This window comes from Dasypus novemcinctus, chromosome 13, assembly GCF_030445035.2.
Source record: "Dasypus novemcinctus isolate mDasNov1 chromosome 13, mDasNov1.1.hap2, whole genome shotgun sequence".
Classification (NCBI taxonomy): Eukaryota; Metazoa; Chordata; class Mammalia; order Cingulata; family Dasypodidae; genus Dasypus; species Dasypus novemcinctus.
In genome coordinates, this window is record NC_080685.1 from 49,513,705 (window position 1) to 49,574,652 (window position 60,948).

The window sequence follows — 60,948 nt, forward strand, 5'->3', positions numbered from 1 at the left end:
CCACTTTGGAGAAGGAAAGGGGCACTATTAATAAAGACACCTGCACAACTGATACAACCCAGGACTTGCAGATCACACCAGGATACACGACCATGTTACTTATGGGAAAAACATCCTCTCCACAACCTGACCTTTCCCTAATGCTTGAAATTCCTTTATTGGAAATATAACCCTTTGGTTTCAAACATTGCTGTCTCTGAAAGCCCAAATTCCCCCATGATCTATTGCCAAACCAGCGCATAGCATAAATGTAAGTCAGATCCCTCCTAAAGGGACCAGTGAGAAAGCTTGGAAATGTTCAGGAGTGAGCAGCCAGCTCCCCTGACACACACCATGGGCACCAGGCCAGCTCCTTAAGCTCTTTCCCAGCTGTGAGCCTTTGCTTCTGTGGTCCCTGGGCCCACAGTGACTTCCCCCCATCAAACCATACATTTTGTTCTCATTCTTCAAGGCTTAGCTCAAACATTGCCTCAATGCAGCTCCTTCTCCAGTCCACTGGGTTAACCTCACATTCTTTCTCCATAGGGAAAATCTCTCTCTTTGGGGCTTGAATGGTCTTTTTTTTTCTTCTTTCACAACAGTGGTGTGAACCACTGTAAGTAGAACCTATTGATGAGGATAATGTGTGTGTGGCCCAGCCCAATCAGGATGGGTCTTAATCCTATTATTTGAGTCCTTTATAAGCAGAAGAAAATTCTGACAGATAGAGAGAAAGCCACAGGGAAGCAAGAAACTGAACATGAATGGAAGCCAGAAGACAAGGAGAGACCAGGGGACGTTGCCATGTACCTTGCCATGTGACAGAGGAACCCAGGATCACTGGCAGCCAGCCCCAGAAAGCCACAGGCTTCAGACAAAAAGCATCACCTTGATGATGCCTTGATTTGGACATTTTCCCAGCCTCAAAACTGTGAGTGAACAAATTCCCATTGTTTAAGCTGAACCATTACACAGTATTTGCTTCAGCAGTTGTGATGGTTAGGCTAATATGTCAACTCGGCCAGGTCATTGTGCCCAGTTGTTTGGTCAAGCAAGCACTGGGCTAATTGTAACACAAGGAGGTTTATGGACTTTGGTCACCAGTGACTTCATGCATAGATAGCTGATTATATCTACATCGATCAGGGAGATTGCCTTCAGCAATGAGTGAGTTTTATCTGATCCGTTGAGTGCCCTAAAAGGGGAAATGATCACAGCATTCAGAGAGAATTTCTCAGTTCCCCTTTGGAAAGTCAGTGTCTCCCAGAAACTCATGAAGGCCTTTCATTGGACTTTCACTGGAACCTCTGGTTGCAGCCTGCCTGCGGAACCTGAACTTGTACATTCCCACAGTCATGTGAGAGATTCTTATAAAATCTCTTACTAGCAACAGGTATCTCTTGTTGATTCTGTTTCCATAGAGAACCCTGAGTAATACAGCTTGGTACTGGGAGTGGTTCTTGAAGAACAGAGTCTTAAACGTGTGATGTCTGAGGTGGTTCTGGGAGTTTTGCAATTGGCTCTCTACTCTAATTGGACTCAAGGGTACTAATGACTCCCTTTCCAGTAATGAAGAGACCACTAACAGTCCATGGTGTGAGTTGGCAATAGAGATACGCAAAATAGCATCACTGGATTCCCCTACTTCCATGCTTATAAGAAGTAACGATCTAGGTGAGAGTGTTTTCAACACCTTTACAGAGTTTTGTGGAGTCAAAAGGTATAATGATGTTGGCTGGCTCCTCCTAGATACCCTGGATACTGTTACAAAAGAAAAAGATAAATTAAAGGCTTCAAATTTGAAACTTAAACACCACATGAATGATGTGAAAGTTTCTATGTATGCTCTGAAAGAAAACCTTGTTTCCTGTAGTCACAGGCTTGAAATATCTGAGAACCAAACTCAGACTCTCATTGTACAAGTAGCAGAGTTACAAAGAAAATGAAAATCTCAACCCTGAAGGGTTTCTGCAGTAAAAGTGAAGCCATTGATTGGAAAGGAGTGGAACCCAGAAGATTGGGATGGAGATATATGGGATGATGATAATATTGGTGAAGACATTAGAACCATAAATTCTGCTGAAACTTTACCAGATAAGCCTGCAATGGCCATCCCTGTGGAAAGCACACCTTGCCAACCTTGTATCAACCAGCCTCCAGCCTGCCCCAGGGAGTCTGGACCTACTTCCAGTCCTGAGGCAAGTACCAGCCCAACTCCAGCACACACTGCCCAGCCTCCACTCTGCCCTGAGAAATCTGCCTTCCAACCTCTGCCTGAAGAGATTAATCCTGTCTTACCAGAAGAAAATGCAAAAGAATGCCCTGAGGTCAGTAGCTTGCAAGACATTTCTAATCCTTCTCCTTACCCACCCCACCACCACTCTTGCCTTTGAGACCTATTACTAAACTAAATCACAACAAGCCCCCAAAGGTGAAATAAAAGTGAGACCCATGAGGAAGTAAGGTATACTCTGAAAGAACTGAATGAATTTTCCAATTTATATAGACAGAATTCATGGGAATATGTGTGGGAATGGGTACTAAGGGTATGGGATAATAGTGGAAGGAATATAAAGTTGGATCAGGCTGAATTTACTGATATGGGCCCTCTAAATAGAAATTCTGGATTCAAAGCTGTAGCTCAAGGAATTAGAAAGGGCTCTAACTGTTTGGGTGGCTGGCTGAAACATGGGCCAAAAGATGGCCTAGCATATCTGAAGTTGAGATGCCTGATTTCCCCCCGGTACACAGTAGAAGAGGGAATTCAAAGGCTTAGAGAGAATGGAATGCTAGAATGGATTTACCATTTGAGACCTGCCCACCCACCCTAGGAATGTCCAGAGGACACACCTTTAACCAGGACTGTGAGGAATAAATTTGTAAGACTAACTTCGTCTTCCGTGAAGAACGCTGTGATTGCTCTTCTCTGTAGTCCATATATTACTGTGGGGAGAGCTGTAATGGACTTAGAATCCTTAAACCTCTTGGAGATGATCAGATCTTGGCCCATAAACATCAAGTATCTGCAGTTAATCACCAAAGACAAGGTGGGTGTGGCTACCACAATAAAAGGCAGATTCAAAGCAGGACTCAAAATAGTCTGAGTCACTTAGTTATAGAGTTGGCGAATAGATCATAGGGTACCTAGAAGTGAAGTAGATGGACAGTCTACTAAATTTCTTCTGGATCTGTATAAACAGAAGAATTCTAGGTCGAGTGAACAAAACACGAATTCAAATTACAGATGCAGAGAATCATGACTCCTTAATCAATTCCCAGACTTGAGACAGTTATAGAACCAGATCCCCTTGAATGAGGAGAAGGCAAGGTTCCCTTGGGGAAGGATCCTGTGAAACTGCACAAAATTTATAGTGTTAATCTTCTTCCCACCTTGCCCCAAGGAGACTATAGCCTTTTACCAGAGTAACTGTGCACTGGGGAAGGAAATGATCAAACATTTCAGGGATTATTAGACACTGGCCCAGGTGTAACATTAATTCCAGGAGACCCAAACGTCACTGTCATCCACCAGTCAGAGTAGGGGTTTATGAAGGTCAGGTGATTAATGGAATTTTAGCTTGTGCCCATTTCACAGTTGGTCCAGTAGGTCCTGAAGGTACAAGTAAGTTACATGAGGAAGTAGCCCAAATGCCCATGGTCACCACCCATGCCATGTTACCTTACCTTCTCTTTCCCAACCCACAGCTTTGGCCTCTTGGGAGTCTCTTACAATCAGTTGACTGAGGATGAGAAAACTTGGGCCTGGTTTACAGATGGTTCTGCACAACATGCACGTATCACCTGAAAGTGGACAGCTACAGCACTGTAGCCTTTTTCCAGGATGTCCTGAAGGACATTGGTGAGGGAAAATCTTCCCAGTGGGCAGGACTTCAAGAAGTGCACCTGGCTGTTCATTTTGCTTAGGAGAAGAAATGACCAGAGATGCATTTGTACACTGATTCATTGGCTATTGCCAATAGTTTGGCTGGATGGTCAGGGACTTGGAAGAAACATGATTGGAAAATTGTTGACAAAGAGGTCTGGGGAAGAGGTACGTGGATAGACCTTTCTGAGTGGGCAAAAAAAAAAAAAAGAAAATATTTGTGTCCCACATGAATGCTCATCAGAGGGTGACTTCAGCAGAGGATAAGATGACCTGCTCTGTGGCTAATGCTCAGCTTCTTGCCCCAGCCACTCCTGTCACTGCTCGATGGGCTCCTGGACAAAGTAGCCATGGAAGTAGGGATGGAGGCTATGCATGGGCTCAGCAACATGAACTTCCCCTCACCAAGGCTAACTTGGCTATAGCTACTGCTGAGTTCCCAGTCTGCCAACAACAGAGACCCATGCTCAGCACTCAATATGGCACCATTCCTCAAGGTGACCAACCTATTAACTGGTGGCAGGTTGACTACATCGGACCACTTCCACCATGGAAGAGGCAGTGATTTGTTTTAACTGGAAGAGACACACGCCCTGGATATGGGTTTGCATTTCCTTCAAGCAGTGCTTGACTTACAGAATGTCTTGTCTACCACCATGGCACTCCATGCAGCATTGTTTCTGGTCAAGGAACCCATTTCACAGCAAATGATGTACAGGAATGGGCACATGCCCATGGAGTTCACTGTACTTATCATGTTCCCCATCACCCTGAAGCAGCTGGATTATTAGAACAGTCGAATGGCCTTTTGAAAACTCAATTACAGAGTCAACTAGGTGGCAATACCTTGCAGGGCTGGGGCAATGTTCTCCAGGAGGCTGTGTATGTTCTAAATCAGTATCCACTCTATGGTGCTGTTTCTCCCATAACCAGGTTTCATGGTTCCAGGAATCAAGGGGTGGAAATGGGAGTGGCACCATACACTATTACCCCTAGTAACCGACTAGGAAAATTTTTGCTTCCTATCCTTGCAACCTCAAGCCCTGCTGTTCTACAAGTTTTAGTCCCAAAAGGAGGATTGCTGCCACCAGGGAAAACAACAATGATCCCATTGAACTGGAAGTTAAGACTGCCACCTGGCCATTTTGGGTTCCTTTTACCTCTGAATCAATAGGCAAATAAAGAAATTACTATCCTGGCTGGGGTGATTGATCCTGACTATCAAGAAGAAATAGGGGGAAGCAGAAGTGGCTCAACTGATAAAGCATCCACCTACCACATAGGAGGTCCAGGGTTCAAACCCAAAGCCTCCTGACCCATGTGGTGAACTGGCTCATGGACAGTGCTGCTGCATGCAAGGAGTGCCAGGTCATGCAGGGGTGTCCCCTGCCTAGGGGACCCCCACACACAAGAAGTGTCCCACCAGGAAAGACACCCCATGCAAAAAAAGTGTAGCCTACCCAGGAGAGCTGATGCAGCAAGATGATGCAACAAAAAGGGACACAGATTCCTGGTGCCACTGACAAGAATGCAAGTGAACACAGAAGAACACACAGCAAATGGACGCAGAGAACAGACAATGGGGGATGAGGCGGGTAAGAGGAGAGAAATAAATTTTTTAAAATCTTAAAAAAAAAAAAGAAAAAATAGGACTGGATCTACATAATGGGAGTAAAGAAGAGTTTGCCTGGAATACCAGAGATCCTCTAGGGCATCTCCTAGTACTGCCATGCCCTGTGATTAAAGTCAATGGAAAATTGCAACAGCTCAATTCCAAACAGGACTAACAATGGTCCAGAATCTTCAGGAATGAATGTTTGGGTCACCCCACCAAGCAAAGAACAACAGCCAGCTGAAGTGCTTGCTGAGGGTAACAGGAACACAGAATGGGTAGTGGAAGAAGGTAGTGATAAACATGAACCATGTTATAGACATGACCAGTTATAGAAATGAGGACTGTGATAGTCATGAATTTTTCTTCCTTATTTCATTATGAGTATGATTGTGTATGTATACATTGAATTTATTTGTTTTCTTCCCCAACATTTTCCCTATCATATAACAAATTGTATTAGTTTCATGTCATAATATTTAAGGATGTCAAGTTTAAGAGTGAATATTACCCAAGGACTTGTACCCTATTCTGTAGGAAATTAGTGCATTTCCAGTTGTACATAGGAGAGTTGAACATTGTTAGGTGGAAATGTATATATATATATGCATGTCTGTTATTGCTTTTAGGTGGAAATATATATATATATGCATGTCTGTTATTGCTTTTACTTAGAGACCAAGTATGGTTTAAGGTAATGTGTTTGGTTGCTGAGTTGACAATGGGTGGTCTGTGATGGTTAGGCTAATGTGTCAACTTGGCCAGGTCATTGTGCCCAGTTGTTTGATCAAGCAAGCACTGGGCTAATTGTAATACAAGGACATTTATGGACTTCAGTCACTGGTGACTTTACTGCATAGATAGCTGATTACATTTGTACCAGTCAGGAAGATTGCCATCAGCAATGATGACATTTTATCCAATTAGTCGAATGCCTTAAAAGGGGAAGTGATTTCAGCATTCAGAGAGAATTTCCCACTCATCTTTGAACAGCCAGCATCTCCCAGAAACTCATCAAGGACCTTCACTGGACTTTCATCAGAACCCCTGGTTGCAGCCTGCCTGTGGAACCTGAACTTGTGCATCCCCACCTTCACATGAGAGACTCTTATAAAATCACATACTATTGACAGACATCTCCTATTGACTGTTTCCCTAGAGAACACTGACTAATACAGCAGCCTAGGATACTATGACACATGTTAGAAATGTATATGTACTTCCCCATCTAGATGGTCTAATGCAGTGCCTTACACCTAATAAATATTCAGTGCATTTTCATTCCTTTTAGCCTTCCTCTCCTTTTCTTGAGCTGGGACAGCACAGCCCCATAGCTCTAGACCCTATGCAAGTTATCTTCCCTAAGTCTCTAATTTTTTTCTGTAAAATGGAAACAATACTACTTGTCTCATAAGGTCCTTGTGAAAACAAGTAAGACAATGTATCTAAAGTGCTTAGCTTAGAGCTGGTGTACTGTGAATGCACAGCCAATATTAGTAATTATTAGTAGTATTTCCCCATCATTTCCCAAATGTGAGGCATTATGTGAAGCATTTTAAACGTCATGTTCTGGAGTTCGCATTGGAATGCAAGTCCTCCTTTATTGCTGTTATATCCCAACACCTCAAATAGTGCCTGGATCATAGTAAGTCCTCAATTAATATTTGTTGAGCAAATTCTTTTTGAATTATCCCATTTAATTTTCTGCACAATCTCTGAAGTGCTACTGTTTGCATACCCTCTAAAGTAAGGATTCTTATTAGCACCAGTTAACCTGAGAGTAGCCAGCCAGCCCAACTCTCATTCTCCAAATTTGCCAGACAGGGACAGGGTGGACACAGCCCACTGTGCCTCCTAACTGCTCTCCAAGTAGAATCACGGAGCTACTCTTCCAGACTTCAGGCATATTTCTGACCCCTTAGTTCTGATGGGCAGGGAACACACAGGCCACTCTTTTCAAAGAGATCCACTTCAAAAAATTCCCACTCAAGCTCCATGTTTTCGACTCTCTTATACCCTCAGTTGCCTCAACTGAAACTTCCAATTTAACAAGTGGTTCTCAGCCCCCAAATAAAATCAACTTTTTGGCCATGGGGGCACATAGAATAAAGAAGGTTCTCTTAAGCAGTTTAAACTTATTTTTGCAATTTTTGTTTAATATTTTCTATCTTTGAAAAAAAGCTAACTCGGTAAATAAAGAGGTTCTTAGATTGTCAAAGGGTCTTTACTTGTAACCTAGTTCAATCTGCTCATTTTACAGGGGAGGGATTTGAAATCCTGCTGTAACTACCACTAAATATACTATCTAATTTACAGGCATTAGAAATCACTGAATACTTACTATATTAATATTGAGGAAAGAATATGAAATATGTTTGGGCATTCTGAAAAAGCAAGACTGGGTTCTATTTAATACCACATAGTCCATTGGAGGGGTATCATCTGGAGACACCTGGTATAGAGTCCCCCTTCTTGTGGGTTCCCTCCTGTATTGCAAGGACTGGAGGGCCAAAAAGTATATTTCTAACTCATTTACCTAAGGGTACACTTCTAACTCCATTGTAGTTAGGGTACTAGATGCAATTTAAGTTTTGCCAATGGGATAGACAAATGAAACTGGAAAGCAAAGAGGAGCAAAGGCCAAATCCCTGTGGCTGTGATGATGGGCAAGCACCTTTCAACAGGTATGCTTACATCAGTTGAACCCACCTCCCACCCTCTGGTCACCTGCTTTGTAAGTCTGAGGCATCTGTGGTGGCAGCAGCTCTCTAGATGGCAGCTCAAGTGCTGCAATTACAAATTCTGTGATGGCCTCCAGGTCTGCTCCTCCACTCTTCCATCTATTGGGTAAGCAATCACCCAATTCCCTGAATTGTATCCCTTTCTTCATGAAATAGAGGGATTTCTGCTTCCTGCACTAAGCCATGTGTGATGTGCAAATAAATCATCACATCAAAGATGGAAGGGATCTTCTTTAAGGCATAGGTCACTAACCAGTTGGCAAGTCCCCAGACATCTACTTCCTAAATATTGTTTATGTCTAGTCTCTACTCTCCATTCTCTTGACAGTGCTCTAATTTAGGTTCTTATCTCTGGCCCAGACTATTAAAATAACCCTGCTTTTGTTGTCCCTGATTCTAATCACTGTCTACTCTATCCTCCATGTAAATTCTATCTAGTCTGATCTTTTCATTTCCTTGTTCAAATTTCTTTAATGGATCGCCGTAACCTACAGGATGGTGACCAGACCCTTTAGTTGACATTTCAATACCTGATAATCTGTGTCCTGTATATTTCGCTTATCTGCTATTCTCATCACATTCTGGTCCAGCAACACTGAGCTAACTGTAGCTCACTTGGTCACATTTGGTTACATTTCTGTGCATTTGCACATATTTTTCTCTTGACCTAGCAAACATCTATTCTTCCTCCAAGGCTCAGTTCCCTTCTCATTTCCTCTTTTTTTTTTTTTTTAAGATTTATTTTTTTTATTTACTATCTCCCCTCACACACACATTGTTTGTGCTTGCTCTCTGCTGTCTGTGTCCATTTGTTGCGTGCTGTCTGTTTCTGCTCATCTTCTTTTTAGGAGGCACTAGGAACCAAACCTGGGACCTCCCATGTGGGAGAGAGCTACTTAATTGCTTGGGCCACCTCAACTCCCTGGTTTGTTGTGCCTCTCATCATCTTTCTCTTTGCGTCTCTTTGTTGCATCATCTTGTTGCATCAGCTCACCACACCTGCCCATCATGCCAGCTCGCCATCTTGCTCATCTTCTCCAGGGGTCACTGGGAACTGAACCCAGGACCTCCCGTGTTGTAGGTGGGAGCTCAATTGCATGAGCCACATCTGCTTCCCTTCATTTCTTCTTGAAGCCTTTCTTACTCTTCTCCCTGGTAGACTCAGAGGTCTCTTCCTCAGTCCTGGTACGACACTGAATCACACTTCCATCTTGACATTTCTCATCTGTCTCTCACCCCATTGTTTCTAGATGGAAGGTACTGTGTCTTGACATCTATGAACTCCCAGGCGGAGGTGGGGCAAGATGGCGTCTGAGTGAGTCCACCTTATAATCTCTCCTGCAAAGAAGCGGCTGAGTAGGGTTGGAATCCTGCTGGACCGGGCTGTTTCAGGTGTTTGCAGGGCAGGAGGTGTCTGGACGTCGATTTAGTGGGACGGTGACAGAGAAGATTCTTGTAAAAGGTAGAATTTTGGGTCTCTTTCATGGAGATTGGGGCTGCCCGCAGGTTGCTTCCTCCTGGGGCTGGCAGCCCGGTGGCAGCAATTCCTGGAGGCTTTGCTGTGCTGGGGAGTTCCCAAGCCTTGAGCAGGCTGCTCTGGGGACTTGCAGGCTGGGAGGTGTCTGGAAGTCAATTTGGTGAGACAGTGACGGAGGAGATTCTTGAGAGATGTGGAATTTTGTGTTTCTGACATGAAGGTCAGAACTTCCGGCTAGAGCCCCTCCCCCTAGGGCTGGCGGCCCATCTGCAGTGGTCCCTGAATTGTTTGTAGTGCAGAGGCACTCCCAGCAGGCTGTTTCGGGGGCTTGCAGGGTGGGAGGTGTCTGGAAATCGACTTGGTGAGACAGTGACAGAAGAGACTCTTGTGAGAGGTGGAATTTTGGGTTTCTGACACAGAGGTCAGAGTTTGTGGGAGTGACCCCTCCCCCTAGGGCTGGCGCCAAGCTGCAGGGATCCCTGAAGGCTGTGTTGCACTGCGGTGCTCCCATGCTCCCTGTTAACCAGATGCATGGCTCCCAGGTCTTTGTCCCCTAAACCCTGGTGGCCCACACTCCAGAGACTCACACCTCTTGAGTCTGCAGTATCACAGACTTCCCATCCCTGAATCCACCACACCCTGAGGGCCATCTGAGGTCCTTGATTGTCCTAGCCCTTGGCGTTTGTGGTTTTTTTCTTCTTCTCTTTTTTCTTTTTTTTATTGTCTTGGTTGCTAATATTGCATTATTTCCTGGTCTTTTCTCCCATTGTATCCCCCAAGGTCCTTTTTCATTTATTTAGATTTTTTTTCTTCTTTTCTTTTTCTTGCTTGTTTTCCTCCCTTTTCTTTGCCCACCCCCCTTTTTTCTTATCTTTTTTTTCTTTTCTCTCTTTTTCTTCTTATTTTATTTTATTTTATTTATACAATAGGTGATGCAGGGAGCATCTCAAATTTGCTGTGTTTTCTCATCCTCCATATCCTCCTTTCTGTGTGCATTGATTTTGGCCACCCACACTATCCCCTTTCCCCTACATCTTGCTATCCTCCATCATCTACTGTCTCTCTTACATTCCACCTCCCTTTCTTTGGTCCCCAAATTGTCTAACTTTTAATTTCTAATACCTTTGTTCCGTTTTTTGTCTTGTATCCACTCTTGATATTATTGAATTTCTTTTCTTTTTCCCTCTCTCATGAAAACACTGGCTTTTTAATTCATACTATATTCCTCCCCATATTCAGTTGACTATCTCATTATAGGTACTCTACTTACTGCTATAACTCTATACAACTTACATGAGTCTAATATCCATTCTCCCAGATCTCACATTCTTGCTCTGTTAATATTTATTACCAATACTACTTTACACATTTTTTTTTCTTACAAAATTACCTTTCCCTGGCCCTAATATTTTCCTTCAAAGTGAACTTAGCCAACAAGAAATTAGAGTAAGAAGAATGAAGTGACAAAGAGAAGACATAACACTTAGGCAAGAACAACAACTAATTAATCCCCAAGACTAGACAAAGAAGCTAAGGAACTGATTAAACTCGTCAAGATAAAATGATGACCACCAACAGCAACAAAAAACTACAAACAAAACCAATAATCAGGAAAACATGGCTGGATCCAATGAACAAACTAAAAACCAGGAAAGGGAGCAGAACATCAGACAAGTAATTAAAGATCTCAAAACATATATTAGAGACCAACTTAATGAAGTAAAGGAAGAGTTTAACAATATGAAGAAAACACTTGGAGACAAAATTGCAGACATATGCAAAAAGATAACAGATATGATGGGAATGAACTCCACAGTTCAAGAAATCAAAAATACACTCTCAGCAAACAGCAGCAGATTAGAAGAGGCAGAGGAGAGAATTAGCAACATGGAAGACAGTATATCTGAAATCAAACAGATAGTAGAATTGATCAATAAAAAGATAGAAAAAATCCAGCTAGGACTTAGGGACCTGAAGGACAAAGCATACATATTATAGGCATCCCAGAGGGAGAAGAGAAGGGAAAGGGGACAGGAGGGGTGTTGCAGTAAATAATGGCTGAAAACATCCCAAATCTACTGAGAGAGATGGATGTACATGTCCAGGAAGCACAACACACCCCAAAAATCATAAACCCCAACAGGCCCACCCCAAGACATATACTTGTCAAATTATCCAATGCTCAAGACAAAGAGAACATTGTAAAAGCAGCAAGAGAAAAGAAAACCATCACATACAAGAGAAGCTCCATAAGATTAAGTGCTGATTTCTCATCTGAAAGCATGGAGGCAAGAAGGCAGTGAGTGGTATGATATAGTCAAGGTATGAAAAGAAAAAAAATTCCCAACCAAGAATACTCTACCCAGCTAAACTAGCATTCAAAAATGATGGAGAGTTCAAAATATTCACAGATAAACAGAAATTGAAAGAGTATGCCAACAAGAAAACTCCCCTTCAAGGAATACTAAAGGTAGTTCTGCAGGAAGAAAGGAAAAAACAGGAGAGGAAGAGATGGAGGAGAGTGTAAGAGCAACAAAAAAGACAAAAAGAGGAAGGAAAAAAGCAAACAAAATATGACAAACACAAGTCCAGTCAAAATATGGCTAACATAAATAATTCCTTAAAAGTAATAACACTGAATGTCAATGGATTAAACTCACTTATCAAAAGATTCAGACTGGGACACTGGATAAGGAAATATGACCCATCTATATGCTGTCTACAAGAAACACATCTTAGACCCAGGGATTCATGGAGGCTGAAAGTGAATGGTTGGAAAGCAATCTTACAAGCAAACAATAACCAAAAAAAGGCAGGAGTAGCTATATTAATAACAGACAAAATAGACTTTAAATGTGAAACAATTGTGAGAGACAAAGAAGGATACTACATATTAGTGAAAGGGACAATCTCTCAAGAAGAATGAACAATCAAAAACATTTATGCTCCTAACAAGGGTGCCTCCAAATACGTGAGGCAAACACTGGAAAAACTAAGTGAAAGAATAGATGCCTCTACAATTATAGTGGGAGATTTTAATACACCACTATCAACTTTGGACAGAACATCTCAAAAGAGAATCACTAAAGAAACAAAATATTTGAGCAGTATATTAGAGGAGCTGGATCTAATAGACATATACAGATCATTACACCTGAATACAGCAAGATATACATTTTTTTCAAGTGCACTGGATCATTCTCCAAGATAGACCATATGCTAGGCCACAAAGAAAGGCTTAATGAATTCAGAAAGATTGAAATCATACAAAATAATATCTCTGATCACAGTGGAGTGAAGCTGGAAATCTGCAAGGGCCAGAGGCCCAGATTTCACACCAAGATATGGAAATTAAACAGCACACTCTTAGAAAAACAGTGGTTCAAGAGGAAATCTCAAAGGAAATCAATAACTACCTTGAAACTAATGAATGATAACACAACATACCAAAACTTATGAGATGCAGCAAAAGCAGTCCTGAGAGGGAAATTTATAGCCATAAATTCATACATCAAAAAAAAGAAAGAGCAAAAATTTAAGAACTAACTGCACATTTGGAGGAATTAGTAAAAAAAACAACAAAGTAACCCCACAGGAAGAAGAAAGAAAGAAATAACAAAGATAAGAGCAGAACTAAATGAAATATAAAATAAGAAACACTTGAAAAGATAAACAAGACCAAGAGCTGGTTTGTTGAGAAGATCAATATAATTGACAAACCCTTAGCGAGCCTAACAAAGAAAAAAAGAGAGAAGATGCAAATACACAAAATAAGAAATGAGAAAGGAGATATCACCACTGACCCCACAGAAACAAAGACTATCATAAGAGGATACTTTGAAGAACTATATTCCAACAAAAATGACAATTCAGAGGAAATGGACAAATTCCTAGAAACACATAAGCAGCCTATATTGATGAAAGAAGAAATTGATTATCTCAACAAACCAATCACAAGTAAAGAGATAGAATCAGTCATTAAAAACCTCCCAACTAAGAAGAGCCCAGGGCCAGACGGCTTCACAGGTGAATTCTACAAAACATTCCAGAAAGAACTAACACCAATCCTGCTGAAACTCTTCCAAAAAATCAAAACAGAAGGAACATTACCAAACTCATTCTATGATGCCAACATTACCCTAGTACCAAAACCAAACAAAGACACCACAAGGAAGGAAAATTACAGACCAATTTCTCTAATGAAACCTTGATGCAAAAATCCTCAACAAAATACTTGCTAACCATATTCAACAACACATTGAACGAATTATATACCATGACCAAGTGGGATTCATTCCAGGTATGCAAGGATGTTTCAACATAAGAAAATCAATCAATGTAATACGCCATATGAACAGATTAAAGGAAAAAAATCACATGATTATATCTATAGATGCAGAAAAAGCATTTGACAAAATACGCACCCTTTCCTGATAAAAACACTCCAAAAGATTGGAAAACAAGGAAATTTTCAGAACATGATAAAGAATATATGAAAAACCCATAGCCAACATCATTTACAATGGTGAAATCCTAAAATCCTTCCCTCTAAGATCAGGAACAAGACAAGGATGCCCACTCTCTCCCCTTCTATTTAACAGAGTCTTAGAAGTACTTGCTGGAGCACTGAGACAAGAACCAGATAGAAAAGGCATTCACATTGGAAAGGAAGAAGTCAAAATTTCATTATTGGCAGATGACATGATCTTACACATAGAAAACCCTGAGAGGTCTACAACAAAGCTTCTAGAACTCATAAATGAGTTTAGTAAAGTTGCAGGTTATAAGATCAATGTGCAAAAATCAGTAGCATTTCTGTACACCAATAATGAGCAAGCTCAGGAGGAAATTGAGAAACAAATACCATTTACAATAGTAAATAAAAAAACAAATACCTAGGAATAAATTTAACTGAAGATGTAAAAAACTTATACACAGAGACCTACACAAGATTGTTCAAGGAAATCAAAGAAGACCTAAATAAATGGAATATTCCCTGTTCATGGATAGGAAGACTAAATATTATTAAGATATCTATCCTACCAAAACTGATCTACACATTCAATGCAATCTCAATAAAATCAACACAGCATTCTTTAAGGAACTAGAAAAATTAGCTATGAAATTTATTTGGAAAGGAAAGAGGCCCTGAATAGCCAAAGACATATTGAAAAAGAAAAACGAAATTGGAGGAATCACACTACCTGACTTCAAAACATACTACAAAGCTACAGTAGTGAAAACAGCATGGTATTGGCACAAGGAGAGGCACATAGACCAATGGAACTGAATTGAGAGTTCTGATATAGATCCTCATATATATAGCCATATAATATTCGATAAAGCCACCAAACCCTCTCAACTGGGAGAGAATGGCCTCTTCAACAAATGGTGCCTGGAGAACTGGATATCCATATGTAAAAGAATGAAAGAGGATTACCATCTCATACCTTATACAAAAATCAACTCAAGATGGGTCAAAGACCTAAATATAAGAGCCAAGACCATAAAGACTTTGGAAAGCAGTGTAGGGAAGCATATACAAGATCTTTTAATAGGAAATGACTTCATGAACTTCACACCAAAAGCATGAGCAGCAAAAGAACAAATAGATAAATGGGACCTCCTCAAAATTAAAGCCTTCTGCACCTCAAAGGAGTTTGTCAAAAAAGTGAAAAGAGAGCCTACACAATGGGAGAAAATATTTGGTAACCATATGTTGGATAGGAGACTTATAACTTGCATATATAAAGAACTCCTATATCTTGAAAATAAAAAGATAAACAACCCATTTTAAAAACGGGAAAAAGATTTAAACAGACACTTCTCCAAAGAAGAAATACAAATGGCTAAAAAGCACATGAAAAAATGCTCCAAATCTCTAGCTATCAGGGAAATGCAAATCAAAACTACAATGAGATACCATCTTACTCCCATGAGATTGGCAGCTATGAAAAAAACAGAAGAATACAAATGCTGGAGAGGATGTGGAGGAATGGGAACACTCATCCACTGCTGGTGGGAATGCAGAAGGATCCAACCATTCTGGAGGACAATTTGGCAGTTTCTCAAAAAACTAATCATAGATTTGCCATATGACCCAGCAATTCCACTGCTGGGTATATACCCAGCAGAACTGAAAACAAGGACACAAACCGATATATGCACACCAATGTTCATAGCAGCATTGTTCACTGTCGCCAAAAGTTGGAATCAACCCAAATGCCCATCAACAGATGAATGGATAAATAAAATGTGGTATATACATACAATGGAATACTACTCGGCTTTAAGAACAAATACACTACAAACACACGTGATAACATGGATGAATCTTGAGAACCTTATGTTGAGTGAAGGAACCCAGGCATTGAAGTACAAATACTATGTGACCTCAATGATATGAAATAAGTAAACCAAGCTGCCTCAGAGAGCTAGAGACTGGATGATAGGCTTACAGGAAATTGGGGGGTAGAGGAAGGATGTAAGCTGATATCTACATGGGTGAAATCTATGATAAGCTGGAGGTAAGTATGTGTACAAGGAAGGGATAAAATGGAGACATAGGGTTACCTTTGGGTGGGGCTTTGCAGGCTTGAGGGGGGCTAGGGATGGGAGGATGGGTAATATTGCCCAAGAAACTGGGGGGAGGGTGGGGCAACATATGAACATAGGAGATTGTCAGGTATTTTGTTGAGAGTATAATGTTGAGAAAACCTTTTCAAAAATATAATAAGGAGAGTTACCTGTTTAAGATACTTAAAGGGGAAATCTGATGCAGGACAGACTCCTAGGGAATATGTGAATGCTCATTTTGCCAGAATGGGTTATATCATTGGGTAGAGACCCATATAATGAGAGTGAAGGTATACCCACATCCTGGGGAGGACTGATGCCATCAAATAGAGGGAACTGTATCTCTCAAGAGAAATGGTGGCTCCCAGGGCATTAGGGCAGTTAAGCATATCAAGCCCTCAACACTGTTGCAAGTATCTCTGAACATGGCGCTTCAAGCAATGAAGATTGACTGTCACTGTGGGCCCTAAGGGGAGGGGGAAATAGGTTTTGAATAGATGGAACCGATGTAACTGTGTGGGCAATAGAAGTGTTTCACAAGAGTACACAAGGATGGATATAAAACATGTAAAATTACACCAAAAAATACATAGGGGCTGATAGGCTAAAATGTAAATCATAATGTAAAACATAAGATAACTAAAAATTTAGAAAATTGTATAGTCTAAAATATAAACCACAATGTAAACACAAATGTTACCTTGTTTTTAAAAGCTATTGTCTCAATATCTGTACATCAGTTTCAGTAAATATGGTATGAATATGTTAAAAGATTATTGCTGTGGAAGGGAAAAGGTTTTATGTTGGATATGTGGGAGTACTGTATATTGTATATATGAATTACTGTGATCAAAAACTCTTGTGAAGATAAACTTAATAATTAGAAAAAAGAAAAGAAAATGATAGGATGTAGAATTTTTCCAAATTAATATGTATTCTATATCTAACCTTTAAACTCATTGCTATATTCCATTTTACTATTAAGGGAACCTGGCAATATATTGGGCTTCACTTTTCAGGAAGTTTTGGATCACAGAGAGGTTCAACAAGGGCAGCAGAGGAATACTGGTGTGGGATGTTATTAACAGGGGACACATGCTTGGCAGGGAGTTCTACAGGGCATATATCCCGGGTACATAAAAATGTTTGGATATTTTCATAGTGGAAACAATTAAAATCAACAACTGAGGGAGTGCTGAGTTCCTAGTCAGGGGAGCTCTATCACAGTCCCTAAAGGAACAGTAACAATCCCCCAAGTGCAATGGCAAAGACCAAAAAAGAATGAAGGTCCAACAATGGGCCCCTGATACTAATGATTATGCTTGTGAGCCTGTGCACCTGAAATAAGAAAAGGCCTAGAGCAGCAGTGTGCCTAAGAGTTACCTCCTGAGAGCCTCCATGTTGTTCAAATGTGGCCAGTCTCGAAGCCAAACTCAGCATGTAAATGCAATGCCTTCCCCCCAGCATGGGACATGACTCCCAGGGATGAGCCTCCCTGGCGCCAAGGGATTACTACCAAGTACCAGCTGATGATATAACTAGAAAATGACCTTGAATAAAAGGGTCAACTTGGACCAGCAGAATATCTCTGTCTACATATAATAACAGGAGTTAAAAATGCCTTTTGACCTAAATCAAGGGGGAAATGGAAAGGACAAATGCATTTATATGGCTATGAGTCTCCAAAAAGAGCCAGGAGGTTATCAAAGGGGTTGCCCTTATGCACACCCAAGCAGAGTCCTGGAGACAGATAAAGTAGATACAACCACAGGTATTGGTTCTTCTGAGGGCTACAGAGACCCACAGGTTTTATGGTCATGGCAGATGGAGTTCAGTGCCATGTCAGTTGGCCCTTCTTTAGAGTTTGTGTTTCTGTGTGATGGAGCTGGACTCAGATGTGATCTCTTTTCACAAGCCTTTCCTGTTACTTTATCAGAATTGTAGTTGGTGCTGGGGTTTAATATATACTCAGGGGATCTGAATCTCTGGACAGATCATATGATAGCCAGGCCCTGAGTCTCAACAGACTTCAGCTCCTACACTCTGGTTTGTTGGACTTACCCCACTCAGCTGACATGGAGTTGAAGAAGGTCAACCATCACACCATGGAGCCAAGAGTGCCTACAACTGAAAGCAGGAGGATTGCATCCAGCATCCATGTGGAATCTAAGCCCCCTCTTGACATAGATGTGGAGTGGACACAACCAATCCAAGGTCCACAGGATGGAGGAATAGAATATGGATTAGAGTGGACTTACTGATATTCTATTCATGAACTATTGTGATTAGTAATCAAAGAAAATGTGGCATTGGTGTGGAGAAAGTGGCCATGGTGGCTGCTGGGTGTGGGGAATGGGAGGAAGAGATGAGATGTGGAGGCATTTTTGGGACTTGGAGTTGCCTGGGTGGTGCTGCAGGGACAATTACCGGACATTGTGGGTCCTCCCATGGCCCACTGGATGGAAAGTGGGAGAGTGTGGGCTATGATGTGGACCATTGACCATGAGGTGCAGCTATGCTCAGAGATGTATTCACCAAATGCAATGAATGTCTCATGATGATGAAGGAGAATGTTGCTATGGGGGGAGTAATGGGGTGAGGGGGATGGGGGGTATATGGGGACCACGTATTTTTTGAATGTAATATTTAAAAAATGAATAAAGACAAAAAATAAAAAATTTAAAAAATTTAAAAAAGAAACCTCCCACACCCCCAAGAGACTATTATAATACTTGAAATATGGCAGGCATTTGAAAAGGAAGGAATAAAGGGAAAGAGGGAGGCAGATAGGTGCAGGAAGGGCAGGTTATAAAAGTGGGAGGGAACTAGAGACAAGGTTCAGTGACTTCACAATTCTGTCCTTTATGTCACTAGTTTTACAAACTCATCATCTCCAAAAGTTAGCTTCAGCTTCTCAAATCAGGCCCTCCTGGGTTTCCAGAACACTGAACTATTTTTTTAGTGTTGGCACAACAAAACCTTTCCTTATGTCCAGGTGCACAGCCTTTGTTTATTTATTTGATAGTTCCAAAGCAAAAATAAACAAAAACATCTCTGTTCCCTTAATCTCCCAGGAGTTTCACCTTTCAGCTCTGGTTACCAAATCAATCATTGTTTTATTCTTTGGAACCAGGATCAAGGGCCTCATGCTTACCTTTCCTCTACCCTTTCCCTCACCCCAAGCCCTCCCCCATTCTTCTCTTATCCATACCACACTCAGTCCTTCTAGTCCAGGTTTTGCCACACTCTTCATGAAAAATACAGAGAAAAGGGAATTTTTACTTTAAGAGTAATAACTCCTCCCATTTCCCCAATTTTTACGTCAAAGTCGAAAGACTCCGTTAAAAGCCATTCTCATCTACATTTGGAGAACTGCTCCTTCTCTGCAGGAGAGGAAGGCAGTTGATTAAGAGGTAAGAACCCTGAAAGACAAGCATTCAAAATGAATAGGGGTGGTTTGGTACAGTGGATTTCATTTGGAAAGCTTGAGTTCCAATTCAGACTCCTTGATTTACTCATGAGCTCTGAGATCTTGAAGCAATTTCTAATCTGGGAGTGCCTGCTGCTTCATTTGCAATTGAGATTGATAATCTTGAGGGTCCTTCCTGCTCTAACATTTGCTGACTCTGCTTTTTGGGCATCTTGTATCATCAGAAGAACCCTGTTTCAGTACCTTCTTAGAGGTAACGTCTTAAAAACAATGAGCATGAACTGTGTCTTCCTGTGTTTAGGTGAGGATCCTGCTCCATAAATGCTGACTGGTTATTTCTGCTGATAAACCCTGACGGTCAAGGGACGCTCTTCTGAAGTTCTCTCCAGCCTCCCTCCCCCCACTACAGTGACATGGGGAAGAGAGTGGCCATCATTGGAGCTGGCGTCAGTGGCTTGGCTGCCATCCGGTGCTGTTTGGAGGAGGGGCTGGAGCCCACATGCTTTGAAAGGAGCAATGATGTCGGAGGCCTGTGGAAATTTTCGGTGAGTGGCCCATCACTGGGACACCAAAGGAAGGGAGATGGGTTCCAACGAAAATCAAATCCAATGAGTTCTAATTCCAGGCTTAAAGGGCAGGTAACAAAACCACCAGACCTGGAAGGTAAAATCTCAACTCTCCTACCACACAAATGTCCAATCACTCAAAATTATATCACATCAGCAGAGCTTGTCCTGAAAAGGGCATCTCCAGTTCATTAAACATTGGTACCTGCATGGCAGAGCCCAAGTATTCAATCTGTAAAAGGGTGTTAATGTCAATAATTAGCCAAATCTCACCAATGCTCTCCCGTGTAGCTGAAAATATTCTATCTGAACATAGCTCTTAAATCCTAGAAATATGGTAAGAAATTCTGGCCTGGATTCTAGTCTCAATTCATGTTTTCTAGGCAGGTAGATTTTAGGCAAGTCTCTTTCTCTTTCTGGACCTCAAATGTTCATTTGTCAAAGGCAGAGGTTGAAAATTGAGTGACTTTTAATGTGCCTTCTAATTCTAATAGCGTATGATTCTACAATTAACGCAAGTCTATTGGGCAGATGACGGTATTATAATAATTATTGTGTGTGTTTGATTATTAAATAGTCAGTTCCAGGTGTGATAAAAAATCCAGACAGCAAAATGATAGTCTTTGCCATTCAGCCCAATGTTGTAGAAATAACATAATCCGGAAATATATTCATTATAAACATAAATTTTAAATTTTAAAAAGCTGGGTTTGGTGGAAATTCTGGCCTTTTTGCCTAAAATTTCCATCCATTGTGATTGGTTGTAGAAGCTGCATATTTGGCTTGAAGACATTATTATCCACATAATTTATCTTGTAACCATATTTTGTCATAGTCTCAGTTTTGCCTGTAATAACAGTTTACTCTGACAGTATTTTGGCACTAAATTAGAATAATTATTAATTAGAATAATTTGTTTTAAATATTTGGTCCTATAACTCTCAAAATATTATACAAGATATATGATCATTTTATTTTCCACTAGGGTATAACCAAGAGGTTGTTTTTTTTTTTTAAGATTTCATTTTTCCTTTACATTTCTGGCTCAGGGAGATGTGTTCAGTTTAGACTAAATCATGAGATGGCTGTCTATATTAGCAACAGTTAAATGCTGCCTGAGCATCCATTCTGGCAGAGTGCTGTGCTGGGTACTGGGATGACAAATGTGTGACACATCACTCTACATAGATGTTTTTCACTATATTTGGTGAAACAAGATATAAACATAATATAAGTCCTTTGACAGAAAATGAGAAAAAACTCTTTTGATAGGAAACCCTATCCTTAACTGAAGTTTTATGGTCTCAAAACATGAGTTGAATCAAATAAGCTTATTTGTTCCATTCAATACTTCACTGCAGAAATTTATTGTATTTGTTTACATACTGCACTAGGAGTGTTACAGAGCAAATTTCAAAAATGTACATCTGGCCCTAAGAGTTTCAGATAAGACATTACAGAACTTTACAACAACAATGCAGGCCCTGGTGACTGATGACTCAATGGTATGGCCAAGAAATGCTTTGAGATTTTAGAGGAGGGTTGACTACAAGGAAACCTCCTTCAAGTAACACACATAGCCAAGCTTTAAATGATATCCTTAAACAGAGAAAGTGGAGAAGGAGGCAGAATCACTGGGTGACACAACTCCAGAGAGTGTAAGTCCCATCCCCGTGGATTTGTGCAGTCTCAGTGTGGCAATACCAGGTGGCCCAGTGAGGAGAGGTTTCTAGGCACAGGTGACTGGCAATCTAAGAAAGGCATGAGCATGGTATATCCAGTTAACCGACGGAGCCATCAGAGAGTTTACTTAGGGAAGCAGAAGATGACAGTAGATAAGATGCAAAACTGGACCCTATGTTATTCAGAAAGGGAATGTCCCTTCTCCATAAGAGCATTATATATAAACACAATTCTACCCAAAGGCCTGGTGGGGATGGGAACACATAAAAGTACTCCAAACTTGAGCTCCCTCCACACGGCTCCACCCTTTCTTCTTTTCTAAGAAAATTTGCTTGGCACAATATACACTCAGAGAGGGATTTTTGAAAAATATGTTATATAAGCTTTCATCTTACAAGCCTCTGTTAAGCAAAAGGTGTTCTGGAAGAGAGAAACCTGATAATTCTGAACTTTTCACTGTAGGCTTTTCTGAGAAATGAAAACAAAATGAGGTTTAAGCACTAGCAGACTGAATATGAGCATATTTTAAGTTTCATATACTCTCTAGGGCTTAATGTCCCCAAAAGATTGCTTATCTAATAAGAAACAATAGGTCAGTATCATTTCTATTGCAAAAGGGGAAAATACAGAACCAGGATTATCTGGACTTCTTTTCTACTTATTCATTCATTTAGTCATTCAACAATACATATTGAGTAAGTTATGTGTAATGAACTATGTTAAGCACAACTGCATAAGAGGTTCTGCAGGCTGCCAATTTCTTAAAAGCAGATATAAAACAAATATTAGAGTAACTATAATGCAAGTGAGTATGTGCTGAGGGAAGTAAAGACAACTGGGAACTGGATGGAGGCAGAGTGAGAGGGATCAAGAGCCAAGAAAAGCATGAGGAAGGAGGCAAGTTTTAAGCTGGACCTTAGGCTGATATCAGACAAGCAGAAATGGGACTGATAAGCACAGATGGAATGTGAAAGAAAATAAAAGCAGACTGCTAAAATGCATGTACCACATTCTTGAATTAGCCTTTGACCTTGCTCTTAAGTTGCTTATGTTCTAGTGGAGAAGATGACATGAATAGTTATCATCCAAGACAGGTGGTAAGAATACACCCTCAACTGCTCTTTTGTACTAATCTAGGACAAGCTTTCTCAGCCAGAGACAGTCTGAGCTTAATTTTCTCCTTACCAGATCCAACTGCCCCGTGTGTTGAAATAATGAAAATAGGAACACTCTGGCACAATTGTCTGTTGTTATATAACATATTTGTTTCCCTTTGTTTGGAGAACAGCCTTTTAGGGAAAATTCCAGGGAGCTGAGGGCACATGTTGTTCTCTCCCTACTTTTTTTTTTTAGGAACCAGGGACTGGGGACTAAAACTGGGACCTCATTTGTGGGAAGCCAGCACTCAACCACTGGGCCACATCCACTTCCCTAAGTTGGTTCCCTCATTTGTTTTTGCTTGTTGTTTGTTTGTTTGTTTTTTTTTTTTTTCCCAGGAGGTACCAGGAACCAAACCTGGGACCTCCCATGTGGGAAGCAGGCACGCAACTGCTCGAGTGCCACATTTGCTCCCTCTTCCCAGCTTATGATTGGGGATAGGGTTGTCAAAGAAACAAAAGAGCAGATATTCAGTAAAGATGGAAGTAATCCAAGGTCTTATTGCCTCTGTTTCCCAGAGCAGACTTACTTTATTTTTTTTCATTTTTTGTTTTCTTTTTTTTTTTTAATGATTATTGTTACTTTTTTTTTTAACCAGTCCCCAACACACAACTCAGCCTCCCTCCCTTCAATGGGCAGCTGAGAAATTCCTTCCAGCTTCTTCTCACAAGCAGCAGCAGAAGATACTGTCTGTGGGTGACCAGGAAAGGCTCAAAGGTGGAGAAGCTGCCCAGCAGGAGCCTTCACACTCCCTTTTCTTTTTTTTTTATTTTTTATTTTATTTACTTTGTAATAATATTACATTAAAAATATATATATATGAGGTCCCATTGAACCCTACCTCCCCCACCCCACCACTCCCCCCCCTCAGCAACACTCCCTCCCATCATCATGACACAGCCATTGCATTTGGCAAGTATATCTCTGGGCACCCCCGCACCCCATGGTCAACGGTTCACACCATGGCCCACACTCTCCCCCATTCCATCCAGTGGGCCCTGTGAGGATTTACAATGTCCGGTGATTGCCCCTGAAGCACCATCCAGGGCAGCTCCATGTCCCAAAGACGCCTCCACCTCTCATCTCTTTCTGCCTTTCCCCATACCCATCAGCCATCATGTCCACTTTTCTCAATCCAATGCCACCTTTTCTATGTGGACATTGGATTGGTTGTGTCCATTGCACCTCTATGTCAAGAGGAGGCTCAGATTCCACCTGGATGCTGGATGCAATCCTCCCACTTTCAGTTGTAATCACTCTAGGCTCCATGGTGTGGTGGTTGTCCTTCTTCAACTCCATCTTAGCTGAGTGTGGTGAGCCCAATAAGTCAGACTGTAGGTGCTGGAGTCTGTTGAGGCTCAGGACCTGGCTATCACATTGTCAGTCCAGAGATTCAAATCCCCTAAATATATCTTAAACCCCGACACTAACTGCACCTCCAGCATATTAGCATGAAAGTCTTATGAAGAGAGATCCCATCTGAGTCCAGATTCATCACACATAAACACCAGTTCCAAAGAGGGGCCATCTGACCTGGTAGTTAACCCCATCGGCCATGACCATAACTCCCATGGGTCTCTTTAGCCCTCGAAGGAACCGATATCTGGGGGTTGTATCTGCTTTATCTGTCTCTCTGACTCTGCTCAGTTGTGCATAAGGGCAATCCTTCTGCCAACCTCCAGACTCTTTTTTAGAGACTCGTAGCCATATAAACTCATTTCTCCTTTCCATTTCCCCCTTACATTAGGTCAAACAGCATTTTAAAGTCATGTTATTTTATGTAGACAGGGATATTCCACTGATCCGCGTTGAACCTTCCGTATGAGGTCATTTTCCAGTTGCATCATCAGTTGGTAGTTGATAGTGGTCCCTCAGTGCCAGGGAGGCTCATCCCCGGGTGTCATGTCCCACGCCAGGGGGAAAGCATTGCATTTACATGCTGAGTTTGGCTTCGAGACTGGCCACATTTGAGTAACATGAAGGCTGACAGGAGGAAATTCCCAGGCACAATGCTGCTCTAGGCCTTGTTCTTATTTTAGGCTTATCAGCTCCCAAGCATAGTCATTAGCGTCATGGGCTCACTGTTGAACCCTCACTCCCTCCCGGTCCCCGCCGCTGCACCTGGGAGACTGTCGCTGCTCCCCTAGGGACCACGACAGAGCACCACTGGCCAGGAACCCAGTACCCCCCCTGCTGTGGTTTTTAATTGTTGCCACTATGAGTATATCCAAACATTACCATGCACCCTGGACATATGTTCTGTACAGCTCCCTGTCAGCCATATATCCCCTGTCAATGGTATCCTATACCAGTATTCCTCCATTGCCTTTGTTGAACCACTCTGTGGTCCAGAACTCCCTGAAATTTGAAGCCCAATATAATGTCATGGTCCCTTACTAGGAAATGGCATATAGCTATGGGTTTAAAGGTTATATAAAGAATACGTGTTGACTTGGAAAAAATTCTACATCCTATCTTCCCCACCCCCCCAAATTATTGAGCTTCTCTTCACAGGAGCCCTAGACCACAGCAATGCATATATATAGTATACAGCACTCCCATACATCCACCACAAAACCTTTCCCTTCCACAGCGATACTCTTACACCCTATTCACATCATATTTACTTAACACACTCCCTTTTCTGACCTCAGCAGAAACTTTAAAGAGAGCCTAAAATAAACATAAAACTTGTCTTTTTATGAGAAATTCAGCAAGATGAGTAGAAGTGATTTTATTTTCAACTTGAGAGCAAGCAGTGAAGCCTCAGACAGTCCCCCATGAACACAAGCCTCTCAGTGCTTTCCAGCACTTTTGTCTCCATCTTGCAGAGATCAGTGAGGGTGGGAGGGAGCCGTTCTGACTCCAGCAATAACATGACATTCCATCCTTTTCCTGCATTTCACAAGCGCTCCTTCAGGACCTGGGGAGGCTGCCAGCTTGTAAACGTGTTTTCAGGGCAGCACTTTCTGTGCATGTTTATCCTGTCCCTGCAAGAGAGTAGAAATGTTTATTTTCAATTTAGCTTTCAATTGCTTTTCAAAAAGAAGCCACATTTCAATTGCATAGAGGCTTTAAAATGAAGTGCCAAGATTTGACACGTGTTCTAAGCCTCTGGTTTCCTGCATTTCTTTGGGGAGTGAATACCACTAATCTTGAGCTACGGAACTTCTCAAGGACAGAATTCACGTACAATAGAGTAACGGTCCTCCAAGTGTGTTCCCAGGACCAGCAGCATCAGCATCACCTGGACCTTCTTAGAAATAAATGCAACTCCTCAGGCCCCACCTCAGGCGACCTACCGAAACAAATCCTAGGGGTGAAGTCCCGGAATCTATGGTCGAAGATGTCCTCCGCGTGATTCCAGTTACGCACAAGTGGGGAAACCGCTTCCATACAGGGTTCTCTGGCCGCTGAATGGTTCACTGAACTGCATATAGCCAGTCAGATAGACTGAGAGTTGCAGCCTTCAACAGACCACTTTACTGTATTTCTAACATGAGTATGAGATCAAAACCAATCTCGGGGATAGCAAAAAGAACAAAAAAAACCTTACTCTAAAGATAGAGTTAATACAGGGGGAAATTAGGATCAGAGGACCAAGATGAAGAGAGCTTAAGCTCTGTGCCAGGTGCTATGCTAAGGGCTTTCCATTCCAGATTTTACAGACAGCCTTTAATTTTTTTCATGGTATTTTTTTATTTTAAAAAAATTTATTGGAGTATATCATTCACACGTAAACATACATAAACAATATGTGTACAGTAAAAGTTATGAACTTACTAAACAAATATGCATATCATCATACAGGGCTCCCATATATCACTCCACCATTATCACCTTGCATTGTCATGAAACATTTGTAACAAATTAGGAAAGAGCATCATCAAAGTATTACTACTAACTAAAGTCCATAGCTTACATTTGGCATATTTTCCCCCAACCCACCCTATTATTTTGTTGTTGTTAATTTATCTAAAGTGTACAATCAATGGCATTTGGTATAATTACTAAGTTGTACACTCATCACTTCAATCAATATTACAGCATTTTCATTACTCAAAAAAAAAACCCTACTATCAGCTTTTTTTAGCTTTGTAAAATTTTTATTTAATTGTCTTTTTTCTTTAAGATACATAGATCACAAAAAATGTTACATTAAAAAATATAAGAGGTTCCCATATACCCCACACCCCACCCCACCCCACCCCACTGAATGGACTGGGGAAGAGTGTAAACTACAATGTAAACTATAATTCATGTGGTGTAGCAGTGCTCCAAAATGTATTCACCAAATGCAATGAATGTGCCACTGTGATGAAACAGATTTTTTAAAAATATTAAAAACGTTTCAGCCAAATGAGAATGGAACATTCACGGAGGGGACCACTATTCACGCTTCTTTTTTAAGCTTTGTTACTCTCCCTAGGACCATGCAGAAGAAGGCAGAGCCAGTATTTACCAGTCAGTATTCACCAACTCTTCCAAAGAAATGATGTGCTTTCCAGACTTCCCTTACCCTGATGATTATCCTAACTTCATGCACCACAGCAAGCTTCAGGAATACATAAGGGCATTTGCTCAAAAGAAGAATCTTCTAAGATACATACAATTTGAGGTAAGGTTCTCATAATTTGTGCTATTGGTATAAACATGTGTATGGGTTAAGTACTCTATGACAAACAGAAATCAGAGCTAAATGTTTGGACACCTCACCAATCAAACGTTGGTTCAGATTATAAAGTATTCATGTGTTGATTTTTTTTCCTCCTGGACTTGTTCTCCATTAGGCTCTGAGAGCTTTTAAAATACCACAGAAAATGTTAGAAACAGCTATACCATCATAGTATACTGCCCACCCACATGCTCTGATGTTTTAGAAGCAACCCCAGATTTTCTAGTCCAGACTTAAACTTCTGTGGGTTTAATGTTAAGTTGTGGTTCAGGAAAACATGGCGTTTGTTCAAAATTTTGCCATTACATGAAGATAGCCACCACCCCCGTCATTCACCCATTTTGTTCATTAGATTTCCCCCATGGCAGTAAGAGTCATGGCCTCAAGCATTGTTTCTTAAATAATGCTTTACATTTGACTCTTGATCTCAATTCATTACCTTTTTCTTTTAAAGATTTATTTATTTATTTCTCTCCCCTTCCCCCCATCCAGTTGTCTGTTCTCTGTATCTGTTTGCTGTGTCTTCTTCTTTGTCCGCTTCTGTTGTTGTCAGCAGCACGGGAATCTGTGTTTCTTTTTGTTGCGTCATCTTGCTGTGTCAGTTCTCTGTGTGTGCAGCACCATTCCTGGGCAGGCTGCACTTTCTTTCTCGCTGGGCAGGTCTCCTTATGGGGCTCACTCCTTGCACGTGGGGCTCCCCTACATGGGGGACACCCCTGTGCGGCACAGCATTCCTTGGTCACATCAGCACCGCACATGGGCCAGCTCCACATGGGTCAAGGAGGCCTGGGGTTTGAACCACGGGCTTCCCATATGGTAGACGGACGCACCATCCACTGGGCCAAGTCCGCTTCCCCAATTCGTTACCTTGAATGCAGAATACATATGCATAGTGAGAAAAACAATTAGAAAATTACGAATTGAAATTATATAGAAAATTATAAATTGAAATTATTTAAATAATTACTGTGCCTGTAATAGTTCCCAAAGTATAGCTGAAATAATTTTTTCCAATTGTCATTATTGCTTCAATTTATGACAGTAATATCAACAAATATTAATGAAATTCCTACTGTGTGCTAAGCATTGTGCCAAGTTCTGTCTTTCAAAAAAAGTCTATGCCTCAGCCCTCAAGAAGTTTATAATCTGATTGGGGATCAAAATATATATGTAAGGTATAAATAACACTACAAGATTTAAGTAGGAATTTAAATCAAAGGAGATGAAAATGTTAAAAAGCAGTCTATGTTTTATAGATATAAAATTCATGAGGCAATCATGAGGCAGAACACAACACTTTGGGAGAAGGTGGCTTTCTAGAGGAGGTAGGATTTGAGTTGTACTTGGTGGGTTTTAGGTTAAGTGAATGGAATAAGTCAAATTAAAGTAATGGAAAAATGCCCTGTGGGTTTGGGGAACAGTGAGGATAACAATTGGCAAGAGGGGAGACGTATCAGCTAGGATTAGATCTGACTGTAGATACCATGATACAGTGTATGGGGCTTTAAAAAGATAGAGTTATTTTGCAAACATGTGAAATAAGTCCAGGGTGGCAAAACACAGAGCTAATGGGGTGGCAACAGTCAGCAGGGATTCAGCTTCTCCATTTTTAGCACGAAGATTACCTCGTCAAGGTTGCCTCATGGTCCAAGACAGTTGTTGGAGCCCCAGCCATCACAACACCTTTTAGGCAAGAACAAAGAGGAAGGGATGGGGAGCAGATGGACCTTGGGGGTTGAGGGCCTGCTTCCCATGTATAAGGTCCTGGATTCAATCCATGGTACCTCCTAAAAAATTTTTTTTTAATAATAAAAAGAAGGGATGAAGGGCCAAAGGACAGACTCCCAGCTGAATCAGCTCCCATTCATGAACTCTCCTGAAAAGCCTACCCAACATCTGCTTATATCTCATAGGCCACTCTAGTTCCACAAGAACCTGGGAAATGTATTCTTTTCCTGGGCACATTGCTACTCCAAATAAACAGTGTTCTGTTAGGAAGGAAGAAGGGGAAGATGGATATTGGAGAAGCAATCAGCAACCTCTATCCTAGAAGTATTTGTGAGAATATCAGAAAATAAGACCAGAAAAGTATAGTTGAATAAAATTATAGAATTATGTGGGCTTTGAATTGTAGCATTCTCTTGTGCAATTGAATTGCACAAGAGAATAAAATGCTATATGCTGTGAGGTAAAGGAAATAACTTTGAGTAGGGGACACAGGATCAATGTGGCATTTTATAAAGATTAATCTGGCAAGTGGCATGAAGGATGGCTCTTAGGAAACCAGAAGCTGGAAATAGCTAGTTATAAGTCTTTTGCAGCACTCCATGCAATGGAGCAATAATGACCTGAGCTAATGCATTTCATGCAAAGGAAGAAAGAGATGGTGGGTTCTTTTTTCCTCTTTTTTAAATAATTTATTTTTTAAAAGACATTTAGATTACATAAATATTATTATACATAGAATATATAGGGGATTCCCATGTGCCCCACTCCCCACACCTCACACTTTTCCCACATTGGCAACATCTTTCATTACTGTGGTATATCCATTGCAATTCATAAACACATTTTGGAGCATTGCCACTAAGCATGAATTATAGTTTACATTGCAGTTTACACTCTCTCCCATTCAACCCTTGGATTATAGCGGGATATAAAATGGCCTGTATCTGTCCTTGTAATGTCATTCAAGACAGTTCCCAAGTCCTAAAAATGCCCCCGTATTATATCAGTTTTTCCCTCTCCCTACCCCCAGAATATTCAGTGGCCACTCCACATCAATGATCTTTCTTCCATTGCTAGAATCACAATAATTCTATAATAGAATACTAGTAAGTCTACTTTAGTCCATAGTTCATTCCCCAATTCTGAGGAGTTTGTGATGGTGATGCCCACTCCACCGTTAATTGAGGGGGGCATTCAATCCCATATGGCCAATAGATGGGACTCTTGCTTGCAGTTGTAGACACTCTCAGTTCCTTGGTATGTTGTTTATCCATTGTCTCCTCCTTGTTAGTTGTCCTGAATGAGACCAATGAACTGGAAAGTAGGTGTTGCAACTCCGTTGAGATTCAGGGCCCAGCTGAAACATGGACAGCCTCAAGATTTAAGTCTCTTGGACATACACCTATCAACTCTAGTACTAATTATAGGTTCAGATAGGAGGACAGAAGAGCCATGGGTAGGGACACCACAGCTGATTCCAACTCTGTCATGCTGGGGAGCATAATTTCCAAAGTAGGGCCCACTGGGCAAGGGACCAACTCCTGAGCTATCTACCCTGACTATAGTTTCTGGATGTCTCCATAGCTGTCAGGCGGTCCTCTATTTGGGGTAGTATCTACTTTGATTATCAATGAGATCCTGCTGAGATGTGCATAAGTGTTACCTCTGGAATGACCTCTCGACTCACTTTGAAGGCTCTTAGCCATATAAACTCATTTGTCTTTACCTTTTCTTCCTTTAGGTCAAAGTCCCCCCCACCCCCCAATTGCACTGCTTATTAATACTTGGTAGTAATCACTCAGTCCCAGGGAGGCTCATCCATGAGAGTCATGTCCCCATGGGAGTCATGGGGGAAATTATAGCATTTATATGTTGAGTTCAGCCTAGGGGGAGGCCACATTTGAGCAATAGGGAGGTTCCCAGGAGGTAATTCTTAGGCACCCAACAACACTAGGCTAAGTTTCAATTTCAAAAGCAAAGGCTCATAAGCATAGTCATCAATATCAAGGGCCCATCAATGGACTATTCTCCTTCACTAGTCATTGCCCCTGAACTTGGGGGATACTTGCTGTTCCATTAGAGAATGTGGCAGAACTCCTCAGGATGGGAATTTGATATTCTTTTGGTTATTGTGTGAATCTCCACCCACTGTGACAATGCCCCCATGAACATTTGAGCACATTTATATGCCTTATATGTATGCCCAGGTGAACTTCCTCCCATCACTGACACCCCAAGCCAATGATCCCCCCCACCACAGTTGTAATCCTTCTGTGATCCAAAACTTCTTAAAAAAATGAAGCCAACAAAATAGCCACATACAATTAATAAAAAAATGAAATGATAGTTTTAAACATAAGAAATAAAATAATAAAGTTTTTTAAAAACTAAAAATAAAACAAAATTAAAAATTTGGGATATTGAAAGATAATGAAAAAAATATGTAAAAAAAATTTTTTTTACTTTTTGCCTTTCATCACTGTAAGATCTGTTGTTCTGTATGTACAGTGACATTATTTTCTTCCATTATTCCCTCAGTGTCTTGCTTTTTTTCATTTTGTCTTCAAAGACGTTTTAGGTCACAATAAAGTCACATACAGAATATAGAAGACACCTGTATACCCAACATCCTCCCCCTTTTCCCCCTTCTCATGTTGGTAATCTTTTTATATGTGGATGATACATTTGTTACAACTGACATACAAATACTGAAACATAGCTACTAACCATGGCCAATAGTTTATATTATGGTTTACATTTTGAACCATACACTTTTATAAATTTTTGGTGAAATTTAACATGGCCTGAATCCATCATTGCAAGTTCATGTAGAACACTTCCATCACCCCCAAAATGCCCCCTGTTCCTTCTGTTTTATTCCTCCCTCCCCCTCCCCTTGGGGCCCACAGCAACCATCGGGCTTCACTCCTTGAAGGACAAGATTCAGTTATTTGCAACAACACTGAGGGTTTGACCTGGTCTGTCCTCCCCTATTTGGCACGGCCCATGCTTGAGAATATATTGGGTCTCCCCAGGATGGGAGTCCAACACCTTCCCACTCATTATGTGGGTCTTTACCCAGGTAGTAGGTGTATTAGTCAGCCAAAGGGGTGCTGATGTAAAATACCAGAAATTGTTTGGTTTTCATAGAGGGTATTTATTTGGGGTAGGAGCTTACAGATACCAGGACATAAAGCCTCAATTATTTCCCTCACCAAAGTCTGTTGCCACGTGTTGGAGCAAGACGGCTGCCGATGTCTGCAAGGGTTTGGGCTTCCTGGGTTCCTCCCTTCCTGGGGCTTGCTTCTCTCTCCTCTTTATGCTTATTTCCTGGGGCTTGAGCTTAAGGCTTCAGCATCCAACTCCAACATTAAAAACCCTTAACTCTGTCCTTTGCCATGCCTTTATCTGTGAGTTCCCACCCACCAAAGAGTGGGGACTCAAGACCCCACTGGCACAAAACGTTTACTTAATCAAGTAAATCTATGAATCCAATATAATGTAAAATGCCCAGAGGAAAAGATCAGTTTCCAAACATAATCCAATATTTCTTTTTGGAGTTCATCAGTGATATCAAACTGCTACAGTGGGTTCTTAGGAGAAATGATTGCTTAGGCATAAGCCAAGATGGATGAGTAACAGTCAAAGCATATTGTGGGTCTGAGCCTAGGTGACTGTGAGGCTCGTATCATCCTTAGGAGAAACAGGAAAGTCAGCAGCCAGTTCTGGGGGAAATGTGAATAAATCATACTTTAGTACAAAATCAAGAGATTCTGATTTACCGGAAAATTAAAACTAATACTAATTTACTAGTAAATTTTAAAAAATCATAAATATGCGATATTTGAGAAAGCATGAAGAAAAGCCAAGCTGTACTGATGAAAAATTCAAGCTGCACTAGATAGTGGAAATGAGACCAAGACTGTGTTATATATTCATGTGAATATTCTTATGTTCACTATGGAAGTGGCTACTGTTTCCAAGGGAGAGTGTCTATATACAAGAATTGAACTTTGAGATATTCCCATATTTTCTGAGTAGATAGAAGGTAAAGTCAGAGAAGGAAGGAGCCACGGATGTCAGTGAAGGTTGGTGGTAAAAAAATGATATGGATTTGTTACATGGTCTTTTTCACCAGAACATTAGTATTTTTTTTTTTTAAAGATTTATTTATTTATTTAATTTCCCCCCCTCCCCTGGTTGTCTGTTCTTGGTGTCTATTTGCTGCGTCTTGTTTCTTTGTCCGCTTCTGTTGTCGTCAGCGGCACGGGAAGTGTGGGCGGCGCCATTCCTGGGCAGGCTGCTCTTTCTTTTCACGCTGGGCGGCTTTCCTCACGGGCACACTCCTTGTGTGTGGGGCTCCCCTATGCGGGGGACACCCCTGCATGGCAGGGCACTCCTTGCGCGCATCAGCACTGCGCATGGCCAGCTCCACACGGGTCAAGGAGGCCCGGGGTTTGAACCGCGGACCTCCCATATGGTAGACGGACGCCCTAACCACTGGGCCAAAGTCCGTTTCCCGAACATTAGTATTATTTACCCCAAACCAACTGACTAGTTTAAAAGTAAATATACTCCACTGAGAGTAATTTTCTTCCTGAGATCTGAAGACTCACTGAAGATTCACTTGGATACTATTTTAATGGCTTCTTATTAACACCTCAATGACCCAAAGAGCTCATAGCAATTATTTCCTTACATTAACACTGCAAGGATAAAAAGCATAATTATAAATCAAAGGATTTTATTTCTGGTTTTCTTTAAGACCCTGGTTTCCAGTGTAAAGAAATGTCCCTCCTTCTTAGTCACTGGCCAATGGGATGTTGTTACTGAAAAGGATGGAAAGCAAGAATCTACTATTTTTGATGCTGTAATGATTTGTTCAGGTCATCATGTGTATCCCCATCTACCAACTGCTTCTTTTCCTGGTAAGTTTAGAAAATACATAATAATCTGGAGAATCTAAACACAAACACTGAGTGTTGAAACAGATTTTTCCATAGTTTCTTTATAATGATTATCCTTAAGGTCTCAAAGACTCCATTTTTTTCAAAGTATAATGATAAGTGAATATAGTAATAAATGGCCTCCTAAACCAGTACATTAAAATAATCAAGGACCTGCACATTAGAGATCAGACTAAGACACAGATTCTTATTTTATATAAGTCTGTGATTGCACATGGAGTCTCTGAGTAGAATTCCATTCAAAAAAATAGAGCCTAGCTGCCAAATAGTTTAAAAAGAATCACATTTTCTTATATCATTTATAGGGGAAAGCTGGTTTTCTCATTTCATCTACATCCACAATTTGTAAATTTACTCTAGAAATCTCAGTGATTGAGTGAATGTGTAGTGGCACACTCCATTACCACCCAAAGGTGGTAAACATCCTCTCCTTCCTTCCTTCCTCCCTCTCTCCTTCCCTCCCTCCCTTCCTTCCTTCCTTCCTTCCAACAGTAACACATGTCTACTCAAAGATATTAGAGCTCCCATTTCATAGCATTATGTTCAAGGGCTAAGGTAAATTAAAAAAGAAAAAAAAAGAATAGAGACTCAGGGAGGGTAGAAAATTGAAACCATTGATGTTAAGAAGCATTATACTGGGTGTTTCAGAATATAGACTCATAGGTTCAAAACACCTGGGCTCAACTCCTATTCCACCAGTTCCTTTGCAGGTTAAAACCTGTAAAGATTTAACAGAGGACCTAGCCAACAGTAACTTCCGAATAATGATAATGGGCTATTCTTATCATCAAAATATGAATTCCCATATTTACATTTAAAAAATACTAAAAGTAAGTATTTGTGGTCTTAGTGTCAAAAAACACTGAAAAGGTAAATGCATTTCAACTAGGGACCTTTTCTTTTAAATTAATACTGATATTAGGAGGTAAAAGGAAAAAAAGTAAGATAGTAAATCTTCACACTTTCTTCTGAAAATCAACGCAAATGACTCCTCATGTTCTATTTAGGCCTAGACCGGTTTCAAGGTAACTATCTCCACAGCCGGAATTATAAGGGCCCAGAAGCCTTCAAGGGGAAGAGGGTCCTGGTGATTGGCCTGGGCAACTCAGGATCTGACATTGCTGTTGAGCTCAGTCATCAGGCTACACAGGTACATAATCTAAAAGGTTTGGCGAAGCAAACCTATGGTAAAGCTCTTCTCCTACTTCAATAGCCTAGGCACTGAATACGGTGTTTGCCATGACATACCATCAGAGATCCAACTGGTATCTATTCCTTTAAATCAAGGCTTTGAGACATTCTCCACAGGAAGCAAGGTAATGTGCTCCCCGCCAGTAAAGTACGCTCAGCTAAAACCTGAGGTAAATGTACAAGTGTATGCATGTGTGTATGTGTCTGAGTGTGTCTATACGTGCAGTTTTTGTTTTAATTTTGTGTTCTGATCACCTCCCAGTAGACTGATTGCTATTCCGGCTCTACCTTTCTTTATTTAATAGTATTTCTTCTCACCTATTACGTAAAAAGTACCGTTCTAACCATTCTAAAGGTCTGGAAAATACACAAGATTTAGTTCTTGCCATTGTTCATTCATACAACAGCCAGTGCTCAATCAATATCGGGCAAACAGTATTTGTAGGGACTATGTTATGCTCTGGGAACACAGAAATAAATTAGAGCAGTTCCTGACTTCAAGGAGCAGTCAGCAGGCCCAGGTGGGGTGACAACTACACGGGCCAACACAAAAGGAGGTCATGAGTCTTCCAGTGGAGTTAGGTGTGGCAACAGCAGCACCATGAAAGGGAACCTAACTTAGCCTAGATGCTATCAAGGAAGGCTTTCCAAAGGACTTCAAGCTGAGGCATGCATAACCAGGAGACTCTTCAGAAACACATTTTTTAAAGGAAAAGTGCATCAATCAATAAAACCTTAAATGGATTGTAAACAAAACCTAAAGAAATTTTTAAAAGGAAAATTCATTCCAAAGATGGTAAAATAGATAATTAGCCAGGCTTTTGTCAGGGCTGAATCAGCTGCCATGGTGTGGGACACCCAGCAGACACCCTAAGATGGGTGTGTGGGAGGACTAGAAAAGGCAGCAAACAATGAAATCCTTGGCATCTCCTCAATCTAATTACAGCTAGCGAGTTAGCTACCTTTCCCCCACTGAGCCCACCAGCTGTCAGCACCTATCACCAATGAGACTGATGGCATTGGCTGGTCTCCACCAGATCTTCCATCCTGATCAATGAGCTCATGAAGATTAAACCTATCACAGTTAAATGCAGACCCCTCTTGTTCCAAAATGTATGGTTCTAGTTATTTCAACAACTGTGTACAAGGCTCCCTCTTGTAAAAAGGAGTAATCCTGCCTCTACCTAGCTTCAATTATGAACTCTTCATCTTGACCCATCTCTGTAAAAGTGCTTCTGCGTGAATAGTGAGGGAAATATATGAAAGTGACCAAAAGAATTTGGGTCGTGTTGCCTATTTCTTACAGAGCTATATCAAAATCTATGTTGCTTTTCCCCTCCAGGTCATGATCAGTACCAGAAGTGGTTCCTGGGTCATGAGTCGTGTTTGGGATGATGGCTATCCTTGGGACATGGTATATGTTACCCGCTTTGTATCCTTTCTTCGGAATGCCCTTCCTTCATTTGTCTCTGACTGGTTATACGTCAAGAAGATGAACACATGGTTTAAGCATGAGAACTATGGCCTAATGCCTTTAAATGGGTACTACAAATAATTCATATTTTATCATTCAAAAAAGTGAGGCACTAGTTTAAATTGAAATCTTTCTCTCTAGCTCTTACTTTAGTTGCCTCATTGAGGCTGGTGGGATTAAATTTTTTTGAGGAATTAACTTTTTCCATGCTCATGGATGAATGGGGCTAGCAATAACATCAACTTCATGGGACTGCTCTCATATTCAGTAAGATAAAACATTTTAAAAATTCTGTGTAACCTGTAAAGCTTTATAAATATTCTAATATACTTCTAAGGAGCAATTAATAAAGTAATGTTAATCAACATGCCTCAACAAGTAGGAAGTCATAAAACAAAAGTGCACATTGCCTCCAACACTTAAGGTTTTGTAGGACAGTCAGGAGGCATGGAATGTGTGAGGCAATGAAGATTCACAGAACTGATAAAGCCTATAAAGTTCATATGATTTATTTAACCCATAATAGAGAGAAAGCCCAACATGATTAATTAGGAAGGCATTCCATATAGAATGAGTATATCAACAGGAAAAAAAAAATGAATATTTAAGGTGGTAAGAAAAAGAATGGGTTTGCTAAAAAATTTTATTTTTTTAAATTTTATGGGTCATACTAACAAAAAAATGTTTCATTGTGTTTAGAGAAACAGGTTAAGGAAAAGTAAGGGAGGGCTGGAATCTGAGTAGCAAATGCCAAGTTTAGAAGCCAAAGCCTCATTCTAAAGCACTTATCCTACCCAATCTTTGAGATTACTATATTCCTAAAAAAAACAAAAATGGTGACTTTATGCCTTTAAAATCAGGTTTAACATAATAGATGCTGCAAAGCCTGAGCTGTTAAGATTTTTTTTTTGTCTTGTAGGAGTATAATTGCAAATTATAGCAATTAAAACATAAAATCCATTCATTCCAAGAATTGAGTTCTCCCTCTGAAAGTGTTCCTAATTCCCCTATGTCATTTGTTGATTTATTTATGATACTTTCCCTTCCCTTGGAGGTTAGGAGTGGGCAGCATTAAGGATAAAGAAAAACAGGTTAAGGTATGACCTGCTTTTTGCCACATTATAAAGCAAAAGGAGAGGCTGCAGAGTTGTAGAAGTGGCAAAAGAGACAAATTCCAAGATTATAAAGTATCTTTGTGCCTAAGATACTTGGAGGAAATCCCAGAATCCCTGAAGGAAAAGTAAGTTAAAATGAAGTGCGTCATCAAGAAAAATATCATTCCTGGAAGTTTGGCAACTTAAGTACATATCAAAGTTGTTATAATTTCTTTTGTGAGCACAACTGATGAAACAACACCAAACATGGCAATAGAACAGCCCATCACCATAAGTCGATTTCTCTACATAAGAGGACATCTTAAAGTTAAAAGAACAGTTCACTTTTAATTATGGTGCTTGTGTGGGCCAAGCACTGTTTCAAGTGCTTTATAAACAATTAATTGTTCATTTAATTCTCATAATAACCCTATGAGGTAGATTCTATCATTATCCACATTTTACAGATGAGAGAACTGATACAGAGAAGTAACAATTAATAAGAGATGGAGTTAGGATGTAAATTTAGGCCACCTGGGTTCAGAGTCTGTACTCAACCATTTTTTATGTCTAGGAATTAATTTTATTTTTATCTATTGGTGAATCTCTTACATAAATAGTGTACATACCCATGAGAGAATCCTCAAGTTTCAAAGGGGCAAAAGGGGCAACTCAGACGGAAATTCTTAATTATTATATTCACTTCAGAAAGGAATAATCACAAAAGAAGATAGTTCCGTGGCCTTCGGCTAGCATTTAACTGGCTTCAGTGCTATAGGTATTTCTTGGAAATGAGGTCCTTCACAGCATGGCCCTGTCTTTCGTTTCCACACAGTACCCTGAGGAAAGAGCCTGTGTTCAATGACGAGCTTCCATCCCGCATCCTGTGTGGCATGGTGTCCATCAAGCCCAATGTGAAGGAGTTCCGAGACACTTCAGCCGTGTTTGAGGATGGGACCGTGTTTGAGGCCATTGACACTGTCATCTTTGCAACAGGCTATGGTTATGCCTATCCTTTCCTTGATGAGTCCATCATCAAAAGCAGAAACAACGAGGTCACCTTGTTTAAAGGCATCTTCCCCCCAAAAATGGAGAAGCCCACTTTGGCTGTGATTGGCCTTGTCCAGTCCCTTGGGGCTGCCATTCCCACAGTTGACCTTCAGGCCCGCTGGGCTGCTAAAGTATTTGCAGGTGGGTGGGCCATTCTCTCATTCATGTAATCAAAGAACATTTACTGAGCACTAACTATACACTAAACACTGTGCTAGGTGCTAGGGACACAAAGGGAACAAGACAGGCATGCCCTTAACCTCACAGAACTTAAAAGGGGAGGAGGGGCAATGACAAATGACAGAATGAGGGTAGTTTAAGGATGTTGTGGTGAGGGAACCAGACAGTTATTCCATACAGAGAGAACAACATGAAGAAACTTGTGGAGAATGTTTGGAACAAGAAACATTTGGTGTAAGGGAAGATAAAGCAGAGGCAGGGAGTGGCAAAAATGGAGGAAGAGGGGAAGTGGACTTGGCCCAATGGATAGGGCATCCACCTACCACATGGGAGGTCCGCAGTTCAAACCCTGGGCCTCCTTGACCCGTGTGGAGCTGGCCCATACGCAGTGCTGATGCGCACAAGGAGTGCCGTGCCATGCAGGGGTGTCCCCTGTGTAGGGGAGTCCCACGTGCAAGGAGTGAGCCCCATAAGGAGAACCGCCCAACACGAAAGAAAGTGCAGCCTGCCCAAGAATGGTGCCGCACACACAGAGAGCTGACATAGCAAGATGATGCAACAAAAAGAAACACAGATTACCGGTGCCGCTGATAAGGATAGAAGCGGTCACAGAAGAACACACAGCAAATGGACACAGAAGAGCAGATAACTGGGGGTGGGGGGGGCGGGAAGAGAAATAAATAAAAAATAAATCTTAAAAAAAAAAAATGGAGGAAGAGGCCAGAGCATGGATAAGCTCTGTTAAAGAGCTAAGCCTTCTCCTGGGGCAACTGGGGAGACTTTGCAAGGTTTAAGCATGAGAAGGGAAGCAGTGGGGTAATTGCTATGTCAGGGACCCACCACTTGGCTTGCATAGGTTGAAAAGGCCCTGGTGGGTTTGGGGGGGCATGCTGGGACCTCAGTGGTGTCAACTTGTGTCAGAATAACAAAGTCCTGCTCTGTTGACACTCTTCTCTCCCTCCCTTCACTTTAGACCCCATGGTCTTCAGGGGCTAAAAGCATACTTATTGTAGGAAATCAGGACTATGAGGATTTCATGGAAAAAGGCAATGTCTCAAACACGTCACTTTAAATTGCTCCAATCATAATCACCATTATTATTGAAAGTGCCCTTTTACTCTAGGGTTTGAGAATATTGACCAATATACTTATCCCTTATCTAACGTATTAAACTCCAAGACAAATTTTATTCACTCCTTTATATACTCTTTTTCATGTTCATATAATGTCTATAAAAACTTAGGCTATATGCAATAAAGAAAATATGAGAATCATTGAGTGTGTGCATATGTTTTCCAGAAATGTTGTGGGTGAATACGCTTCTATTTTATATGCACCACCAACAATCATTATTTAAATGAGCCCTCCATGGAATCCTGTATAACGGAAAGCAACTTTGTGATACAGGTAGTCCCCTGTAAAATATTTCTACTGTCTTGTTCTCTTGGCACATCAGTGCCAAGAGCCTTGGTTGTATGGGAAAGAATATTTTTCATAAACCCAAGAAATTTACATGAAACACAGGCATCATAAATTCACTAATTCAGCAAATATTTATTGAGCACCTACTATCTTCTGGGCTTTGTCCTGACACTTAGGATACAGAATAAACAAAACAAATTAAAAACTCCTATCCTTATGGATCTTACTTTCTAGTAGAAGGTACAGCAAAAATCTAACCACAAGTTACCACTAGACTGCAATAAGATGTTAACAATGACCAAGAAATGTTCATGCATTGCAAATGCCATAATTTTCTGCCACTATCACAAAGGTAAATGAGCTATAATCAGCAAGCAGAAGAAGTATCCACTGAAATAGTGAGATTCAAAATTTTTTGCTGCCCCTCAAAATATCCTCCCTGGCTGCAGGCTGATGCTTGAAATTCCATGCTTTCCTCATTATCTCATTTTAACTGCCATGTACCTGAGAGTGAACTACTTTACCAGATTATTTCTTGAGAAAATTTTTAGTAATAGGGTGCAGACAAAAAATATGAAGAAACTGTTATATTCTTACATGCTCACAGTACACCCGAGGTATGTGGAGCTAAGGCCCATCACAAGAGAAAATGTTACAGAAATAGGAGACTTTGCGACTTGAAGCAACCACCTTCTCCACTGTCAATATCTCCAGCTTTGCCATTCCCAGAGATGGTCCATTAACTTCTCAGGTCTTTCTCTCTGTGAATTGTTTTTCTGCTAAAGGTACTAAAGACTGTGGTACTTCTCTTGACACAAACACTTTCAGAGACATAGTTTCCTAATACTGAATGAGTTTTATTGTATCATGATATATTTCTGATTTGTCTTTTTCAATATTCCTTTCTTCATTTCTTTTCTAGACTCGTGTACCCTGCCACCTGTGAATGAAATGATGGATGACATTGATGAGAAAATGGGGAAAAAACTCAAGTGGTAAGGGACTGTACTTGCTATTGAAATGAGTCTTAAAAATCTTCATATGTAAGAAAACTTAATGCATTCTATAATATCATCACTAATCAAATTTCTTATTTTTGGAACACTTGCTATAACCAAGCAGCATTCAATAGACAAATAACCGTCATTACATTACTCTCGTATAACTTTTACGGCAGTGGTTCTCCAAAGGGGAAAGGGACGATTTGGCAATGTCTGGAGACATTTTTGGTTTTCACAACTAGGGGGCATATATTAGGTTGCTGCTAAATATTCTGCAGTGAACAGGGAAGCCCTCTACAACACAGAATTACCTGGTCAAAAATGTAAATAGTGTTATAGTTGAGAAACTGGGCTAGCATTTTCCCCAAAAGTTCCTTCCCCATTAGCCACATGTCTGCCAGCCTGTGAAAACTGAGCAATAGCATCTAGTTTGCTGTAACAACAAAAACAAAGGAAAAACTAAATTGAGTTCACCTACCCTAGTATTTACTCAGTTTACTATTAATCAATCAATAAAATAATCAACAGTAATCTAGTAATCTCGAACAGTGTACTGTTCTAGATAGTAGAGACAGTGCTGAACACATTTGACCTTAATTAAATTGCTCGCTCCTCAAACATTCCCTCCCCCAGGGCCACCACAGTCCTGTCCATTAGACATACTCAGAGGCTCAGGTGTTTCTACACTTTGTTCTCTATCAAAAGTTGCTTTTAGGGGAGCGGATGTGGCTTAGTGGTTGAATGCCTGCTTCCCAAGCACAAGGTCCTGAATTCAATCCCCTGTACCTCCTAAAGAAACTTTAAAAAATAAAAAAAATTTAAAAAGAAGAATCTATTAAATGCTTTCCCATACAATGTAAATGACTGATGAGTTATTACCTCACTCAGAGAGGTTTAAAGTCTAAGGAGTATCAGAAAAAGGATAGGTCTTTAATCATGGAATTCTTGCATAAGCTAGCAAGTTGGGAAGCATCTAGGAAACAGGGAGAGGTTCCTGGATCCCCTGTAATTACACTACTATGTAACCAACATTACTTTCAGGTAAGAAACAGGAAAGGCCACAGACCCACCATAAATAGTTGTACTTATGCATTGAACAAGGGGCCAGGTCAAGATAGGGCTACAAATCCAGCCCATACCACTTGCCAAGCCCTGTACCTATCATGGGGTTGCGTTAGTCTGGGGGAATTGATTCCTTTTACTAAATTCACACAGAATTTAGTAAATTCTGGAACTTCACAGAAGGGAAGGCTGATCTGGAGTGGGGCACCCTTGCCATTCAGCTCTGCCATTCAGCTAGTTATATAACCTTAAGCAAGTCACTTAAATTCATTTTCTTCACACATAAGGCAGTGAAAATAATAGCTGCTTCATAGGTTCTATGTGAAGATTAATGTGCGGTTTGTAAAGCTATTCAACTGCCTTCATTCTTTCATGTCTTTCTGCAGAAAAGACATGTAAAGTCATTTTAACTAGATATCTGAGAGTATTTGTTACTAAAATAGTATCCACTTCTGATTCATCCAAATACGTTTTTTCAAGCACAACATAAGTGAAATTGGTAGAAAGTCACTTAAGTGACTAGACATCTAACATTTAAGTGTACTTTTTTCATATTACTTTGATAAAAGCAAATTCTTTTCAAATTATATATCAAAATCTGTTGAAAGTATAATTAGATAGTGGATCATACTGGGTGAATCAATGACTATATAGGAAATTTCTTTCCACTTTGAAGCTTCTAACATGGCTTTCACTGAATGTCTCAAGGTAATCACTGGCTATAATGGTCTAGAAAAGAACTGGAATCTTCAGACTCAAAAAAGACCTTACCTGCACTACCTCATCCAGTCCTCAGCTCTGTGAAGTGGGCACTCTTCTGTGCTAAATAACTCAAACAACTCACTCTACTTGCTCTCCCTTCAACAAAAGTCCTCATAGGAAAAAAAAAAAAGAGGAAAACAATCTTATTACCTAAATGATAGGCTGTCTTCAAAGCACCTAAAAACAAATGAGGCCACACTCCAACTAGTTGAAGTACAAAACAACTTATATTCATAAACTGCAACAAAATCAAGACCATACATAAACCTAATTTTAAGCACTAATATAAAAAATCTAACATTGGGTCAGTTCTAAGCAATGTTAACGAGTATGCTAAATTAATTAGTTCCTTGAGTCTTCAGGGTCAGTTCACCCCAGGTCATATGGCTAGAGACAAGAACTCAGAAAGTCATCGAATTTGGATAGAAATTAGGAGGGAGAAAAAACTCCATTGCAGCCAAAGAAAAACAACAACTTTAGTGTTGTGGAAAAGAGAAGTGGTGGTATTACTGGAGATGCTGATTAAAATGTTACTTTACTGGGACAGAAGATAAGAAAATGGTGCTTCTGTTTGCAACTGTGGCACTTATCCCTCTGTTTTCTTTTCTTTCCTCAGGTTTGGCCAGAGCCAGACTTTGCAGACAGATTACATCACATACATGGATGAAGTGGGTTCTTTCATAGGGGCCAAGCCTAACATACCATGGCTCTTCCTTACAGATCCCCAGCTGGCCCTGGAGGTGTACTTTGGCCCTTGCAGCCCATACCAGTTTCGACTGATGGGACCAGGGAAGTGGGATGGGGCCAGAAATGCTATCCTGACCCAATGGGACCGGACAATGAAGGCAACCAGGACAAGAGTTGTCAGTGAAGCTCAGAGGCCCTATCCCCTTTACATTTTGCTTAAGATACTTTCATTCCCAGTACTCCTTCTGGCTGTTTTGCTTACATTTTATTAATGACAAAGTCTTCTTGGTCGCCAAGCCCAGCCTAGAGGTTTAATCACAGATATATAGATATATCAGCCCTTAGCTTTTCTTTCCCTTCCTGCAAATATAAAAAGGAGTCCTGGTCCATTTAACTCAAGTCTAAATAAAAGGCAAAATAATCAGTCTCCTTTTTTCTAATGGGTATCTGTGTTCTAAAAGGCCTTGCCATGCTAAATTCACAAGTTTGGGGATGCTGGAGAAAAGGGAATGGGAAGTTGAATGGGTGTGAATACAAATTTGAAGATTGGACAAAGTTTAATACACTATTTTAAAGGGCATTTTATCGTGTCAATTATAGTATTTCAACCAATGTGTCTTCCACAACATTAACAGAAGTTCTTGTCAATAAATCTAATGAAGAGATGTTAATTCATTTTTATTCTACTTTTATTTATAAGCAGTCATGAATAATGACAATCACTAAGAACATCCGCTGAATTCCACTCATTACTGTAAAGCATAACACTTACAGTGCTTCTCTTAGTTCTTGGAATTAAAAACTCGTAAGAAATGCAATGGGGACTTCTGCTTTTGGTCAGAAGTAACAAGAATAACAGAGACTGAATTTACTTTCTCACCAGAAACTAGTAAAACTGGAAAAAATATAAAAACAGTAGTTTTTAAGATACTGACCATCAGGGAACAAAGAAGAGTGGCCCCTAAGGGATGGGAAACAAATGATGTGAACCCTATTGAAGCTGGCTAGTAAGATAGGGAATCAATAGATGGATCTGGAACCTGGCAAGAAGTCCACGAGGACATCAATAACCACAAGATGGCTGCTGGAAGACCCTCCCCAAGATTCTGCCATTCAGTACAGGATTTCCTCTGAAAGCCAGGAGAAGCCCTGGATATTCCCCAAGGACTTTATCATTGGGCCCTCATGGGGGATTGATGGGTGGGGTAATCAATCAAAACAGCAAACAGCTGGAACTTCTCTCCTGCCATTAGCAAAGGGGTGGAATAATTAATGGTTCAAAAAGCAGGCACAAGGCCTGAATTTGCTCCCTCGACTTTGGACCCATTCGGGCCTTCCGTGCCACGTTCTCACCATTTTTCCTCTGCCATGGTGGATACACAAGTAAAACTTGGGCATTTATAATCTATAATGGGGAATTGTCTGTAAATCAGCCACTTTATCACTTTTCAGTCCCTTCCTCTTCACCTGGGACCTATGGTCTGTTATTTTCTCCCATTTCTTGTCCCTCCCTACTTGAATAAATCCTGACCTAACTCACCTGATGTGCTCTTGAAATTCATTTCTGCAGCATAGTCACGAACCTAGACAAAATCCAGTAACTCTATGATTGCTCCGGGTTACTTCCTTGACAGAGTTTTCAAGCCACAGCTTAGAGAAACCCAACATGGAGTCATGAATTCCTGAGTTGAAGAAATGGAGATGACAGTCCAGGGTGATCAGAGTGTCCAGAGATCACAGAATAAAGGAGATACCTGCATAGAGAGAGAAGTCCAGAGATCAGAAAAGAGTTCTCTCAAGAACTCAGCAGAGTCCTCATCAGTGCATGCATATGAGGAAATTACTCAAGGCCAGGGAAAGTATCATTCAGAATAACTAAAGGGAACAATACCTAGCACTCACCCAGGGCCACTAATAGTGCCTATTTCTACCAGCCAGACTGCTAAAATTCCTAATTCAGAGTGCTTTGGATCTTGCTTAAGTAGTAGGGAGAAATTAGCTCTAAACTAAATGCTGCTCTCATCCCATCCAAAAAATCTTGAAAGTAGACTTAAAATGAACAAATGGTTCCAAGTAATATAACTATATCCCGGGATACAGGTAGAATATAAAATATAGGAAAACAAAAATGTTGAGCACCCAAAAAGGTAAAATTCACAATATCTACCATCTAATTAAAAAATGACCAGGTATGCAAAGAAGCAAGAAAGTACAAATAATAATGATGAGAGAATTCTGTCAATCTACACCAAGCCAGAACTAACACAGATGTTAGAATTGGTAGAAAAGGAGATTAAAACAGTTATCATAAGCGTATTTCTTTTATTAAAAAAGCTAGAGGAAAAATTAAGCATGTTAAGCAGAGACATAGAAGATACAAATTGAACTTCTATCGATGAAAATTAAAATATCTTGAAAAAATTCACTTGATGGGAATAACAGGAGATTGGATTTTGCAGAAGGAAAAAACTGGTGAACATGAAAGCATGATAATAGAAATTATATAAAATGAAAAACATAGAGAAAAAAAAAGACTAAAAACAACAACAACAGTAGCATTAGTGAGCTGTGTGGGACAAGAAGCTACCTAATACATGTAAAAATGGAGTCCCTGAAGGACAAGGAAAGAAGGAACAGAAAAAATAGTGGCTAAACATTCTTCAGATGTGAAAACTATAATCCACGGACTCAAAAAGCTCAAAGGGCCTCCAAGCATAAGAAACATAAATAAAACTACACCAGTGCATCAAATTGCTCAAAAATAGTAAAAAAAAGAGAGTATCTTAAAAGGAACCAGAAAAAAATAACCTCAATGTACAGAGGAACAAAGTATGGCAGCAGATTTCTTGTCAGAAACAATGCAAGCAAGAAGAGTAAAGTCACATCTTTACAGTAGGAAAGAGAAAAAAAAGTCAACCTAGAATTTCATAGTCAGCAAAAAGTTCTTTTAAAAACAGGCAAAACAAAGATTTTTTTCAGACACACAAATCCAAGAAAATTCATCACCAGCAGACCCACAATCAAGAAATGTCAAAAGAAGTCATTCAGGTAGAAAGAAAAATAATTCTAAATGAAAATATGGACCTACACAAAAGAAGTAAAGGCACCAGAAATGAAAACTATATGAATAAGTATTTAGTAACTATGAGTAAATATTTAAGGTATTTTCTCATTAAACTCTACTTAAAAGGTAATTGACTGTTTAAACAAATTAATAACAATATAAACTGGAATTTATGACATACATAGAAGTAAAATGAATAATAACAACAGTACAAAGGCCAGGAGGGGAGAAATGGAAGTGTACTACTGGAAGGTTCTTATACCTTATGTGAAGTGGTTTAGTATAATATCAGATGACAATAGACTATAAGGAGTTAAAGTTTATGATATAAATTCTAAGCAACCATTAAAAATAGAAAACAAAGAGTTATAGCTTATAAGCCAACAAAAGGGATAAAATGGAATCATAAAAAAATATTCAGATAATACAAAAGAAGGTATATACAGGAGAAAATAGGGGACAGATGAGACAAAAAGAAAGCAAATAACTAGACGGTACATTTAAACATAATCATATCAATAATCACATTAAATGTTAATAATCAAAACACCCCAAGTAAAAGACAGAGATATCAGATTGGATTTTTTTAAAAATCAAGACTGACAAGAAGTACGCTACAAAGAAACAAATAGGTTAAAAGTAAAAAGATGGAAGAAGACATACCATGCTAACACTAAGCAAAAAATAGCTGAAGTAGTTATATTAATATCAGACAAAGTAGATTTCAAAGACAAGAACATTACCAAAATAATGTTATTTCATAATGATAAAGGAGTCAATTTATCAAGAGGACAGAATAACCCAAAGCATTTATACACATAACAACATGGCCTCAAAATACACAAAGAAAAAAAATGGGTAGATTTGCAAAGAAAAATAGATAAATCCACAATTATTGAGGCAGGTTAGTATAATGAAAGGGGAAAGGTGGCTGAGGTCCAGCAGACACCACCACCAACAGACAACACAGCAGGAAGCCCACTGGCTGTGAGGCCCCACCCAGAAACCTCCTGAGGAACCTCGAGACCCTGGCCGTGAAAATCCCATTCAGAGTCAAGGGAAACACCAGATGTCTCAAAAGGCCTCACCATTGGCTCCCAAGGAACAGACAGGTAGGGCAACTAATCAGAACGTCAGTGGTTGGGGCCCTTCCCCCAACATTATGAAGAGGGAGGAGAAAAGACTTTAAAAGGGGGCCCCAGGCACACACCTCATTCTGCAGCACACCTGTGGTCCATGCCTCGGACAGTGTACGTTTGGAGTTTTCTTGTTTCTTAATAAGCTCTTCACACTTGATCTTAGCCAAAAGGCCAAGAAGCGATTCTTCTTTTTTTTTTTAAGATCTATTTATTTATTTCTCTCCCCTTCTCCCCTCCCCACTCCAGTTGTCTGTTCTGTGTCTGTTTGCTGCGTGTTCTTCTTTGTCCGCTTCTGTTGTCAGCGGCACGCGAATCTGTGTTTCTTTTTGTTGCATCATCTTGTTGTGTCAGCTCTCCGTGTGTGCAGCACCATTCCTGGGCAGGCTGCACTTTCTTTCGCGTTGGGCGGCCTTCCTTATGGGGTGCACTCCTTGTGCTTGGGGCTCCCCTCCGCGTGGTAGAGCACTCCTTGTGTGCATCAGCACTGCGAATGGGCCAGCTCCACACGGGTCAAGGAGGCCCGGGGTTTGAACCGCGGACCTCCCATGTGGTAGGCGGACGCCCTAACCACTGGGCCAAGTCCGCTGCCCAAGAAGCGATTCTTAATAAACTCTTCTCTCCCTTGCCTATCCTATGGCATGTTCTTATATTCTTTTAAGCTACATAAGCCAAGAACCTAGAAGCCCAGAACCCAGAGCTTTCTGCAAACATTATTTGGCAAGCCAACCCATGCCACATGCCAGGACTGGTGAGTTTTTTTGCTTTGTTTTTTTTTTGAAAATTTATTATTTTTTTGGTTTATTTTGGGATTTTTTTTGGAATAAAATACCTAGTAACAATTTTATTTTATCTTTTCATTAAATTGTCTTTTTTTTAAAGATACATAGGTCACAAAAAAATGTTACATTAAAAAATATGAGGTTCCCACATACATTCCCCCCCCCCCCACTCCTCTCACATCAGCAACCTCTTTCATCATTGTGGCACACTCATTGCATCTGGTGAATACATTTTGGAGCGCTGATGCACTGCATGGATTTTGAGGGCAGGGAGAGGGAAGAAGAGATGAGTTTTTCATTAAAGGCTGTCTGTGCCCTCTTATTGTATTAGTAAGGCCTTCTCACCTTGGGCCAGGAAGTTCATTCCTTACTCAGCCTCCTGGAGGCCCTGAAGTTCCTCTTAATTCATTACCTCTGAGGCCCCTGAGGCTGTCTGTAAGCTGCAGATCAGTCTCTGCTTTTTTAAATGTGTGGTTTAACTGCAGAACTTGGTCCCTGGCAGTGGTCATAAAATGAGCGCTCTCTCACCGCCACTTTCTAAGACCTCTGCAGTGTAGGCCAAAAGAAACGTCCGGAGCCAGTCCCTTTCCTAGTGGGAAAGTCCAGTTTGGGAGCTAAGGTCTGGGAACAAGACCCAGACGTCTCCCAAGACCTCTAAGATTCTGGGGATGCCCAGACACATAAGGCTCCCAGTCCCCAGAACGGGGCTCCCAACCTCCAGAACACTGGCTCAGTGAGCAATCCATTCAACCAGGTCTAGCAGCAGGTTCCACCCAGACTGACAAAGGCATTTATCCTCCCCTAGGATAATGGGCGGCTTCTAATTGGGACAACCTGCTTACTGATGGTCTGAAAAGGAAGAGGCTAATCTTTTCCTTCCATACCACGTGGCCACAGTATGGCTGAGAGTGGCCTCTGCATGGGACCATGCATTCCAGTTAAACCTGTATAAAAGATAAGAAGAGTACAGACAGATCTGAGGGCCAGAGAGCAGGTGGTCGTGTCTCCTTAAAGGGATGAGAAATGTACTACCAAATTAGCCAATTAAAAGATTAACGAAATTTACTCAGGCAGGACAAAAACCCAGCCGTATTTCAAAGAAAGCTGGCAGAGGCAATGAAAATATCTTCTTGGTAGATCTAACTCTAGAGAAGGACAGATTGCCTAGAAAATCCATAGAAAGCTGCAGAAACTTTCCTTGGACCCCCAAACTTCCAATAAATCCCTTTTGAAACAGCCTTTGCAGTTTTCAACAACCACAACCTAGCTGCTGAGGAGAAGCAGGTGAGGAGAGGGCAGGCATAGGGCCCAGAAGCAGGTTCACCTTTTAACTGCCACCATTAAAAGCACTGTCACCTCAGGGTCATCCAAATTCAGGCTCCACTGTCAGTGGCCCCAAGTTGCTTCACCTTGTGGATTGCTGGGGAGTTGCCCCAGGGGAGAACAGAAGGGGCCTGAAGCCAGGTGTGAACCATCAGCCAGGAGGCTTAGGTGACCCTGGATGTGGCAGGTAAGATTGTTAATTTCCTAATTAACATGAGAGCCAATTACTCAGTCCTGGCCTGCACTCCACACCTATCTAACCTTGGCTGTAGAGGGGAGTGAATGGGACCATTTATTAAACCTCTCCCCGTAGAATAAGGAAACTCCTCATATGCCATCAATTAAGATGAAAAGATTTCTGGCAATTCCTGGCTACTTGCCTATTCCCTTCAAACACTCCAATCCTTCCAGTGAATAAACCTCAGAGGGCTTTACCCCTTGCAGGAGGTAACTAATGGGATGCAATCCCCAGAGCAGCCCCAATTTGTATCTCATTGGGGGCAGGGCTTCTCTGGACCCCTTAACTCCATACTTAGCAGCTGCCCAGGGATGTTCCTGGAGGATTGAAGGTGGAGGGTCCTGCACAAGGTTTCTGCCATAGACAGGCATGGGGAGCTTGTGTCTAGATGATTCTAAAGTCAAGTCTTTCCCTATGCTGTGTGTAAAATTCTCTTTTCTGTTCTAATCTGTGCTTGTTTTTGTCAGTCTGCTAATGTCTAGGAACTTGTAAATCAGATTTGGGCTTACCGGTTACAAATTGGATAAAGGTGAAAGGTAACCTGAAAATGAGTCTTTAAATTCCATTACCATCTTGCAATTGAATATGATGTATAAAATAAATCACAAGTGTAATTAATTCAACTGCTGGAAGACAGAAACACTTAGCAACATTAATGTTAATAATAAAATTGTTTTAGTTGCTAAGTTAATAAACAAAAGTGTCCAATTTGTTCTAAAGTAAAAACATACTAGAAACTAAGAGTTAAGATCATTATGTAGATGCCTTTATATTATAAAATAGCAGGATAATATCTGAAATTGCTATAACTGTGGATTTAGCCTAGACCTACTAGTGTAACGGTAATTATAAACTGAATTTACCTTTGTTTATAGTTACTTCAGGTCTAACCTCACACTGTGTATGCTTGCTTATTGTAGTGTTAATTCTAAACTGAGTTTGCCTTTGTTTGTGGTTACTCAGGTCTAGCCGCACCCTTTGCCTCTGCTTATGGTTATTTCAGGGTTGGCCTCTCCTGTTTGTAGCGTGGTGACTTCTACCCCCGATGGCTCAGGGGAAGGCAAATTTGAGATACCCCTGTCCCCGTCTTCCCATTGCTGTTAACTCTGCTTTCTCACTTGGTTATCCAGGTGTGGACTAGATTGCTACCTAGTGGAATTCTTGACCCTCAGGGTTGGATGTCCATTCTTCCAGTCCAGTGGCTGCTCTCCTTTTATCTCCGAGGACTGGAGAGTGGGATGCCTCCTGTCTCGAATGTTGAGGTTCCTAAAAGCAGCAAGTGATTAGAGAAACCAGGTTTCCCTGAGACTTCCATGACCTCAGTGAGTATATACTGGCATTAGTCTTGCTCATCCAAGGTCTGTCAAAATAAAAATAGGAAATAAGCAAACCTCTGAAGTAAAGGAAAATGTTGTAAATTTTATTTTAAACCATTGGAAACAATTTAACTGGAAATTGGAAATAATTACAAGGAACAGAATTCTTGTGCAAAACTGCATAGTCACAGTGATTAATTAGAAATGACCTTCAAAGAGATCTTTTAAATGTTATTTTATAGTTAAACTTATTTTGTAAAAGAATGAAAATTATAAGTAGGATTAGTGAGTTGTGTATTTGTATCTAACTCTCTATTTGTGTATGCCTATTTGTTTAGTTGGTATCTTCATATATAGGGATGGTAATGAAGCAGGCCAGTAAGAGTGACTCATGCACATCAATAACCTCAAGATGGCTGCTGGAAGATCCTCCCAAGAGTCTGCCACTCAGAAGACTTCCTCCAGAAGCCAGGAGAAGCCCTGGATATTCCCTAAGGACTTTATCACTGGGCCCTCATGGGAGATTGATGGGAGTGATAATCAACCAAAATGGTAAACAGCTGAAAATCCTCCCTATTAGCAAAGGGGTGGGATAATTAACAGTTCAAAAAGCAGGCGTGAGGCCTGAGAGCTGTCTCTCACCTCTGGACCCTGACTCTGGCTGCCTTCTCCCCCTCTTGGGTCACTACACAAGTAAACCTTGGGGATTTATAAATCTATAATGGGAAACTGTAGCCTGTAAATCAACCTGCTTTATCACTTTTCAGCCCCTTACCCTCTACCTGGGACCCCTGATCTGTTATTTTCTCCCATTTCTTGACCCTACCTCCCTAAATAAATTACTGGCCTAACTCGCCCAATGTGCTCTTTAAATTCATTTCTGTAGTATAGTCAAGAACCTAGTAAAAATCCAGTAATATCAAATTAACAAATGAAAATTCTTAAAAGAGCTCTATTCAAATTGTTAAAAATTAAATATACAGTTATATATGTGAAACAATATTCCTGGAGCCCAAATTAGGCTAAGCAGGATGGAAAGGTCGTATAGAATCTGAATATAGAAACTCTTGGGGAAGGGAAAGAGGTTTTCCTGAGCTCTTTGACCAACCCAGCCCCCAGGACGTTCTCTTTGCAAGAGCTCTAAGGAAAGGGTTCAGTATGGCAGATTAAAACTCTTATTTTCTAGGCTGGGGAATTAAGAATCAGTTTGCCCTTTAATTCCTCAATTTAAACCTTTTAGCAGCCTTAAAATAAGGGTGGCTAATAATCTATTACCAAATTTCAGTAAGTAAAGGAAAAAGTCCTTGAAAGGTATGGAAAGATCTTTCCTAAATTATAATTGAAACAAATTAAACAATTATAATATATTCCAGAACCTAGTAGTCAGTGTGCTTTTAAGATTATTCACAATTTTAGAATTTTATTAAAGAAAAAGAGGTTTTAACCTCCTGTGAAGGAAAAATGAACTTTCCCTGTATAAACTATAATAGCTTCAATTTTATTTAGTTTGGGTACAATTTCTCTAGGTTTACAGGATACCAATTATATAAATTTGTATTATATGTATTAAATCTTTAAGATGAAAAATTTAAGTTCATGTTTAATGAAAGTAAGATAAAGTCATTTCATTGGTTGCTAACTAATTTAATAAGCTTATTTAAAGGTAAAGTTAGTCTATGTGGTTATGGTTAATTATAAGAAATTTATAAAAGCATTGTCTAATCTGAATAACTTAAGTGGTTAATTCCAGAAAGCAATTATTAAATAGAAACCTAAATCCATTTTAATAACAAAAAGTAACTTCATAACAGGGAAACCTCTCAGGGACCACTTCAATCTGCATATTAAAATGGTGGTAAAGAAAGATCATCTTAATTTTACTGGGAATCTTATATTTTTATAAAATAATTGAGAAAGTAGTTTTTCCTGTACTGCTAAAGTAAAATACTTGTTAATTAATGTAATCGTGGTAAAGGTATAGAAGTAAAAAGTACTAAAATAGTTAAGTTCATTTGATATCTTATACATTACATTGAAAGTGTTTAGAAAGTGTATAAAATTGTGATAGATTTCAGTATCTTCAAACTCTCTTGTACATTCAGACCAGGCATTCTGCACACTGCAAGGAACCTCTCGATTTGAATTATTGGCTAGCATGGTCACTACAACCCTTAAAAACAATAAAAGTATCTACTATATCTCTGCAGTAGATGGAGAGTATGTTCCAGTTTCTGACTCCTGCAGCAGCTGGCAATGGCTCGATATGGCCAGATGTACAATGGACATTGCCTCCAGACTGGCTCTATTTCACAGTGCTGAAGGGTGCTATGCACCAGGCTGGTGACACTGGAGCCTATCCTCCTAGCTTCTCTCTAGAATCAAGAGTGCTGTAGCATGCTAGCTGTGTGAAGGACATAACAAGTGGAGCAAAAATTACCAAAGTAATGTGAGTAGAACTTAAACCAACACAACTGGCATTCTGGCCTGTTCCCATGGAGAGATAACATGTATGGTATTGCAAACCTGGAGCTTTGATCTATTAACTGCAGTTCAAAAGAAACTTGTGCATCAACTAGTATTAAATACTGTACCTATATGCCTGAGGATTGATATATCTTTTCTGTTCTAGATCATATGCAGAGGGATATTGAACATGTTAAAAGTCCTGGTAAATTTAATTCATTTTCTAAGTAGTTAATGAACATGCCTATAAGATAAAGGAATGACTCTTAAGTACTATCTTTATTTTCCTTGCCATATGCTTGTCTTGTTGTTGCCTATACTGTCTTTTTAAGTTTATATCTAGGGCAGTGCCTCTCTTCATATCTCTCCTAGCTGTCCTAAGCATAACTACCGCTGTGGAAACTGGGGTTGGCAATTTATACCAAACCCAGCAGGTCTACCACAATTTCCCCCTAGAGGTAACCAAAGGCATAAAAGAACTCAAGGAAGAATGCTGTTTCCCCTCAACTTTGGGAGGATGCAGCTTCTGAAGTCACCTGGCCTTTCTCACACTTGTGGTCCAGTATGCCATGGCTGGCCCCCTTTTTGGATCCACCCATCACCATCTTCTTTATCCTTTTAGTGGACCAAGTATCTTCAAATTTCTAATTATGTTTATTTCTGACAGAATCAATGCCTTATTAGTCATGCAGGGATTTTATCCAGTCCAACCAGGTTGTGGACATATCTTCCCTCAACCTCAATAGACTAGGAAGGGCCTACTCCCCCTAACCAGCAGGAAGAAGTTACAGAAGCACGCCTTAAAAATAAGGCTGTAAACTCTCTGAGGAGGCAGGTTCATATAGTGAAAGGCAGAAGGTGGCTGAGGCCCTTCAGACAACATGGTCGACAGACACCATGGTCAACAGACAACCTGGCTGGCAGACCACATGGCCGTGAGGTCCTGCCCAGAAACCTCCTGAGGGATCTGGCAAGACTCTGGCCATGAGAATCTTGTTCAGGGTTAAGGGAAAGCCCTGGATACCCTCAAAAGGCCTCAGCATTGGCCCCTGGAAACTGATAGGTGGGGCAACTAATCAGAACAGCATTATGAAGGGAAAGGAGGAAAAACTTTAAAAAGGCCTGACCTGGGATCCCAGGTACACATCTCACTCTGCAGCATGCCTGTGGTCCATACCTTAGACCATATACTTTTCTTATTTTCTTGTGTCTTAATTAAGTTTCTATTACCTTGCCTACCCTATGACATGTCCTTAAATTCTTTTATGTGACAAAAGCCAAGAACCTAGAAGCCCAGAACCCAGAGCTTTCTGCCAACATTATACTCACAGATTCCAATACCCCACTCTGAATAACTGATGGACAAGTAAACAGCATATCATTAAGGAAATAGAAGACTTTAATAACACAAATCAACCAACTAAGCCACTGATATTTACAGAACATTTGCACCAATAGCAGAATACACATTCATTTCATATGCACACATTTACCAATACAGATATATTCTGATCCATAATACACATCAATAATTTTTAAAATATTCAAGTCATACAAAGTTTGTTCTCTGACTATAATGTAATTAAAATAGAAATCAGGAGAGAGAACTCTGGAAAAAATATTTCAAAACTAAATAATATACTTCTAAATAACCTATGGATTAAAGAAGAAATTGAAATGGATATTAGACATATTTTAAACTGAATAAAAATGAAGTACTTAAATGTAAATTTATAGCTCTAAAAATCTGTATTTACAAAACAAAGTTTTTAAGTCAATGACCTCAATTTCTACCTTAAGAAATTAGAAATAGATGAACAAATTAAATCCAAAGTAAGAAGAAAATAGTAAATATCAGAGCAAAAACCAATGAAATATCTCTATCACTTCTTAGCCAAAAGCACAATGTTATGTGCACATTAATTTATGTTAAAGTATAATTGAATAAAATAAAAATGCTCTGGTTGCTTTTTAAAAAAGAACATATTTAATAAAATCCTAATACAGGAAGAAAAACAATGAAGTAAAAAATAGAAATCAACAGATAAATGAAACCAAAAATTGATTCCCTGAGATGATCAGTAAAACTGATAAACTTCTATACTGACTGAGCAGGAATAGAAAAGACACTAGTAAAGTAAGGCATGAGTGAGGTAATATCACTATATTAATAGATTCTACAGACATTAAAAGAATTACAAGGGAATATTATTAAAACTTTATGACAATAAATTCAACAACTGAGATAAAACTTACAAATCGCTTGAAAAATACCGAAGTTCACTCAAGCAGGAATAATCTGATTAATCCTAAATCTATTAAAGAAATGGAATTTGTAGTTTAACACTTTCCTGCAAAGAACTCCAGACCAAGATGGCTTCATTGGCAAGTTATACAAACACTTAAGTAATGAATAGTGCCAATTATTAACAAATTTTCCAGAAAATTAAAGAGGACAAAATACTCCACAACTCATTCTCTGAAGCTGCCAATGCCCTAATGCAAAAACCACCCAAGAGAAGATGGGAAAAAGGATGCTAAGCAAAGGTGACAGATTCTGCAAAGACATGATAAAGCAAGTTCAGTGACAAAAGTATAGGGTATAAAAGGGAAAGTAATACCAAAAGATAAGGATGGACTGAAAGGCAAGGCCAGATTATAAGGCAGCCATATTCCAAGCTAAGGAATTTGGCATTTATGATGTCTGCTGTAGAGAGTCCATAAAGGATCCTAGACATGGATGGCATAACCTGAATTTTTTTTAGGAAGAGAACTCTTGCAGTTGTGGAGGGTGAACTAGCAGAGGATAGACTGGTAGGAAGGCTAGCTGTTAGTTAGGAGATTGTTCTGCTGTACAGATAAAAAATGGCAATGTCCTTACTGAAAATTATGCAGGGGTGGTGATATTAGATATGAAACATTAAATTTTTTAAGCACAACTTAGAAGACATGTAGGGTAAGTAGAAAGGTTGAGTGAGGGATGTCACTACTATTTCCACTGGGAACTTGAGCAGATGGTGACTCTTCTACATGAACTAATGGATCTCAAAGGAAGCAGAAAAATATGACATCTTCAGTTGAGCTAAGTCTGAGACATTTGTGAAAATGCCCCAAAGGCAGTTGGAAATAGGGATCTATAGAACAGAAGACAGAAACTTGTTTGGGTAAAAATAGTTGCTGGAATCATGGTCATGGATAAAATTAACAAGGGAGAGGATGTAGAATAAAAAGAAAATAGAGAATACTAGTTGGGAAAGTAAAAGGAAGGAGCAAAAAAGGAATAAATAGAATGCAAGAAGGAAATAGGAAGACAATAGTGTGCTAGAATGTAGAGGAAGGAGTGTCCAAGGAGCTGGTAAATTGTCCATTGACATGATAATTCTAAAATTCACCTGGAAGAATCCATAGGAAAAGTATTCTAAAAAATTGTGACAAACACTAATGGGAAAGAACTTTCTCTGGTATTTATATATACTGTAAAGATACAACAGTACAACCATACTACTAGTATGAATGAACAAATAGATTAATCAATTTGAAGAAATGGCCCAGGAAAACACCAAGTTCTCAGGAGAAAAATGGCAAAGAACATGAACAGAAAATTGTCACAAGAGGAAAAATCATGAAAAATAAACGTATTTTTGAATTTTCAAACTTGATAATACTAAAAATTCAAATTTAAATCATAAAATGCCATTTCTACCTATAAAATTTGAAAAAAATGTTAACGGAAAACAATCTTGGCAGGGTCTGATGAAAGAAGTGGTCCTTCTCTAATGGTGAGAAAGTGGGAGTTAGCCAAGTGAGCTGGGAGGGAAGGAGAGAACATTCCCTACTGAGAGGCCCTTGACTGCAAAGTTCTGGAGATAAGAAAAGGCATGGTACATATGAAAAAATGAGGGGAAAAAAAATGTTTGGCTTTAAATAGTGTGGGAAAGGGAAAGGCAAGGGATTAGTTTGAAGGTGAAAGCCTAAGTACTCTAATGGTAAAGAAGATTCTTGTTCTAAAGACCCAGCGAGTATCTGGGCTTTAAAAAGAAAGCAAAGAGACCAAGGTGCTAAGTTAGCACAGATCAAAAGTCAGAGACCCACAGATGTTAACACCCTGGTCTGTATCTACCAATCTTTTTTTAAGATTTATTTACTCTATTTTTCTTTATTTATCATCCCTTCCCTCAGATGGATCTCTTGTCTGCCTGCTCATTGTTTGTTTGCCTTTCCCAGGAGGCACCAGAAACTGAACCTGGGACCTCCCACATGAAAAGGGAGCGCCCAGCGGCCTGAGCCACATCCGCTCCTTGTTGGCTTTGGTGTCTGCTGGCTTGTGGCATCTGCTTGTTGCAGTGGGGGCAGCATCTGCTCATCTTTTTAGAAGGCACCAGGACCCAAACCCAAGACCTTCCATGTGGTAGGCAGGTGCCCAGTTGGCTGAGCCACATCTGTTTCCTGCCAACCTTTTTAAAGACATAAAACCATAATCCTGCATTACAATACTTTAATAATCAACAAAGATATATCTCGATGTGGTGTCATAATATGATTTTACTAAAAAGTTCTTGAAGATAAAATGGATATTAGGGGAAGAAGATGTGGCTCAAGCAACTGAGTGCCCACCTCCCACATGGGCGGTCCCAAGTTTGGTTCTTGGTGCCTCCTAAAGAAGACAAGAAAGACAGTGAGCTGACGCAATGGGCAGGCATGGCGAGCTGACACAACAGGATGACACAAGAGACACAAGGAGGAAAACATAGTGAGAGACACAACAAAGCAAGGAGCAGGGGTGACTTAAGTGATTAGGCACCTCCCTCTCACAGTGGAGGTCCCAGGTTCAGTTCCTGGTGCCTCCTAAAAAAAGAAGACAAGCACACAACAGACACAGCAAATACAAATACAAATAATATGAAAGTTGGGAGAAATAAATAAATCTTTTTGAAAAATGGATATTAGGTAGAAGTTTTTTTTTAAGCCACAAGGTAGTAGCTGACAATCCCATGCATTATTTAAATCTTACATCTTACATTGGATCTCAGTGACCTACTTTCATTAAGCTGTCTTCTGCTTAAGGTATAGCCTCACTAACTACCTTTTCTTATTCTACGTAACAGAAATAGGACCAGAAGTTTAAGTGATGTTTGTTAATCTCCCTTCCCTGATAAAACTACATAAAATGCCCACTATATCTTCAGGCATTTGAAGCACTAATGCTGCACAAGACATTCAATGCCCCATCCAGCTAATAACAGATTAATTTTGCAGGTTACTGAGGGATTAACTCATATTATAGACCTGGCTTCTTAATGAATTATTAGATCTTGGCCCCATACCAGGCATCCAAACCTAGATAATATATACAGGGACTAGACTGTTAAGTAAATGAGTGAAGCAAACAGATTGTATAACTGCTCTGTTGGTAATTAAACACAGGGAATTATTCTTTATTTCTATAAGGAATTTGCAGGCCCAGTCAATATAGCCAGACTTTCTGAATTTTTTAGTGAAGACTGTGATTGATATTTTTATGTTATTTTCTAGATTTTTTAAAGTCTAGCTGCTATTTAAAATATATATATATTTTTAAACTTGGGTGGACCAGATAAAACTCCTGAGGGCAGTTTTCAATTTAAGAGCCTCCAGCAGTTTGAGACATTTGCTTCACCTTCCCCCAAAACAACAGGTATTGCCATCAGCTAACCACCACTTTAAATGTCTAAAGGGATTTAAAAAATCACCCAGTTCAACCCTGGATTGATTCTTGTGTCCTCTCTACAACATCCAGCCTCCACTTGAACACTTCTCTGGATACAGAATTCATTCATAACCTTTTGGATCAGCCTCTAGATCGCTGACTCCCTCTGGCATTTAGCCAGTGCCACCACTGTTCAGTCACAGTAATATGGCAGAAATATGCCAGTAGGCCAAGCCTTATCTTCCTTGTTGAAGAACCCCTTGCCTTTCGTTTGCATCTGAAGACTCCTCATCCCTGTAATCTTCGTTCGGAGGAAGGTGGTATTAGCTCTGTGTCTCAAGGATCCTTAAGGGGCAAGAGAGCAATGTGTCTGTGTCTATGCATACTCGTTTTCCACTTATGGCTGATTCTGATTGTGGCTAAGTTTGACTGCCTGTAACACAAGCTCAGGAGAGAATTTTAGTAATGGGAGAGGAAGAAATTCTGATAAGTAGCAGGTTTTGGCCTGAATCTGGATTTTTAGTTAGGACTCCCAGCCGTCT

General features: G+C 40.2%; 1 protein-coding gene and 1 long non-coding RNA gene across 2 annotated transcripts; both read left to right on the forward strand.

Annotated features, from left to right (window-relative positions):
- Positions 1–19,505: 19,505 nt before the first annotated feature.
- Positions 19,506–45,073, forward strand: FMO3 (flavin containing dimethylaniline monoxygenase 3). Its single transcript, XM_004454718.5, has 9 exons — positions 19,506–19,681; positions 20,000–20,243; positions 27,535–27,723; positions 34,274–34,436; positions 35,483–35,625; positions 37,009–37,208; positions 39,070–39,425; positions 41,809–41,881; positions 44,328–45,073. Exons 2-9 carry the CDS (start codon positions 20,112–20,114, stop codon positions 44,668–44,670), a joined length of 1,599 nt encoding a protein of 532 aa, XP_004454775.1. The 5' UTR covers positions 19,506–19,681; positions 20,000–20,111; the 3' UTR covers positions 44,671–45,073.
- A 6,876-nt stretch (positions 45,074–51,949) lies between these two features.
- On the forward strand, positions 51,950–53,112 carry LOC131280922 (uncharacterized). Its single transcript, XR_009188631.1, has 2 exons — positions 51,950–52,263; positions 52,596–53,112. It is a non-coding gene; the product is annotated as an uncharacterized lncRNA (long non-coding RNA).
- Positions 53,113–60,948: the final 7,836 nt, after the last annotated feature.

What these genes read in the sequence shown, in the direction of transcription:
- FMO3 (XM_004454718.5), top strand. Translation starts at nt 20,112, where the DNA reads ATGGGGAAGAGAGTGGCCATCATTGGAGCTGGCGTCAGTGGCTTGGCT. An exon ending in ACCAACTGCTTCTTTTCCTG is followed by an intron (nt 34,437 to 35,482) that starts GTAAGTTTAGAA and finishes TGTTCTATTTAG; the next exon opens with GCCTAGACCGGTTTCAAGGT. An exon ending in GGCCTAATGCCTTTAAATGG is followed by an intron (nt 37,209 to 39,069) that starts GTACTACAAATA and finishes GTTTCCACACAG; the next exon opens with TACCCTGAGGAAAGAGCCTG.